Source organism: Acartia tonsa, chromosome 6 (assembly GCF_053477335.1).
Source record: "Acartia tonsa isolate MP-2025a chromosome 6, ASM5347733v1, whole genome shotgun sequence".
NCBI lineage: Eukaryota > Metazoa > Arthropoda > Copepoda > Calanoida > Acartiidae > Acartia > Acartia tonsa.
In genome coordinates this window covers 17,510,304-17,582,392 of record NC_137265.1, presented here as the reverse complement: position 1 = coordinate 17,582,392, position 72,089 = coordinate 17,510,304, and the positions used below count along the sequence as shown (strand labels likewise).

Sequence of the window (72,089 nt, the reverse complement as noted above, 5' to 3'; positions counted from 1 at the left end):
AATGCATAAGGGTCAAAGCAAAATTGTAAGTAAATTTGTTGAAAAAAACTGTTTGATTCAGGATAATGTTTATGGACATACTTACATTTTTAGGACTTGATTTTAGAGTTGCTTCGCTTATTATATTATACTTTGTTGTCCAAGGAATCAACATACCAAAAAAAATAATCAGATGATTAGTTCACATAAAAATTTGTTGTTAGAAAAGTAAAAAAATCAACATGTTGGACGTACTGACATTTTGGTAATGATTATAGAGTTGCTACGCTTTCTAAATCGTACCTATCTACTAAAGGAATCACCATGCAAAATTGCTTTCAAAATTACCTTGGGACAGGAGCATAAACACTTTGAAGCAGACATAACAGCAATGCACTATGCTTTAAAACCATTTCAAAACACTTCTATTAAATACAATAACTATGCAGCAATACTGGACACAAAACAATCGCACGGATGGACAATATAAAACAGAATGAAGGAAAATAAAGCTGAAACGTACATGAAGTACAATGAATGCCGCTGAATTGTGCGCATTTTAATGTCGTCTTTGCTAAGCTACAAAAATATGTGAGGAATATAAGTAACCCAACTTAATTTTAGAATCAGCAAAGGCATTTAGATATATTAGTTAGCTTAATTGTGGTGCAAGAAGGGTCGAACTCTCCCTCCTTAATTAAAGTAAACCAGTGACTTGGAGCTGCATATTTGAAGCGGATCTTCGACGACATACAGACAGGTTCGCCGTGCAATTTATCACCGACAAGAATGACATGAGGAGCACTGGTCATCTTAAATGAAAACCTTAGCTGTCTATCTTGAATAGCAGACGAAAAAAATCACATATCCCAGAAAGCGTTACGGACGTACGATCAGGCAAAGTTAATTATAGAGTAGCTCTGCTATGAAGATTTGTGTTTACTCAAGGTACAATTCTAGATCCCACCTTCCTTTGAAATAATATGACTACGTTTGCGATGGACATACATATCCTAGTTAAGCTTTCACAATTAACTACTTAAAATATTCCATACAAATAAAAAAATTTAACTATCAATAATTTATTCAAATTAATTCATCTTTATGACAATCTAATTCATTAACTTTTTAATTTTAGAGAAGTATTTTCTTTTCAAATAGTTTAAATTAAATATAGTGTATATTATAACCAGATTAACTTTTTTATATCCTGTTCAAAAATGACAATTTTTGTGATGCTTTTTATATATTTTATAATGGTCTTCTCGATAAGTCTTATAAAAAAATTATTTCGAGAAAAAAAAAACATTTTATTATGCAAAATATAACATGTACATTATTTATCATGAGCCTTTGATATATGTAATCACAATAGATTATTAAAAATTGATTGCAACTTAATAAATTCATTTGATTGGTTTTCAACAAAAAAATATAAATATGATAATTAAATAAATGGTCAAAACATTAGTTTAACCCACACGGGATCGATTCCGCAAAACTCAAGCCCCTAGACTCTACGAAAATATAAACCTGCCATGATCCTAGCCATTGCAGAAGGGTTTTCTTGCTTACCAAACATATTAACCTAACCTAACCTATTATATAGCAATTTTACGTTGAAATCCCGTGTGTGTGTGTGTGTGTGTTTCTACAAAAAAAAATATGATTGAAAAAAAATATTTACTAAATCATTACGTTTTAAGGACTTAAATCTATAAACTCTGTCCAATCATAATAAAAAATGTCCAAATTTCAGCTTGTATCTTTACTATCTGCCAAACTCTTGCGTGTTCGCTTGGGTCTCTCATTAGCTTGAGGCGTTGCTGCACGGGATTCCTTTTTAGAGGCACTTGAGGCTGCTTTAGCTGAAGCTGCCGTAGCAGCTGTTGAACCTTTAGCAGTTGGTGTAGAGGCTGCTACAGATTTAGCAGCTTGCGGCGTTGATTTATTAGCAGCTGGGGATGATGAATTAGATGTCACCGGGGTGGCTGCCACGCTGCGTCTTGTTGTTCGACTTCTGCCCTTCCTGGTGCTGCTGATCTCAACATCATCGGTAGAGTTTTCAGTATCAGATGCTTTGGATTCGGCATGGGTAGACTCAACTATTGTGGTCATTTCTTCTGCAACTGACACATTGACTGTTTGAACATGTTTTGTGGAAATTGGAGTTAGTGTTGAAGGTGTTATTGCTTGGCCATTAACAGCAGCTGTTTTAGCTGCTGATGGAGTGTCTGCTTTGGCTTTGGGGGTATCATTAGGCTTATTCTTATTTTTGGGTTGTGATTGTGGCGTTTGTCTCGTTCTAAGCGCTCTTCCTTGGGGTTTTGGAGTGCTGGTTTCCTCAACTGTTTCTGACAGCTTTTCTGGTTTCTCAACAGGTTTTACTTCTTCAGGGACTTTATTATTAATGACATTTTTTACAATTGCTGGCACTGGATTAATGTCATTAGAGACATCCATCATATCCATCAAAAAGGCATCATCAACATCTTGAGAAATTACAGTTTCATAAATATTTTCTTTGACGTTAACAACTTCATTTGTAGAAATGACTGGGGCAGTGGGTTCTGTTTCGTGTGTTGTTGGCTCGAGAATATGTTCCATAATTGCGTCATTATCATCTGTCTCCATAGGCTCATCTTGTGAGTCATCTATATCAGCTGTTGCATTAACCAGTGGTTTTGGCAGTTCTTCAATTGGAGTTTCTTTATCTTTAACTTCTTCTAGGACTGGTACATTACTATCTTTTGTGTCATCATTCTTTTTGTTTTTAATCATATTATTAACAGATGTATCATCTTTGGTGCTATCATTCTTCTTAATATTAACCTCATCATTTTTGTTATCAGTAATATTTTGGACAGTTGTATCAACTTTAGGGCTAGTTATCTTTTCAACAGTGTCAACAACCGTATCATCCTTTTTGTTGTCAATCTCATTTTTGACAGAGGCTTTTTTGTTATTGTTGTCATTCTTTTTGATAGGTTCTGTCTTCTTCTCTTCCAGTTTTTCAGTAGCTTTCTTCTCGACTAACTTACTGGGAGCCTTTTTCTCAAGTAATGTTTCAGAGGTTTTAGTCTCATTCAATTTTACAGGAGTCTTCTCATTCATTTTTACAGGAGGAGTCTTCTCATTAATTTTTACAGGAGGAGTCTTCTCATTCATTTTAACAGGAGTCTTTTTCTCAACTAATTTGACAGGAACATTTATTTTTTCTTGGTGATTCTGAGTCTTCTTATTGTTAACATTCTTGTCACTTTCAACATTTATTTTCTTAGTAGTAGTTATATTAGAAACAATATCTTTTTTATCTTGAGTGGTAGTAGCATCATTGGGGGCATTTAAAGGTTCTGGAGTATTACTTTGACTTCTCAGTTTCTTTTCTTCCCTAAAAGGTTCAGGAGTATTACTTTGACTTCTCAGTTTCTTTTCTTCCCGAGCCGCTTGCTTTAGAGCCTTTTTAGTCTCTTTAGCCTTGTGGTACTCTGCAATAGCTGATTTATTGATCTTTATCACAGGACTTTTTCTGCCTTCCTTAATTTGTGCTTCAAGCTTCATAATCTTCTCCTCTTGGCCCTTGATTGATCCTATCAGTTCTGCAATCTTTCTATCAATACTTTCTTGATCTCTTGGTGATTTCTTAACTTCTAACTTCTTTTCATCAGTCTTCTTGGAGATTGATATTTTTAAACCATCATCGGAGGATTTTCTTGCCTCAAGATTTTTGGAATCCCCTTTTTTAGCAGAATCTGGAGATTTTCTGTCTCTGTCTTCCCGTTTAATGGATTTCTTAGCATCAGGTTCGTCGGGTAGAAGGCCAGAATCATCAACTTTTACCACTTTGCCCTCTTCCATTCTTAACTTCAGCTTAAGCTTTCCAGTTTGAGGCTGCGCCACCTCACTAGGCTGTTCCACTTGTTTTGTTTCAGTTGGTGACTTTGAATCAGAATCTTTGATAACTTTAGAATCCTTTGTTCTGGTAACTGTTGCGTTCTTTGTGGCATTTAATGAATCATCTTTGGTCTTATTGTTAGATGCTTCATCGGGTGTTTTGCTTGAAGTTTCTTCAATTTTCTTGTAATAATTTTCTAATGTTTTGCCAATAGTCCATTTGCTGTATTTACACTTCTCGCCTCCACACCAGCAAGTAAAGAATTTATGCTTGATAACCCAGAATTTTTCTCCATAATCAAATCCCAGAACATCTCCCCTCTTGATGGGCTTACTGGCAAAGAAGGCTATGTGAGGAAATCTAAGATCTTGGTGGGAGGTGAACACCTTGACAGGGACTAGATTAGGATTGCAGGAATGGTTGATAAATCTTGCAACATTGCCAAACTTGTTTGCATCCAGGCAAAATGTATCACCCTCCTTATTCTCAAGATCAAACAGATAGCTATCATTCTCACGTTGCTCAGCCTGTGCGTCAGAAATAATCTCACCAACATACTCGCAAACAAAACCACCTTTTGGTATGTCCACCATTGACTTGACACCCCAACCCATGCCGTAGGTCTTGTACACTTGGGTTCTGGCCGTTATGCCGTGCTGCACCACGCGGTTGTTGCACGAGTTCTGGTTGCAGCCGCACATTTCGTTGCACTCAAAAATCATGGGTGGCTCTTGGAAGTCGAAGCCGTCTTTGAGAATTCCATTTTTGTCATACCAGCTGCGGGTTGAGTTGTCCGCGCACTTGCAAGTGTCCTGAAATATAAATGAAAATTAAAATGATATAAAACTACCAAAAATTTAGGAACTATTGTAATATTTTTAAAAATATCCTAGATTTGTTAGGAAAAGACATTTGAAGAAAAAAATTATTATTCCTGCTATCAATGGCAAAATTTTAGAAAATCATAATTCATTTTCCATTGTCCTATCCCCGTAGTCAGCAAATATTCTCAGACTTTAAAATTTGAAAAGTTTTGTCCAAAATGAGATTTGAGTGCTAAATTTAAATCTCGTGATGTAATATGTATTTTGGTACAGGGATCTAAAGGGATAAGACAATAACCGACAATTTAATGTGCATCCCCAGTAATGATTCACAAAATTACCCCTTCTTAAATTACAATTAGTGGTAAAAACGTTTAGACACTCAACTTTGTGAACTAAACAATCAAAATTCAAGGAGTCCCCAAAGTTGTGTAACATTTAGACACTTAACTTTGTGAACCAACCAATCAAAGCTCAATAGAAGTCCCCAAAGTTGTTAAGCCATCAATAAAAAACATATAAAAACTTTGGGGACATGTGTAATTAAGCGCCCAATATCCTCTCCCTCTCTGACTTTGTAAAATAGGTGAATAATTTTGAATGTAAACAAGGTAGGTAGGTAGCAAGATTATTAAGGTAGTACCTAAGGCTCAGAATTTTAAATGATAACAAACAGGTAAATTTTTACAAACATGAATTTAAAAAAAAAAAATTCTTTAGAAATACAGCGTTTTGTCTTATTTACTTGGCGCATCATATAACTCGCTGCGTTGTTTGCAGTGTAACGTATAGACAAACAGATATGCATTAAATATAAATTAGCTGTGCTTCTAGAAAGAAATGTTACCTCTGAGATGCAATCATTAGTACATTTACAATGTTGTAGACTTGATATATCTCTGTTGATTGGAATATTCCCGGTAACCACAGGGTTCCTTACATACCTAAATAATAAAAAATAATAAGATTTTGATTAGGTAGGTGGGTAATTAGATTTATTACCCTGTGTGGCCAACTAAAAAAAAAAAGACTCTGGCAGACAAGGTTTTATTTTATATTTTATCAGATATTATGTATTTCTATTGGTTAAAAACTATTGGTTTAAAATTATCAACAGTCCTTTTTTAATATAAATGTTTTTGGCAATTGTGATAGCTGCAATACTTTGAGACAAAATATCATTCTTATATGTATGTAGGTAATTAAAACCTAAAGCCCTAACCCCTCGATTATTCAAACTATACCTTATTTTTTTGTTATTGGTTTAAACACAAAAAATGGTTTGTGCAAAAGTCGTCTTACTTCAGTCTTTTTTTTCAAATTATAAAACAATTCCTCCTGCTCCTTTAAAAAAATGTTACTTACGTGTAGCCGCTTGGTCCCATCTCGAAGTCTTCACCGTTAACAGCTGTTATTGGCAGATTCTCTTTGCCGTTAGATATGTCTTGAACAACAGTTTTCTCGCTTAAAAATTTCTGTTGCCGATCCTAAATACAAAAATACTTTAGTATAAAAAGTTGCCTTTTTAACCTTAAAAGATTCATAAGAGGGAGGGGACAATGGGCTGTAAATTACTCTGACCCCCCCCCCCCCACAAAAAAAAGGTAAAATACTCGTTCTTCTATTCGTTAGCTTAGACACTTTGGGGATAAAATTGAATACCTATTGATTAAGTTGTACTAAGTATCAATGTTTTTACATTTCCACAATTAATTTAATGTAAATGAGAGGGGTATTATTGTTTATTAATATTTAATTGGTATTATTTATCTATTGTCCATTGTCATATCTCTTAAGATCCCTGGAATATTGATTACTCTACAATAGTCAGTATCAGTACAGCATGTCCATTTTGAATATCACATGTAAATTTTTGGCTATTTTGTCTCTTAAAAATGAGAATTCCTTGGGCGATTAGGAACTATTTGAAAAGCAGCGTAATAAAACTTTTTTTTTTGTTTTTATTTTCATACAAGTACAGCTTAGCTTAAACAGTGTTGTCACTCTTGTTTTTCATATTAATCATACCTTCATAAGTTTGTGCAATGTAGTTCCGAGATTAATTAAAGATTCTATTTTAGGATTCTCACCACTCATACAGCTTGACGGTAACTAGAAATAAATTATAATTATTAATTGCGCGACTTATCTAAGAAAGTCAGCCATTCTCAATCTATTAAAGTATTTTGTTAAACTTTCCTATGTAAAATTATCCTTCTTAATATTCTTTTTATTTGAGAGAAAAAATCCATGCATAATGATTATTTGTCGCATCGTATTATAGGAAGCTTTCCGAGGATATTACGGGCTAAAAAAACTGGTTTTATTCTTATAATTTTTAGTTTACCTAATATTCGTGGAAAGTTGTCTGTAATTCGATAATATGCATGACTTTTCAGTATGGCTCAGAACCAGTCAAAATTCAGCGGATATTATTCGGTTTCGAAGCCAAACTGGAAAAATTTATCTTGATGTACCTGTCCCTGGCTATTAGGTAGATCCAGCCTGGCACCCCTGGCCACCAGAAGCAAGGCACACTCATAGTGATCCTGACGCAGCGCTATGTGCAGAGGTGTCTCACCTATATAAAAAAAATATTTAGCGCTCTTTCCCTCAAAGTACTTATCGAGCAATTCCACCACCCCCCCCCCTTTTTTTAAATAAAAAAAAAAGAAAATAAGGGGGTGTAGGGTAGTTTTTTCATGCCTGTGGAATGCCTTAGACCATTTGGGGCCAAACCTGCAGAGCACAAACCCTGCTGGGCTGACCCAATATAACCTAACCTGACCTATAACCTAAGAATCAAATTAAGGATTCTCAACCCCCCCCCCCCCTCTATCAATATAAGTATGGCAGGTGTTCTAAATCTAACAAAAGCTGATGAATGTAGTATAGCAAATCCCCTAAGCCGGTTTTAAAATGAACTTTTGTTGACTGTCACATTTATATGTATAGAGATAAGATACATTCAAAGACAACAGTCAATTAATATTATATGTTTCATAAAGTTCTGAGTTGTGTTAAAAATTATCTTTAAAACTATGGGAGTTGCACCCAAAATAAAATTATTGGTATGACGTGTCACGAGTCAACACCCCCCCTCCTCCCCCTTTACATCCTGAAAAAAAAAAAAAAACTGTGCTTGTGATTCCTAAGAAACTTCTGGTTGTGGCAGCCTGGCAGGTGTCCTAATTTAATCAATAAAATCTTACCGATGGCATTGGCTTGATTAACGTTGCATCCCGCCGACAGGAGTAGATCTGTGATTGTCTTAGATCCTGAGAAGGCTGCCCAGTGCAGAGATACATTCATCTCTACATCCATCACATGTGGGTCAGCTCCTTGCTCAAGCAAATACCTAAAATAAACACAAATACCTATGTAATTATTAAACAAATTTTTTAACCAGCTTGTATTATTATACTTTTGCAAATACTTTCTCGTGAGTCAAAACACCTTAGTAGTCATTCTATGATTCTGAGTTAATAAAACTATTGATTTGAAAATGAGGCTCACCTGATAACTCCCTCATGTTTGTGTTCACAAGCCCACACGAGTGGTGTCCAGCCTCCATCATCTTTCACGTTGATAAAATTACGCGGCAACTTGTTCTGACTCAACAGGACATGCGCGCACTCCAGGTGACCGTTCTGTGTGGCATAGTGCAGGGCAGTCATGCCCTCATCCGTCGCTAGGGCTGGATTAGCCCCGGCCAGCACCAAATAACGGATAATATCGGCGTTACCTCTAATTGCGGCTACCATTAACGGCGTTTCATTTTTGTCATCCAGAGCATCGACTTCTGCCCCGGCCTGGACTAGAATGTGCGTGGTCAGGACGTGGTTGTTGACGGCGGCAACGTGTAACGGCGACCCGCCGTTGGCCTCTGTGAATTTCTGTTTAGGACTATAGTCCAAGGCAAGTAGTTGTAGTAGTTTTACATTATCACCGGCTTGTGTGGGCTGATACATGTTACGGGTGATCTGTTTCGTTTGTTTATTAGCCTTTACCTCTTCAATAACAGTATTTAATCTTTCACCCTCTAGGCCGTTGGGTAGGCCATAACCACTGATGACTTTGCCACTGGGCAAGGTATAGCTGGCAAAGCTTTCACGCTTCTTACCCACATCCCAGCGTTCTAGTTGTGTTTCAGCATCCTCATTTTTCCGCTTAAATGGAGCAATTTTAGCGGTTTGATTGAGGATCCTTAGAGGTGTTCGGCTCATGGATAGTTTCAGTTGCACGGCCAGTGGAGCTTTGGAGGATGAACAATGGGGGCATTTACGCGTGTCTTTGGATTTCAGCTGGTAACAAAATCTGTGAAAAAGGTGCGGGGTGGAATTCTTCTCAACCCTGAAACATAAAATTAATTAAAGAGCTTTTTCATAATTTTTTCTCCGTTTTATGGGGAAAATTAGGACCATTATAAATTGTATAAATATAAATATTTAAAAGTTTATAAATAATGAAAAAGAACTAAATGATAATAAGGGTTATATAAGTATATTGTGCTAAATTTTAAGTATGAATTAATAATCATTTTTCCATGTTCTTCTGTCTTACCTGCACATGAACACAAGACCATGACTACAGAACTCTCCACAGAGAGGACAGCAGGCATGGGACTGGAGCCTGTCCCTGTGCATGTCACACAGGAAAACTGGTTCAGAGTCCACGCTGGTTTTAACCAGCTCGCTTCGACTTACTCTGTTCTTACATCCAACCCTACAAAAAAAGTATAATTAAATAAAATATCTTAGATTAGCGGCTATGTGCCCTTGACCACCACCCACTTTCAATTGTAGTTTTTTTTTAAAATGAGGGGAGGGAATTTTCTTTAAAAGGAAGAATTATCTTGACTTGAGGGGGTTTTGTGTTACCCTCTCCCAAAATAGTTGACCTTCCCAGGACTTATGAAAAGCTATGGAGAACCATATAGGTTCAGCGGTTATGGTGATCCTTCAGACAGACACACACACACAAATCCAGTTACTTTTACATTAGGATATAAAAAAAACACATTGAAATATTATTGACAAAATTTGAATAAGTTTTTTATAAAGAAAGCACCTATCCCTTTACCTGTAACCACCAAAGACCTCAACAGCCTGGCAGGATGATCCCTGTTTGCCAGGTACAGGTATACACTCCGCCTCACAGGTACACAAGCTCTTCAATAACAAACTTTCATCCTCCTTCGAAGACTCAGAGTCGCGAGAATTCAAGGTTGCCTAAATATAATATATAATAGTACCTAATATTGCAATCATTTTCATTCCCTCTATTTTTTCCGGAAAAATATTAAAAATAGGGAACCACTAGGTATAAAACTTATTTTATAATTAGACACCTGAATAAACCTTTTGCAAGTTAAAGCTATTTGTTTTCTTATAATATAGGATTCATTTTTATATTGATTACAATGACAGCATTTAATGTTTAAAATCTTATATTTTTTATACCTAATAATGATCTCTTGCCTTTGTCTGAAAAATTTGAGTCTAAAGTTTTTTTTCTAATGGCATATTGCTGTCCAATGTTCATAATTAAAAATGTCTCCTTTAGCGTCAGTAATTTTAAGGGATAAGACAATGGATGATCAATCTATGTACATCCCAATCCCCAATGATACTGAACAGGATGACCATAATTTTCAATACATGTTCCCTTCCTCCCTGTTAACATCAACACTGCAAATTTTGACCAGTTGAAAAAAAAGATTCCCTTAAAAGTTTTCATACCTAGAGTATATATAAATAAAAATGTTTGCTAAGCTTTCTCCAATATTCTTGTAATATTTGAATGGATGTACAATATACGTGGATATTATGACAAGAGAAAAAAATTTTCGTCAATTTAGGTTGCACTATCCCCTCGTTTATCCAGTAGGATGGGATGAAATGGGGGTAAAGGGCGGGGATGAAGGAGATCGTTATTTTAGCCCGCTACAGAGTTCACTTTATTATAGAACATCAAAATCTGGTGTAACATCCAAGTAACAATAAATCCATTGGGTAATATTTGTGTAGGTATATGTTTCAAGTTTGCCTGCTGGGAGAAAGCAAATGCAATTGGATTTTAAAATGCATTTAAACTTTACATTTATGTTTCTATGGGCTTATTAAACTAATATGATTTTAACACATTTTTTTTATACTTTTTGAGAAAAAGATCCTAAGTAGGTCTTAATCAAATAATTGTAATAAATAAAAAAAAATATAGGTAATATTTGGAAGCAAAATAGTTTTACAGCAAGGGACATATTTTTGCACTTATTATGGCATTGCACATTCTTTAAAGTTTAAATAAGTACCTAACATTATAAAAGAAAAGGTAAAAAATGAACCCTAGCAGTTTTTGATCAGCTCCAGAAAGTCTGTTTAGTGCCGCCATCTTTAAACGGACAGACGGACATTTGAAATTATAAAGTAGCTTTTCTACTAATACCAAATACAAGACCAAAAATCTCACGTTTGAGGTGTTAATGGTTTCAGCTTTAGAGAGGCTGTTTCAAGGTAGAAGAGAGGACAGAAAGTGAGTACCAAATGAAGACTCATTGAAGGACAGATGCCCTCACTTATGTTTATACCTTGGGGCTTTTTTCAGATAGACAAACGAACATTTTAATTACACAGTAGCAAGACTTCTAGAGACAATAAAAGACCAAATAATCACCTGTGTCGTTTATATGGAATCAGCCTTAGAGAGGCTGTTACAAGGTAGAAGAAGTGAGTACCAAATGATGACTTATTGTAGAGCAGATGTCCCCCCCCCCCCTCTTACATTTTAAACCTAGTGCATTTAGCAGATTGAATTTTTTTTAATTTAAAAAAAAAACAAAAATTACCTGTGTAGTCTTTATGGAATCAGCCTTAGAGAGGCTGTTACCAGGTAGAAGAGAGGACAGGAAGTGTGTACCAAAGGAGGACTCGTTGTAAAACTGGTGATCCATACTTTGGTTGGCACTCTTCAGCTTTTTAGTGACTGATAACCGGTCTTCATCGTAATCAACTAAATAAAATAATTTATCTTTCAAGGATATTTCCATTGAAGGGTCTAAGGTAGTAAGATGTATATTTGTCTGTCTGTCCAATAAAATTGGGATTTTCAGTTTTCAGGTAATGTATAAAATGTTCCGATTTCAAGCTAATTTTTAGTTTGTGTTGGTTAGGGGAAGGGGGGGGGGTGCAGTGGTAGGTAGATCAACAGTCACATAGACATTAACTGGGCAAATGGCAAGGTATTTCGTTTGGGGAGGGGGGATCCTTCATCACACCGTTGATCCAATCAGTTAGCGGGTAGTGTCATCATATTAGGAATGCTGATGCAACTAGTTTTCTTATATTGGTATTAAATATTAAAAGTAACAATATCCAAATATAACAAACCTTTTAAAAACAGCTGAAATCATATTTTTTAAATATATTAAAGCTACCTACTGCATTTTATATTGTTCCTTCCCTGTAAAAGGATTACCTGAATCACGGTCACGTTTTAAGCTGTCAGGATCTGAATTATTCGAGTCCACTGACCCTAGCCGCCCATTCAGCTGCGGCGGCTGAGAGAAGGCGGCTGAAACGGCCGGAGTTTTGTTTTGGTTGTTGTTTATCATTGATGTTGGGGCGGGGGAGTGGCGGTTTTGCTGTTGCATCGGGGAACTGGTTCGTGAATCTGGAAAAAAAAAAATTTTGATTTTTAAAAGAAACAAACTTTATGGAAACATCTGTTTTGGAGTGCCATACAAATGACGAAAAAGCATTTAAAATATTTGAATTGGTCGAAAAGTAAAACTTAATAGGTATCTTTAAAAAAAAATGAAACATAATACAAAGAGGGGGAATGTTTTGTTACTGAAAATTTTATATTAGAAGAGAAGAATAAAGTGAAGAATCTTAATTTATGGAAAAAAACGAATTACTAATCGATTTTTAGTGTGAATGTAAGTATGGACTAGCAGCATATCCTAGTTATAAAGTAGCTGCGCTTCTAAAATGTTACTAAACAATGTACAACTATCTTACTTGGTTTAAAAGACTTTCTAGCCTTAGGTACCCCGCTACCAGAGTCAACACTTGTAGCAGTGCTGCCCACAGAGGCTACAGACTCCAAGCTTGTCCGCCTGCTGCTGCTAGCTGTTCCATTCACAGCAGCTGCTGATAAACTGCTGCTTGTAACAGCTGCACACACTGGGATCTCAATCTAAGATAACAAAAATAAAATCATTAGCACAGTTGAGCACAAATAGCTGGGAAGCCCTGCAAGGTTAGGGCACCGCAGTTACAGTAAGTAAAAAATACTACCCCCCCGGCCCCCCTTCCCCCCCTTCTCATTATTTCAAATATTTGGGGAAGGTGGGTGTCAGTCACGGGGATACACATTGTGGGAAAGTGACAAAAGAATTTTTAGCAATAGGTACATATATAAGTTTTTTTTTAAATATTGGATTGGAAGCTAAATGGATACAATATCATTCTTATAAATCATTTTTACCTTTACACTTTCATTGGCTTGAATATTTAGTTGTTGACTAGTAGGAAGCTTCTGTGCAGGCTCTGTCTTCAGCTGGTGCAGAGGTTTAGGCTGCAGGTGTAGAGGCAGGGGGACAGGTACAGTTATGGTTGGCTTCACACTGCTCACTGGCTCACCAGAGTTTAATAGGCGGTGTAGGGTAACTGAACCTAAAATTAACGAGTTTAAATTAATTCAGGACTTTATAAAAATATAGTTGCTTCGCCCTAGCTTTTAGGCAGGGATGTCACTGTATATTCTGCTCAAGATTCATTTTTTTTCCCTGCTGCAATTTTTATATTTTTTCCCCCTCTTATTTTTTTCCATGTCATTTAATTCAGATTATCCCCCCTCCCACAAATTCTTTTAGTTTTTTTTACCAAGGAGGGGAGAAAAACGGAAAAAAATGTTTTCAGTTATCTTAATTTTTACATTTTTCCCCCCAACTAAATATTTTTTGTACCTCCCCCCCCCCCCCCCCTCCCACTTCAGAAGGGCCAACCATTCAGAATATATACCCCTGCCTCTAGGGAAAGGGGAAGGATGTCAAGAAAATAGCCTAAATCGACCCAAAAACATTTCTAAAGCAAGGGGTGAGGGGGGGGGGGTATCATTCTTTGCCATCTCACATCAGGGACATGACACTAGATGAAAATCATACCTGAAACATTGGGAGCTGGCAGGACTGATGATTGAGGGGCCTCTGTGATCTCATTATACTCATCATCATCATCATCCATCAGCAACTCGTCAGAGGAATCATCAACTTCAACGTCGTCATAATCACTCTCCTTCACTCCTTCAACTTTGTCTAAATAAGTTTTGCATCAATTATGGTCGATTAAAGTAAGACACCTGCCATACTAAAGTAATGGGTTGGTAAGCTTTGGTTAGAAATTCAAGTCTGATATATGATTTGAAATATCCCTCGAATTTTAAGTGGAACTGAAAATTAAAAATTCAATAGTTGTATCTTATCCTTGTACTACCTAGAGTAGTAACATTAATAAAACTAGAAGTTTGATTATTATAAAGTAGCTGCGCTCTCAATATTGTTACCACAAACATGACCTTCAATCCTGAACAAATACAAATATAGTTTTCAATTTTTTTTCAAAGTTGACTTTAGTCAAAGTATTTAGACTTGAAATGAACGTATGTACACTTTAGTTTCCAATTATAAAGTAGCTTTGAAGTTGAAAATTCAGTGATCTTAAGAGATATGACAATGGTTGACAATTTCACCTTATGATGATTTGATTATTGGTTGAGTATTTTGGACACTGTTAGTTTGTACCATCCAATCATGATGAAATATAACCCCAAAACAAATATTAAACTGTTTTTAAACTATTTTTGAATGGGGGGTCAAAAATATACTAGGACACCTATAGAATCAGACTGCAGAGCCCAAATTTGAATTAAGTCCCCAATAAACTTTTTTTGGGGGATTTAAAAATTAATTTTTACTGTTGCTCTGGTCATTTTTACCAGATCAAAAGGTCTTTTTTTACTTCGTGTAATATTGTAACTTAGTGAACAATTTTATATAATTCACTTTATACTGATACAATAAAAAAAACATTACTCTGTTCAATAAAAATAATTTTTTTTCTTAAACAATTAATTTCATTAAAAAATCTGACATAATACAATAAAAAACATAATGCTGAATTTAAACCAATTAGAAATTAGAATTTCCGAAAGAGTGTTTTCACAAAGTGACTTATTTCAAACGTAGTTAAATAATTTTATTTAATAAAAATGAAAAGAATGAAAACCCTACTCATAAAAGTTATATACTTTTTAAAAATATTTCTAAAAATATGTTTGAATAATCTTATTTTATATCATATTTGTATATGTGACAAAAATAAATTTGTTGTATTGCATAAACATTTGTTGTCATCTTAATTTATTTAACCCTTTACAGCCAATTTTTATGTGTTTTAATGTATAATAGAATTGAAACATTTTTATGTTAATTCATTGATATACTAGCATACAATATTTACGAAGCAAGATACTCTAAAAGCTGAGTATTTTACCTACAAAGGGAAGAAACATCACGATTCAGTAAAAATTATTTAATCCATAGTAAAAAATAAACTTTAAAATCCTAATAAAATTTGATGTGGGCAATTGTTCTCATTTTTGGCTTTGCAGTATGATTCTACAGATGTCAAAGTATATTTTTAATATACCTTTTAAAAATAGTTTAAAAACAGTTTAAAGTTAGTAAAGCTTTGCTTTAGAATACTCACTTGATTTTCCATTGGAGATAGGTGTGATGCTTATACCAGAATTGGCAGGATTTGGAATATTCAGTGGAAAAGCCAGGCTAGCTGCCACAGGAACATTAACAGTATGGCTGGCAACAGCTGTTGTTCTGACAGCTGTACTACTGGTCACACCAGCTGTTGTGATGGCTGTTCCAGGTCTGATGAGGGCTGTTCCTGAAGGCCTAACCACCTGATTTGTGATTGTAATGGCTTTGCTCGTGGCAGCTGCTGATGACATGTTGTTCATTGGCGGTGGTACAAATACTGTTCTCACCTAAAACAAAATAATATGGAATAAAAGAAATACCTATACAAAACTAAATAGGTATATAAGTTAAATTATCCTTAAATAAAAAATACTTTTTCAAATTTTTATACCTGGACTGGTCTATTCATTTGCTGCTGTTGTCTGCCATTAGCCATAGCAGCAGCTATTGCTGCTTTTTGCTTCAGAAGCCTCTGCTTAGCAGCAAGCTGCTGAGCAGCTAGTAACTGTTGTTTATTTAAAGCTGCTTGCTTGGTAGCATTAGCAACAGCTGCTATCTTGGCAGCTGTAGCATCAGCTGCCCTGACTGCTGCCTGACGGGCCTGTCCCTGAGCTTGGGCCCTGATGGCAGCTTGTTGAGCTTGAAGTGCTTGTTGTTGCCTTATCTGTTGTTGCCTCAATAAAGCTTGTTGATGTTGCTGCTGTCTAGCAGCTGTCTGTTGCATGATAAGCTTTTGCTGTTGAATTCTAGCAACTTCAGCGGCATTTTGAGACTGTTGCTGTGGTCGCTGGTTGACCGGAAGGCCTTGAAGTTTCTGTTGCAGTATACCTGGCGACTGAGCAGAGCTTGTCACGGTTTTGTGAAGTGACACTGTTCCAGCAATTATGGGCATTGATTGGGTTGGAACATTTAACGTCACTGATGTTGTTGATTGGCTGTTAGGCAAACTTGTTCTTATTAATTGTGTATTACCTGAACCTGGATATGCTACATTGCTATTGGCATGAACTAGGCCAAGCATTCCATTTAATGATTGCGTAGAAGAAATAGGTAAACTAACTGAAGCCACAGGTGGCCTAACTGTGCCAGGACGGACACCTCCAAGTTTTAACCTGGGCATCGGTGGCAGGCCTGCAGATCCTGGGGGACCCAGGCGCAGCAAAGGGGGTGGTGGTCCCCCAGCCGCGGAACCAGGTGGCCTAACATTGGCAACACCATTGCCTTGATCTGGGGGCTTGGGTTTAGGCACCCGGGTTATGCTCACCATAGATGGCAAGCCTTCAATTAGGCTGTTCTCACTAGGTCTCATTATTTGCTGGTGCTGTTTAACTACACTGTTTGACATTTGTTCTGGTTCAGCAATATCATCAACTAGATCATCATCACACATGCCTGAAGTGACTTCAGGTATGATTATACCTGCGTCACTCATTTTAATGGTTAGGCTGTTCTTCAAAAGGGTTCTTTTTTATACCTTAGCCCTTCAGATATTGACCTAACCCACCCGGTATCCTTGCTAGTACTATGGATGGAAACGACGGTACGGTACAAAACACGGATCATCTATCCCCCCCTCCCTTCCATATTGTGAAATGAGAGTTGGGGTAGAAGGGATATGTCAGCTGGTTGCATTCTATTGCCTTCTTTTTTTCTTGGTTTCCCCAAATTTCTGAGCCCCCTTGAGTAGAAAATAACGTCCCTTCCGAAAATATTCAAAACTATTTCACGTAAAAAGCCATAAATGATAAAATATGTTGACGTATATTTTTTATTGAAATTTTTATTTTAATTCACTAAGAATTAAATTTGTGTAATCATAAATCGAAGACTTTTTTTTATAAAAGAAAGAACTTAACAAAGTGTCTTATTACAAAATTGAATCTCAATCAAATTAACTTTTTATTCAGCCTACATCTTTAATAATAAATTTAAATGTTATATTTTTACCTTCCTATAGTATATATCTAACATATTAACTATTTATCTATTTTGTATTTTACCCATTTATTGAAGGAATTTAATTAATATTTATAAAATTCTCGGTGTAAAATTTAATAAAATGGTTTTAAACATTACTAACATTAAATGATTTGATCTATAATAATTCATATTAAAAATTTTCAAAATAAAAATTCATGTTTATTATTAAAATAACATAGAACAATTTTACAACAAAAAAAGGTTTTGAATTAACTCAGGAGTTCCGTTTTGATAGTCTCTCTTTTTCTACCTCCCCCCCGCTCCCCCCTTGATAATGTCGCACGGACTGCTATAGTGCGTACGCAATGCTGGAAATGTTGACGGAAAACAGAACTTTGTAAGCCCGGTGATGACTGCTGTACACTGGCTGGCACTTACACTGCGTCAAGGTGAAGCTTCACTGCAGATCACAACAGCTGTTTGTTTAGCTGGCAGCAAGTTCTTCCTTCTGGCCTGGATGAAGGACGGACAGATGGATGGAATGTCATTTTCAGCAAATATTAAAAACCTCTTTTTGAGAAGAAAAAAATTTAGAAAGGAATTTTAGTCTAAGCTGCTTATAATATATAGGACGTAACCTAAACATTTTTGAACAAAATTGAATAAAAACACTTGTGCTAAACCTTTACCTTCATAAAAGTATCATTCATCTGTAAATTTGAGTAAAATTAATCTAAGATTGAAATCACATTCTAAGAAAATTTTCATATTTGCTTTAAAATCACGAAACCTCTTTAGTTCAGAATTTATATTTTTGACTTCAAAACTTTTATTTGTCTGAAGTAGTATCTAGAACGGGTAAACAATTAGGGTTTTGCTTTCCATGAAAGCTCACTATGTGTTATTTGATGGTTTTAAGCTATTTTCAAAAAAAATGTAAAATCCCAATTGCTTCCGGGGCCAAAATAATATATATGTATTATTATTTTTTTTTTTTTGCAAGAGGTTACATTAAAGAGTCTGGTCTGATTCGAATTATCTTTTCAGGAAAGGTTGATGTTTGTCTCAGAAAAGTTTCTATAAAAGTAAAAGGATATGTGTCTGTCTGTGCAACATTAAGGATCTTGCTAACTGCTGAACCGATATAGTTCTCATTTACATTGGATGTTCCTAAGGTTAAAATCTATTTTAGGGAAGGGAACCATTACCCTCCAAAAAGAAATTATTTTTCTTTTTGAAACTGAAATTGAGAGTGAGGGTGTCGACTCCCCCCTTCCCCTCTCCACTTCAAGTTACCCTAGAGGCATCTAGGAGCATATCCGTTAGTAAATAACAAAAGAATGTAATTCATCAGATGTTACACATTTTTTATTATTTCCAATGCTGACTTATTTACCTGACGCAATATTAATCTTAGTCATAGTAACATATCCATAAGAAGATTCATTAGTCATTTAACAGTAAAAGAAGCATAGAAATTCGATGTCCTCAGCGCATTTCCATTTACCAATGTCAGACTAATAAGGCCACGGTCGGAGGGTGAATTATTGACTAGTTTTTTTTAAATAGCCCTTTATTTCTATAAGCAGCCGAGTAAAGCACATATCTTCTCCTTCCCCTGTTGACGGCTGGATTAGAGACAAACAGAATGTTATAGAGTAACCTTGCTTAAAATTATGTAAGTAGTAGTAAGTGAACTATTTTTTAGCTACTATACTGTAACTTTTTTGGATGGAAGAATTTGTGATTGATAAGAAAATTGGCATATTGTCACAAGTTTTGTAGTATCCTCGCTAGTGGCTTCGCCCCTAGAGGCCTTAAGGGGCACTCCAGGTGAGGTTTAGGAAAGGTGGAGGATTTTTTTCTTAGGGACGATTGAGTTCTCCATTTTAAAGATGCTCTACATAGGTCCTGAGAGAGTTTTAAGCTATTTTACTGCTCTCCACCATCCCCCCCCCCCCCCTCCCAGCTTAGTTATCTTTAATTTAGGCGAAGAATTCTTTAGTCTGGGGAAGAATTATTTTAAAATTATTACCAACATAAATCACCAACTCCCACAAAGATTATTTTCTGATTGGATTAGGCATTTGATAGTGACGCAAAATAACTAGGATCTGTCATTATTACTAAAGTGAATCTTTTAAAAAAACAAGGATGACAACATGCATAAGTAGCAAAGCACATAATCTTTTATGAAATAGACAAACGGATGGACAAAGGGAGTTTTAGAGCAGATTATCTGTTATCATAACAAAGAAAAGAAAGAGAGATAATATGCAAAAACTTAAAATCACGAAACCTTTAAAAAAAGGTTTATGTCTTTAAAAGTTGTAAATCTGTTGTAAAAAGTAAAAGCGACTAAAAAGATGCTTAAAAGCAGTTCGACAGCTATGGATGTATAATACTTAATTATGCTCCTTAATGATGGTAATGTTGACAAAAAAATTCAGCCTTGTATCTTGAATAGGAGCCGAGAAAATCAAATTTTCCCACTTCGTGACGGACGGATGGACATTTGGAATTATAGAGTAGCTTCGCTACTAAAAACATTGTATGTAAGACTGCTTTTATTCACTCCAATGCTACCGTATCTTAGCAACTTCTCACAATGTATATTTTTGTAGAATTCTAAAGAATCCATTTTAAGAGACAAAAAAAACTTTTAATGAAGATTTTTTCATATGAATCTATTAAAAACCAAATAACCATACGAATTTAAAATATGTCATTAAAATAATAGAAATAATAAATGTGTATGTTTTACAAAAAAAAACATAATTATTTGCTGCTTTTTATCCGCTTTTATTCAATATTCTTGCTTTACCGCTTATTGGAATTATTTTCCTTGTTTTAAGAAGTATTAGGCCATGTGAGGCACTTGTGCTTGCTTGAGAATCCAGGAAGGATTATATTGGATTTGGTATGGATGAATGTGTAAGGATTTACAAGGATATAATATCCTAATATATGAAGAGGAAAAGATTTTTTGTTTAAAGATTACGATTTCATCAATTACTGAACCCATGAACGTTCACGGGGTGTTGAATGTGGTGGTAAAGGGGTGACCCCCCCCCCCTAAATGAACTTAGGGGTGTCGTAGGACCCCCCAAAATTTTAATTTCCAATTTATTACCCCCCCCCCCCCAAATAAAAACGCTTCGGCATCCTTGACTTAACTGATTGAATAGTTTTAGGTTATTTCATTTTAAGATTTAAGTCTTGGGATGGTTTTTTAGGCTTATTTTCAAACTTTGAATACTGAGCCCCTAGATGCTAGGGGTGCACTCACTAGTACCTTACTTAAACAAATACCGTTCATTAGCAGTGCTTCTCTATAGCTAATTTTGTCCGTCTGTCCTAACGGCCAATTTTGTTTTATTATGCTACTAATATATAAATACAAGGCTTGGCAGTCGCGTTTAAGGTGGCTGGCTGCTCCTAAGGCTAAGGCTTAATGGTTGACTTTAGTAAGCTGTTAGGCAAGTCTTTTGGCTATAGATAAGTAAATTGTTTTATTTACATGAGACTAACTTGTTATGGGTGTTGCCATCCATAGATGGAAAGTAGTTTTATCTTTACCACTTTAAAAATAGGGAATCAACCTTTTGCAGGATTGCTTTAAGTAAAGAGTTCAACATTTGAACCGAATACCAAACGGCATGGAGGTTTTAAATTGGTAGATTCATATGCATGGTTTTTATGCCCTCGATCAATTTGAGGGGGGGGGGGGGTAATTCATTCCAACCCCATTTTTAAATTTAGATTTTAAAAGAAAAAATGGTGGGGGAGACTTTTTTTAGGGGCGATTTAGAGGGTGTTAGTACCCTCCCCAAAATAGTTATAAACCTTCCCTGGACCTATTAGAAGCTACATTGTAAAGGAGAACCACATCAGTTCAGCGGTTAACGAGATCCTTCGGTACAGACAGAGAGACATCAAGTTACTTTTATATAAGCATGAATGTTTTGTACACAACTTTGATGGAAAATACATACGTCAATAGAATTTCCAATATATATTTGAAATGGATATAGAATATACATGGATATATCGACAGGAAAATTTGTCGTCCATTTAGTTTGCTAATTAATATGGACCTCATTTGTTGGTCACTTTGTTCATCCACTAGGAAGGGAGGGGACAGGGTGGAGTTGGAGTATCGTTATTTTAGCGATCTGCGAGTAACTCTTTATCAGAGAACATTAAAAGCTGGTGCAACATCCAAATAATAATATATCGATTAAATTTGATTGAAGTCTCAACTTAATTCTTCTTTCTATAAATATAATTATTATTATTTGAGGAGTTCAATCTTGGATTATTACACTTTTGAGCTAAAAGGTTCATTTGGGTGCCCTATAAACTTAGTGACAACTTTGACTGAAAATTTTTTTACTCTTTTCGTTAATTTAGACATGTTAAAATTGTCCTATCAATTTTAAACATTAGATTATGATTCCTGTAATATTTAGGTACAATTTAGAAAGCGTAGCAACTTTTATATCGTTACCAGAAAGTCCGTTTGTCCCTTCTAAAAATTTTTTTTATGTAATTTAATTATCCTATTCATCTGATTTTTTGAAACATTGATTCCTAGGACAACAAGGTGCAATATTTTAAGCAAAGCATTTCTATAGTAAAGTCAAAAAACGTAAAAATGTTCATAGGCTGCATTTACACTATTTTGCAGCAAGTTTATGTGCATACTAGCGACTACGCCCCCTAGAGGCCTCTAGGGGCACTTAAGTATAGGGGAGTTGAAGTAAAACAAAATTTGGAAGGGGTTTTCTTTTGGGGGGGTAGGCGACCATTTCCTCCCTTCTTAATTTTAGTTTTTAAAAAAGGGGTGGTATTTTTTCCATGATCGATTTTTCTTGGGAGGGTGATTTTACCCTCCCCCATTATAAACCTTCCAAGGACCTATGAGAAACTATCCTATAAAAGAGAACAATATCGGTTGAGCGGTTAGATCCTTCAGTACAATCAGTCAGACAAAGAGATAGATAGACATCCCGTACTTTATTATAAGGATAATACTGTGTTTCCTCGTATTTTCACAGTTGCAGTAGCTCTTGATAGGTTATTTCAGTTTAGGTTAGGTAGGTAAGGAGATTGCCCTGCAGTTTTAAAGCCACACGCAGTGCAGGGGCTTCAATAGGAGAAAAGCTAATAATTAAGTCAATAATTGAGTGGGTCAAATTTTTTACGAATTTTGTAGAGATGTTACGCATAAAAAAAGTTTTATGGATCAAGGCTAAAAACTCTTGGAAAAGTACTTGAATTGGAGGATGCAAATAATTGTTGTATAATTATGATTTTAAAACATCTGTAAGTTTGCATATTTGTAAACAAAGGTATGTAAACAAATTTGCATATATCTATTTGCACTACATCCTAATACTTTGGCTCTTGATCTATAGAAATAATTCACATATAATCTATTGAATACTAGCGGCTACACCTCAAGAGGACTCTAGGGGCAATTAAGATAAGGGAAAGTCGATCCCCCTCCCACATCTTTTTGGTATTAAAAAAAAGTAAAATAATTTGTGTGCAGGGGAGGGGGGGGGGGGTTACTGAGGCGATTCCTATTGTGAGGGATACCCTTTCTCAAAAGAGTTAGAAGCCTTTCCAGGATCTATAAGAAGGTACACTCTGTAAGGGGGGTAGGATTTGGGTCCAGCGGTTAGCATGATCCCTCGGTACAAACAGATAGACATACTACTACTTAAATGTACGGATAAAAAAGCCTTAAGGTTTCCAAGGTTCAGGTTAGATTTTTTAATAAATGGCAGGACGGCAACACAAAAATCGATCAATAAAAAACTACAATAGCCAACCAAACAAAGTGTTCATTGATCATGCAGACAATTATCTTTTACCTTTGATTTAATGGCATTTGTTGGTAGTCCTAATGAATATATAAAAATGTTATTGCCTCTAAATGAAAAACATGATCTATATTCATAGATTTAAATTTAAAATTCTCGTTATTGTTTCATCCTCCCCCCCTCCTTTTTACTTAGTCTTACCTATCTCAAAGATTCAAAATGTTAAGATATCTTGTTTTAACTGGAACTGATGATCTATAAAAATAGTGAAACAATTGTTTTCCATGAATAAAGTGTAAAAATGTTAGTTGTGTTTCTATCAATTTAGTTACAACTAGCGGCTACGCCCCTAGAAACCTTAAAAGAACCTAATGGGGGAGGGGGGGGGGGTGATTTGTTACCCTTTCTCAATAAAGTTATAAACAATTCCAGGACCTTTGAGAAGCTTCGCTGTACAGAAGAATCTTATATTGGCTCAGCGGTAAGTGAGATCCAACGGAAAAAAAACAGACAGACATCCTGTTTCTTTTAAGGCTGGATACAATCATAGCAATGCTTTTGCCTTTCTATGAAACAAGACTACCAGTCATAGCTGCAGAAGGAACCATACATTTTAACGTCTTAGGTTATAACGTGGTTTGAGTTGAGTCAAGGTTCCATAACCTACCTGATATACTTAAAGCTTAAGAAGCAGGTTTACGATCGTCGTAAGGTCATGTTAAAGGTTAGGTTAAGTTTTGAACTTCATTTGTGATTTGAGCTCATTACATAAAACTTTTTATACATTTGTCATATAAGACTGGCATATTGACTATAAGATATAAAGAAAACAGTAAGAACTGTGTAAAAAAAAGGCAGTTAAAACTTGACATAAAAGTTTTATATAATTGTATTGAAATTATAGCGCAATAGACTCTGTGTATAAAAGTCCATAGTTTAGAATAGCAGCTGTGCCCTCTAATAAAGTAAATATGACAGCTGTAGATAAGTATTTGCTAGGATAACAGCTGCGTCAAGTTACTCAAGTCCCCCCCCCTCCTCTCCTTCCACCCTACTTCACTTGTTCCTCCTTCCCACAATTCTGTTTGTTCTGTGTGGTGAGTGTTTGTACAGTTACAGGGTGTTCCAGCTCATTTGTTGCGGTTTAATAAGCTTTAGTAGAAAACACTATCCTATGCATTAATGTAGCTTGATGTATGTTTGTATGTCTAGGAAGATCTTATAAACGTTTATAGGGCAGGTTTTAAGCTATTTGGCAAGCTGTAGATCATTAAAAAATCGTTAAATAAGGTTCCATGCAAATCTAGCACCATCCAGACAAAGAATTTCAAATGGGGTTGAGGAATGGTGTAAAACAATTATGGATACTGTCTAACTACCCCCCCCCCCCCGCGCTAAAATTGAATTGAAGAATAGTTAGCCACTAGAAAATTTATTTTCTATAACTAGGGTCGGTCCGTCCGTCCGTCCGAGACGGATAGCTTTTTCTCTTTAATTTTGGCATGTTAGAATTGTTCTGTCGATTTCAAACTTTGCATGGTGATTCCTGTAGTAGTTAGGTGCGATTTAGAACAAGTAGTAACTCTATAATCATTACCCGAATGTCCGTACGTCCATTTTAAACATGTTAATTTTTTAACTTTTTTAATAACAAATTTGTGTGTGATCAAATTATCCGATTGTTCTGATTTTTGGTATACTGATTCCTGGGACAATAAAGTACAACAGTTCTGACACTATACAAGTGTTAATGTCCGTTTGTCAGAGCTTCGCTTTTATCATTTTATGGATGTTGTCATCCTTGTTTTTATCTGATATTATGTTATTAGTTTATGGGAAGGCTTTCAAATTTATTTGGAAAAATGCTCCAATTATAATGCAATAAAATCTGTCAATATCGGCTGCGTAAAGGCTGTGGCAGAAGCTATCATCTTAAATTATTTAATAAACATAGCAGTATGACATATCTTTATTTCTTAAATCTAAAAATGTTTTCAATCTATTGATTCAACTAGATTTTGGACAACTCTAGTGGTACACCCTGTAAATTTAGCTTGATACCATGAAAACATTTTGTATGACTGAGGCAAGGCAAAGCAAGGATAGATTGCTAGGGCAGAGGGCAGCATCAGCCTACACAGCCAGGCCAAGCAAAAGTATGCGGCGTGTGCATTTTTTAAAAGTTTTTTTTAAGCTGCATGCATTTTTATGTTCTCAACACTATTAAGGCTTGCTATGTTGCTTTTGCAGATTTTTTTTCGCTGTGTAAAAATGCTGATTGCCTAACAGTATAGTCATCTCAAGATTTATACAAAAATGAACATTAAAAATATGTTTTTGTAAATATTTATCAAGCCTTGAAGTAAAATATAAACACTAGAATGAAACTATTAAAGTTGATTTGATTTAAGCTCAGAAAGACCTAGATATTTCTACCTTTGGATTACATTTGAGTAAAAATTAAACGGCAAAAATCATGTCTACTGTTGAAAGAAAATAAATAAACCATGCGGGTATTTAGCTCTGATTATTTACCTTACCTAAATCGACCAACCTTAATTTTTTCTTCACCATTTAAAAGGGGAGGATGTCGAATAACGAATTTGCGAATTAAAAAACATCAAAATGATATCCTATTTTATAAAAAAAAAACTGACGTTTTTTGTCCTTTAAAGTCTCATTAACAAATGAACCGATTAAGTTCCACATTTTAGAGAATCTTCACAGTGTCTTTTATTTGTAAACCAGTCATTATATAGCTTTAGGCTAATATCTGCCCTCTCTCTCTTCGAATACATTACCTTTATATACAATGGGCGAATGCACTAGTTCTTTATTCCACAATCCGGAACTTTCCCATAAAGTGTCTACCGAGCACTTAAGACCTAAATCTGCGGGTCTATATCTTGGGTGGTCTAACCTATCCCTGGTCTAACCCTGCCGTGCAACCCTGTACCCAATATAACGATCATAACCTAACCTAACATATAGTAATAAACAAACAAACAAAAAACTACCCACCTCTGACTCACTCCCTTTATCTATAATACAAAGTAGAATGCTGTCTGTCTGTCCTTTCGTCCGTCCGTTTGTCTGTCCCTTAGGATCTCGTTAACTACTGAACCGAATGGATTCTACACTTCAGGGAATATACCTACTGTTTCTTTAAATTAACTCTTGGGGCAAAGCGTGTGATGGATAAAAGCATTAAAAGTTATCTAAAATTAAATTTGGGAGACAAAAGTTGAATTTGAGACATGGTCACTATTAATGCAGCTAGAATTTTGGAACAACACTCATACATAAACCTAGGTTTTTTCTATTTTTACAGGTACAGGTTTATATTTCAGAGTGTTTATCGAGCACTTGAGCTCTTCCCTTTTTTTTGATAAATTTTGAAAAAAAAGGTGGAGTGTTCCTATGTCTAACCCAAATGGGGGCCTTAATCGTGAAGATAAATACCTGTTGTGCCCGAACCCCAAAGGGAGTCAGTGCCAAATATAACCTAACCACACTTGACCTAAACATAACTTGATTTTTCTAGTAATTTCAGAGATTTTTTCAACCACTTTAAAATCATAACTATACTATGGACATTGACAAGCGGGGGCTCTACTAGAGGCCCCTACGGGCTCCTTACTGGATCACCACAACATTTTAAATAAATCTTTTTAAATTCCGGAATCCTATAAGCAGCAACACTGTTAAGCAAAACCCAATCGGTCCAGTGGTTATCATGATCTATCATTGCAAACAGGTAATTGTTTGGTGAAATATATAGAGGATAAATTTTTCAGAAGCTTTGCTGTTCATAATAAATAATTTCTGTTGAAGCTTGATTTTCTGGTTTCCTTCTGAGAACTGCTGATTCTAACTTGGAAAAAAAAACTTTGGGTCAGCTAAATAAAAATCACAGATAATATGAGGTCCACCAAATTTTCTGTAGAATCATATATTTTGTAAATGAAGTTTTCCACTTTCCATCATGTTTAAACTGCGAGGCCATAATCTAGGTTGCTGAATCTGATAATCATATTGGAGGAGACATTATAATTTATACTAGTACCCAAAGTTTCATAGACAAGTTCTCAAAACCGTGGCTTTATTGTTGGTAAATCTTCATGGGCTGAGTCAAACCAGCTCTATCCAAAATTTTCATCAACAATATTAAGAAGAAGAGGTAATCAAAATTGAGCATTGGATTATGTTTTTTATCTACATGTATGATATGTTCCTTTAATGTAAATTGTTTGTATTTTTATTATGTATGATCTTTTCCTAAGATGAATAAATCATTTAAACACAAAAATTGAGCATTGGATGCACATTAATTTATCGTCAACTTGCTTATCCCATAAGATCCCTGGAGACTTTAACAAATTGCATTGTAGTTTGTCCAGTGGAGCCTGGAGGTTTGGGTTTGAGTCATACTTGAGACGTTAAAATTGGTTTACTGCTACATTGTCTGGCGAGTTAATATAAATAATTATATTACGTAAGGTGGTAGAAAGTTGCAGTCTAAAAAAACGTCACAGTTAAAACCAGAGAAAGCCAAACAATAACAATCACCAGATCTCCAGACAAAGGTCATACAATCAAAGGGTTGTTTATATGATAAGTGCATGTCAAGACTTATTCAATTTATTTTTGTTAATTTTGTTATTTCTGTTATGAGTAATAAATATAGTCTAGATTCTTAATCAATAAATGTACCAATAGTAACACAGCGTAGGAACAATTGGCTACATTATTTGTTAGAATGTGTACATTTTTGCCATAAAAAGGCAGGTTTTTATCTTGCAAAAATCGTTGTGCAATAAATTTTCTTTATGTATTACGGATTATTTTATTCTAAATGTTCATCTAAACCTATTGTTTGTGTTATATTTAGAGACAATAAAACCTGTGACCTCAGTGTCCTGTGTTTACATAAGGACCGGATTTTTATAAAAATTTTCATTCATTTTTTAGAAGCGAAGCTTTTCTTCTTGGAGCATGTCTGTTGTCCTTTTTCAAAGTATACCACTAAATTAACCATAAAATTAGGGAAAACTATGCGCACCAAAGGAAAAATTGATATCGGGGGGGGGGGGGGGGTGGTATGGTATTTTTTTGCCCCCGATGGGATGGTATGTACCCACCTCTGAAAAGTTATAAAAATACACCCCCCCTCCCCCAACGAAATATTTTATACATGAAATTGGGTTCACTAGACTCCATAATAAAATAAAGCTGATTTTCGTTATGATGATCCCTAGATATATTTAATATTCCATAGTAGTAACTTCAACATGTCCCTAAAGCAAGTATCTCAGGTACTAGGAATATAAAACTTGTACAATTTTTCAACAGATTTTTGTAAATAATATATAAATGCAAAGATGCTGCATGCTATAGAAAATTCTTGGTTTACAGCATAGAGAAAATAATAAAAGAGAGAAATCGAGGTATTTGAAGGACTAAAATAGGCAGTGGGCCTAGAGGCCTATATTGAGCAATTGCCGCGCTGAATTTTTAATGTTATTCCACCACTTTTCAAAATGGGAATATCTTAAAATTAAATATAATTTCAAGACAATTATAGTTGCTTTTTAAAGCATAAATCTAATTTTTAAGGGATGATATAGAAATATTTTGAATTATCATCCATTCTGATGAAACCTTATGAAAGAATATAAAATTATCATTATTAATTTTTCATGACTTTGCTACTGACTTTAATCATAACACTCATTATCAGCTTATAAGATTTATATTGCAGTCTATCTAACTTATATTTTTTAATAAATAAACGTTTTTACAAATTTAATATGAACATTTGATTGTAAATTATAATAATCAGTTTTTCAGTGCCATCTAGCTTTGGATATAGAACTAGAATATCAAAGCGTTCATCAATTTTTATTTTGCCTGTATTTTTCTTGTTTTGGATTTTTGTCACTAAAGGGCCAAACCCTGAGGGGTAAATAACATCACTTGAAAATGTTAAAAATATTGTAAAAACGAGTATTGTCTGAGAAAGAACATAGATAGCATTACAGATTATTCACTTATTTAGATTATTCAGTTATGAAATTTTTTTATTTAATATTTAGCCTTAGTTTTAATGTATGTCTTTGAAGTAGACAACTAGCGAACCTGGTGGCTGAGAGCTAAACTATTAATTTTTTATTAGTAAACATTTAAAAGTTTTATCATGTTAATTAGATTTAAATATTACATTTAGGCTAATTTGAAAAAAAATAAATTTTTGATCATAAAAGGTGAACCCTCCTATTTTTAAACTAGGCGAAACATACTTTTCTGCTGCACTAAGACCGTCCGCGGCTGTTTGTTTTTTAAGATTCTAAATCAAATTGTATTTTAAATATTTTCTTTAATTTTTTTAAAAACATAATAAATTACAGAAAAATAATAATAATTAATAAAATAAAATTTTTTTTATTTTTTTTTACATATATAGAATAGGTTATGATTAAGATGCAAAAAGCCGCGGACGGTTTAGATAAATAGCAGACAAATTATTTTAGTAGGGGGGAAGTAATATTTTACAATGAAATTGGGGTGAGTATTCATCCTCTTATCCTTTTTCCTTATGGTTTACAGCGTCTTACATTTATGGATGTTTTTATCCTTGTTATATTTATATTCATTGACACTAGGGGTATACCCAGGGAGGTAGGGGGCATTGGATTGTAAATTACACTCGTACCCAAAGTTTTATAACCCGTTATCTTATTATTGGGTACTAATAATGCATTTTGATTGGTTGATTCAAAACTAGTAATATCCAATCTTTTCTACCAGTAATTTTCAACTACAGAAGGGTAACTTTGTATATAATCATTTGGTACGTACATCAATTTATAGTTCAATCCCTTGAGATCCCTGGGTATACCTAATAGAGGGTTACCTAGGTGACGGGTTATTGGTTCTTGGCTTTCTATAATAAATTTAATCATAACTGAATCCATTTTTTCTTCAATAAACACAATTTTTCCAATAAACCATTGTGTACATAAGGATTATCCTTATACTAAAGTAACAGGATGTCTATGTGTTTGTTTGTCTGTGTGTTTGTGTGTTTGTGTGTTTGTACCGAAGGATCTCGCTTACCGCTGAACTGATCGGGTTCTCCTTAACAGGGTAGCTTCTCATAAGTCCCGGGAAGGTTTATAACTATTTTGGGGGAGGGTACCACCACCCTATCAGGAGAAATCGTCCCTAGAAAAAAATTACCCCTCTCGAAAAAGAGACTCCAACGAAACATAAACCAATTATTTCTGTAATTATATATTTTAAATAAAAAAAACATTCAAAGTGCCACTAGAGGCCTCTAGGGGCGTAGCCGCTAGTTTCTTACATAAACCGATTAACCCTTATAACTTTACTAATAGCTTCGGCCTTAGCCAATAGGGCAAGCTCCATAATGTTTCATAATGCAATGCTACACCTATTTTTTTTTTTTTATGTCGCCTAAAATTACGGTATGACATGAATGTACAAGGAGGGTGGCCGGGAGGATAAATGCGTGATTACCATCCCCCCTCAAAAAAAAATTATAACAACAATATTTTGTTGGTTGGGGGGGGGGGCGGTTGGAAGTTATTGCCCCTTCTCCAAAAAACACTCTGAAAACCCTCCAAATATGTTTTGTTTTTGTTTCATTGTATATTTTATTACTAGAGTTGGCTCGATATAACTATCTTGCTATTGGCTAGTTTTCTATAAGTACATATCTATTTATCTATTTCTCAATAAATTAATTTTCCTCCCCCGCCATTACTATCTAAAAGAAAGAGTTTAATATTCAATACTTTATTATAAATATTTGATTTTAAAATGATTTTTTAAATTATATTTTTTTTCTTCACATTACCATCACCAAAGGGTTAATATGATTAAAATTTTAGTTTTAATATTTGAACACGAAGGAAGTGTCGCCACAATCGAATTCTTTTAAAACAGAGTTTTCTTAAATTTACTATATTATGAACGCATATTTTTTGTTAATAAAATGAAGATTAAATACTTCAATGTAATTCAAATAGCAACATGAAGTAAAAAACTTAATTCATTCCATAAACAAATAGAATAAAGGTCTTATTGCTTTGGTCAATGAGAGTTTATTATGGATTATTGGAGCACTATGAGTATTAAACACTCTACTATTGGAAGACTCGAGCTCATTTATAGACGTTTATTTCCTATATAGATCTGTCATGGATCTTGATGCAATAAAGCAGGCCGTTTTGTAAATGTTAAAAATTGGAAGATTTCATTAAATAAAAGTAATCGCAAATATACTTAGTAAATAACAATTTTTTGATTCTTTGGTGAAATTATTAAAAAATTGTCTTATGACATTACTATAAACTTGAGTAAAACATTTGTCCAGAAAACTTTTACCCAAAAAAGGGTGAAAAATACATTACACTTATTAAAACTAGAATATAACTAGAAATTTAATATAATATTCTTTGCCTAAAACAAATATTCGAAATATAGCTGAACTCAAAACAATACAAGGAAGGCATCATTCATAAAAGCCAACTAAATTAGATGGTAGCAAACGAACAGTTGTAAAGTTATAAAGGATAATGTTTAATAGCAAACTTGCATTTTGGGAATTCATTAAAAAGAAGCTTTGTTTCAAACAGTTTAACCGTGTGTTCTTGAAATTATTATTTAAACAAGGATGACAACATCCATAAAAGCGAAGCACTGAAACTGTAGGAAAAACAGACATTAACACTTGTATAGTGTCAGATCTGAATTATCATAATATATATGTATAAGAGTCAAAGCAAAATTTGTTGAAAAACTGCTTGATTCAGGATAATGTTTATGGACATACTTATATTTTTAGGACTTGATTATAGAGTTGCTTCGCTTATTACATTATACTTTGTTGTCCCAGGAATTAATATACCATAAATCAGATCAATAGGATGATTAGATCACATAAAAATTTGTTGTTAAAAAATTTAAAAAATCAACATGTTTAAAATGGACGTACGGACATTCTGGTAACGATTATAGAGTTGCTACGCTTTCTAAGTCGTACCTAATTACTACAGGAATCACCATGCAAAGTTTAAATCGATAGGACAATTCTAACATGCCTAAATAAACGAATAAAAGCTAACTATCTCGGACGGACGTACGGACGGACGGACGGACCGACCCTAATTATAGAAAAGCTTCGGTTTTAAAAATTAAATAAAAAGGATTATATATAATAAAGAGAAATATTATTACATGGCGGACGTACACACCGGTCCTAACAATATAAAATCTTCGCTTTTGAAAAATATTTATTTCTGGTCAGAGTGAGTTTATAATACCCCCCCCAAAATTTACCCCCGGGGTAAATTTTTTTGGGGGGGGTAATTTAAATTTTATTAAATATTTAGTATTAAAAATGCGCGCGAAGCGCGCAAAAATTTTTTTATTAGAGATTTTTTATTTTTGGGGGGGTATTTACCCCCCCAAATTTGTTTGGGGGGGGTAAATACTAAATACCACCTCCTAAATGGTTGGAGGTGCCTACGGCACCCCCAGGGTAGGGGTAAATTTTAAATGGGGGGGTAAAAGGAAAATTTTTTTGGGGGTGCATACGGCACCCCCAAAATCGTTTGGGGGGGGGGGTAATCGCCCCATTACCCCCCCTCCTTGGACGTCTATGGCTTTGTGTTTGCAATTTTTGGTCTCATGCCTTCAATAAAGTAAGGACGTCCAAGCTTTTTATTTTTGTGGGGGAGGAGAGGGGTAACAAATTTGGATACGGCAGAGGAGGGTAATGCTAATTTGGGGGTGGAGGAGCGGGGGGTGAGCTTTGAAATAATAATTACCCCCAAAATTCTTTAGAGTAGATATATATCCATATTTTACGTGTAAAAAGTAAAAACTTTTCCATTTTTAAACTAAGTGCACTTAACTATGCGCGAATTTGTGGTAAAATTTTTATGGTTGTGTTGGAGGGGGAGGTGAATTTGTAATCCTTGGACGTTCATGCATGTCCTTTATTAATTTTTTTTAATTCTTGATTTCATCGCTAGACCTCCACTCATTCCAATATTATCCTGAAACAGCCTAAAACCACCTAAATGCATATACATAAAAGCACTATTTAAACTCGCCTGCTTCAAACAGATTAAGCTTTTAAATTTGTTGCTGAACAAATTTTTACTTTAGTAGGTAAGCGTTCACATATTCAGATATGTTTTTCTGTCTTAAATGGGTATATATATTATGAAAGTATTTGTCGCAAAAAGGATTTATTATTTCTTTCATCATGTACTCTAATGAAACTTTTAGCTGACTAAAATAACAAGCTCCCATCCACCCCCTTTACCCCATATTCTCCCCTCCTACTGGATGAACGAACATCATATCTGTGTTAGCAACCTAAATTTACGACAATTATTTCCTGGCATAATATCTACGTATATTCTATATAAATTTTGTAGCCTTACACTAAAAAAATTGCAAAATTTAAATATTCTTGATAGGGGAGGGGGGTGGTGTTACATCTATACCCCTACTTAAAGACTGTAAATAATTACACTGGTATCCAAAGTTTTATAAACACATTATCTTGGATTGGGTATTTATTGAATTTTTATTGTTTGTTCCAAAGTAGTAATATCCATAATTTCAACCAATGATTTAATCTGCAGTTGTGGTTATTTTCTTTATCATTATTTTGGATGTATATAAATTCATAGTCCATTGTCTTATTCCTTAAGATCCCTGGCTCCCACACCAAGAATTCTTAGTGGGGATATTTGATTTGTAATTGGCTGCACATTTTTGTGGATTTTATATTTTTGGTTATACATTTAGAATTTATTTTCTCGTATTCATTTGAATCCGGTGGATAGGAACCGGTTCTCATGAATACGAAAATACTATGTCTAGCATCGTATTATATCCAGTTTTCTACGAATATAGAAATGTACAATCATAAGATTAAAACCAGTTTTTTTATAATTGTACATTCTATATCCGCGGAAAGCCGTTTATAATACGATACGAGAAATAACTATTCTAGTATTCATTCGCATCCGGTGGATAAGAACCGGTTCTCATCCATACGAAAAAACTATGTCTAGCATCGTATTATATCCAGCTTGAAACGAATATAAAAATAAACAATCATAAGATTAAAACCAGTTTTTTAGCCCGCGCCTTCGGCACCTCGGGGCTAAAAAAAACTCGTTTTAATCTTATAATTTTACATTCTATATCCGCGGAAAGCTGTTTATAATAAGATTTGAGAAATAACTATTCCAGTATTTTCAGTTTGAAACATATTATGGGTTGGAAACTGTTCTAAGCCATACTGTAAAATAATATATCGTATCGAATTATAGACAATTTTCTATGAATAATAAAATAACTATGAAATATTAGCCCATGTATTAATCTTATAATTTTTCATTTTACTATCCACGGAAAGGTGTATATAAAACTATGGATAACATATTAGAAAAGTTGTCCTAAATGATAAAAAAGACGTTAGCAATCATAAAAGATTTAGGTTTCGTGGTATTTAAAGGTTACTTCTCAAGTATCACCTCATATTTGACACAGGGACTAGGGATGGTTCATCTCAAGAAAAACTATTTTTCCTTAATTAACGCCAATTTTAAATAATTGTGACAAAAGCAATTGTTTGTCGGCATATTAGAGAAAAGTAAATTGTTTTAACTATTTACTAAAAGAAAATAAGTGAATATTTAAAAGATCAACTATTATACTTCACTACAGAGAAAATTATTTAAAGTTGGTGTGAATTAGATTTCCTCCCTTCATGTACGCTATCCATCCCTTGTCCCTGATTTTACCCTGAAAGAGGCATTCTTATAGGCAAATGCAAGATACTTTATAATAAACACTAGCAGCTTCGCCCCTAGAGGCCTCTAGAGGCACTTGAGGAGGGGGGGAGTTGAATCCCACAACCCATTTTTTAAATTTAGATTTTCGAAAGAAGTAAAAAAAAATTTATTTGGGGGGGGGGGGGGGAGTGAAGAGGCTCGCCTCACTCACAACATTTTTTAATCTAACTTTTTTTTCACCGGGCGATTTCTCTTGTGAGGGTGGTGGCATTCTCCTCCAAAATAGTTATATACCTTCCCGGGACCTATGAGTAGAACCCGATTGGTTCAGCGATTAGCGAGATCCTTCGGTACAAACAAACAGATAGACAAACATCGTTCTACTTTGTATTATAGGTATTAAATCAGGGCTCGGTAGCAGTTACGTCTAATGTTAAAGGGATCGTATCCCCCTCAAAATGAAGTTGGGGGTATATTGGATTGTCCTCTTCCCACGTAAAAATTTTACCCCAATGGGCGCCATAAGGTTTTTGTGGTTAACACCCAACATGTAATTTTTACCCATAGAGTGAATATTTTTTTAAAATTCAGCTCGCTTCACGCACCATTTTACCCCAACCACCCCATCCCACCCCAATAAAACTTTGAAGTCCTTGCTTGGTAGGGTATAGCTGGGAGCTACTCAGCAAAAGGGAGACTAAGAGCTGCTAAGCTCTGGTTAAAGAAATGAAGTCAATTCTGTATTACACAGGGATATAAAGGAAAAAGACATTGGCCGATAAATTTATGTGTATCTCCTCTATATACATAAAATTGCCCCTTCTGTAGATTTCAATTAGTGGTTGAAACGTTTGGACACTTAACTTAATGAACCAACCAATCAATTTTCAACAATAGTCCCCAAAGGTGTTAAGCCAACGAATAAGAAAATGTTATCATAAAACTTTGGGGACTAGTGTAATAAACAACCCATTGTCCCTTTCTTTCCTGTGTATTAGAAAATTATAAAATATATGTGAAACTAAACTTAAACAACTGTTAAAATGTTAATACACAAGTAAGTTTAAGTTTGATCAAACAAGACAACTTGCGTCTATGACATAGACATACACAATTTGATTGACATTCAGACAAATATATATATCAGAACTTCAGAAGTAACCAATTGTGTTTAAAACTACCTGTTTTCTTAAACCTGTTAGAAGTATTTGTCTTAGTGACTTTGTCCCTGGAGTCTTGGAGCTAAAAATTAGAATGATAGGAGCAGAACCCTACCGGTTTCATAGATAAAATAGCATAAAACCATGCGTGGATTTTTCAGAATTGTTTAATGATGTCAAAGAATAAAAGTATTTGTAAAGTATAATCCAGCAATCAGTTACATATTCTTATTATTTCTATCATTTTAAACATGTTGATTATTAGTTTTTATGACACTGAATTCTAACATAATAGAATCATCCACTTAATTTTATACTTGAAAAGGTAATTATTAATTAATCACATTGTAAACATTACAAAATTTTAAAAAATGAATGTACTTTTTCTTGAATAATAAAATCAATGTTACTGTTAATTGTTACTTAGTTTTGTTTTTGTATAATTTGTTATCATCTTGTGTTTATTTAATATCCTTCTTAATTAAAATTTTAATTAGATATGTATGTTTTGTTATAAGTTAGTTTGATGGTTGGCTGCCTTACATTTGTAATCTGACCTTTCTTTTATTATTTTATTCTCTCATATTACTCACAGATAAACTAGAACTTTACAGTTTCATTATAATTTTGTACCCTAGAGCTCTAGGTTAGATTTTAAAGATTTTAAGAAAAGACAAAATTTTATTTATATTTTTCTGTGTTTCCTTCAGCCAAGCTCTCTCCTGTGCATCATCAGATTTTGGCTTTTGCAGATTATTTTTACACGGGGGCATAACATGTATGTTCAGCCGTTTGGTAGCTTTTAAAGTTTAACTTTACTCTTGAAACCCAGCTAAACTTCATTAGACTGAAGAGAGTGCATGTTCATATAATTATAAATTTTTCTATTTTTTCACTATAGTGGATTTTTCATTAATTTTTTTAAATAATCGATCCCAGCAACATTTTAACGGAAGCTGCACAAGATCCCATTAAACCTGTAAACATGTGTAGATATACCTCCCGTACATCATTTTTCTGGCGGCAACTGGATGCCAGGAACACAGTAAAAGTGTCGGACTGATTATGACGTAAAAAAAATTAGCCAATGAGAGGCCACTATGAATTTTACCATTGGTCAATAATGGCCTCTCATTGGCTAATTTTTTTTTACGTCATAATAAGTCCAACACTTTTACTGTGTTCGGATGCCAGCAAACTGGATCATTAATTTAAAGAACAAAATATTTTTATAACTTGATAAAAAAAACAGAAGTTTGTCTTATTAGTAAAAAGTAGTATAAAAATAAAAAGTATTCATTGTTCAAGTCATTTATAATTTCCATGATTCCAGTGCCAGTAGTTCTTATATAAGGAACCAGTACCCGTTCTTTAATGGTAAAATTCTCTTAAAACATTAAAGAATACAAAAAAGTAAATATATAATACATATATTTTTTTCAAAAAAATAGTTTCTTTGTTAAGCCTCTAAACTTCTACCCACAGCTTTTTGTTCAACAATTTCTTGAATTTAATGTCTTTCTTTAGCTACAAAAATGATGTTTTATTCATTTCTAGTGACAACACGCCTAGAGGCCTCTAGGGGCTTTTTTCCAAAAGAAAAAGTAAATTCCCTCCCCCTAACTATTTTTCGGTGGAGGGGAAAACCACCTTCAAAAAAACCCCTAAAATAAATATTTATAAAACTTCCCAGGACCTATGAGAAGCTACATTGTAAAGGAAACCCATATTGGTTCAGCTGTTAGCGAGATCCTTTGGTACAGACAGACAGACAGATATCCTGTTACTTTTAAATAAGAATATTATTGCATGATATGCTTGAAAAAGTCTCCTCTAAAAAATGATTATACAATTCTGTGAAGTGTAACCTTTCCCAACTTTCTCTTTACTTTTGATGTATCTTTATAGTTTTTTTTCTGTCCTATGTATTTGTTTACACTCTATAAATATTAACGTTGTCCACTTATAGAGTAACAGGATGTCTGTCTGTTATTATGTGTTTGTTTGTTTGTCTGAGTGTCTTTATCAAAACATCTTGCAAACCGCCGGCTCTCTTTTACAGTAAAGCTTCTTATGTGTCCTGTAATTTTTTATTTGTGCAATTTTTCAGGGTATATTCCCTACGTGGCAACTCCCCTAAAAGGGCGATTCGTCGTATTTTGAAAATTACTTTTGATAGGTCATTTTAGTTTAGGTTAGGTTATATTGGGTTAGGTGATTGCCCCTCAGCGTTGGCAATTGGCCCCGCAGGGGCTAGAAGTAGGAGAAATGACACTGTGAAAATACGAAGAAACGCCCCTTAATGGGCGTTGCTACAAAAGGAACTATACCAATTTTTCTTTTCAAAACAATATATTGTGGGGATCGACAAGTCCTCTCTCTTTCTTCAATGTGCCTCTAGTAGACTCTAGGGGCGTAGCCGCTAGTACAACAATAAAAAATATGACATTTACATTAACTAAGCTGGAATGGGCGTACATTTATAGTTTATCTTAATTTTAACTTTACATTTTGTAAAGTTTTTCAGCTAATAAAATGTTAGTTTCACCCCTAGCCTCTAGGGGAAGGCGGGTGAGACCAGGAAGTAGCTTAAAACAACCTTGATATAATATAAAAAGTAGAAAAAATTCAAACCAGCACTTTATGAGAACTTTAGCTTCAGAAAAAGGCATCTTAATGATTTGGATGATGAAAAGGGCACACATGCCCTAAATACTAATTCTAGTGAATGGATATCCTATGATATAAAGATGTAAGTTTTTTGTCTGTACCTTAAGATTTCGTTAACTACTATTCCTATTGAGTTCTCTGTTTAAGGGAAGCTTCGCATATGTCCCGGGATGGTTTTATGCTATCTTATTTCTAGCTTTAAGTCTTGTTATGTTTTTAGGCTATATTTTGCCGTTTCCTAGCTCTTCAAATACAGCGCTCCTAGATGCTAGGGGTGCAACCGCTAGTTAGATGATATTTCATCTTGATAAAACGTGTAAGTACAGATATACAGTTATCCCAAATCTTGTTAAGTTCGGGCAGAAACAGACTTCAAAAGATATTGAATGCAAAAACATAACAGTTATACACTGTAAATTAATTCATACAACAAAGAATGCTGCCTGTTCGTCTGAATGTCTGACTGTAATTTCAACCATTTAAAGCATAATGATAGGCAATCGAATAGGCATTTCAAGATCTGAGCTGGATCTTTAAATCATTTTAGTAGTGAGCCGGATCGGGGTGAGCCGAATTTCAGCCAATCACAGCGCGGCATTTCATAAAATGCTGTGCTTTTATTGGTGGAAAGTTGGCTCACCCCGATCTGGATCACCACTAAAATGATTTAAAGATCCAGCTCTGCTTTTAAAGATCAAATTTTACACTAGTGACTATAGTTTTGGCTTGAAAGCTATTTTCTTCCGGGGTGGAACCCGAACATTATCCCTCTAGGAAAATACTTCCCACCCCTTATTGATAGTAAAATGCTTTTATTTTCAAATTCTCGATGGCATTAGGGACTAAACCGAATAAATGTGTATAAAATAAATAATACTTAGGCCACATAACATTTGATTTGTTAATGATTTTTAGTTTATCTTTTAAATACGCCTAGTTTCCTCATTTAAAAGCAATAAAATTTATGTCTTTACCTTTTAAGTAGCAAAGCTACTCTATGATTTACTTTGACTGTTCGTCCGTAACGCTCTGGGAGACACGTTATTTTCTCGGCTCCTATCTAGATAGACACCTGATTTTTTTGTAGTGAAGATTCTAATTATAAATGCTCATCTAATATATACATTGTTTTGTCCATCTGTCTATTATTTAGGGTGCTAGATCAATTCCCAGATTTTTACGTTTTCGTGATTTTCTCAACTCCTTTTCGAGATAGAGGGCTGAAATTTCCAGGGATTATTTAAGTTTATATTCTACATATTTTCACCAAGTTTTATTAAAATTTGTTTATAAATTGGGGTGCTAGATCGATTCCTAGATTTTTAGGTTTTCGTGGTTTTTCTCCATTTCTATTCAGGATTGACGGCTGAAATTATCAGGGATTTAATATGCTCAAATTCTACATATTTCCATTAAGTTTCATTCAGATTTGTCTATAAATTGCGGTGCTAAATCGATTCCTAAATTTTTAAGTTTTAATGATTTTAAAGGTTTCATGATTTCCCTATTTTATCGAGTTTAATGTTTATGTATGACACTGTTCTGTATTAAATTTTTTCTTGATATCCCTTCATCATTTTTGAGCTTCGCTACTTATGGATGTTGTCATCCTTGTTTTTTCTTGAACCCAAAAACTATGTGAAAAGTACAAAGAAGTTGCTTTCACTCAACCCTTACTTTGGACCACCAAACTTTATACCCGTTTAATATAGAGTAAAGGAAACAAAATATTTAAATCCTGAGGGGCTATTTCCCTGTGAAGAACCTTTGCTTAACCTATTACTCATACGGAAATGCTTTAAATAGGGTAAGAGAAGCTAGGGCTTATATAAAAATCTTGTTTATAATCATCTAACGAAAGAAAGGCTTACTTTTATAGAATTTGCTTCTTGGTAACATTTAAAAATGTGAAGCTAAAGTTGATACAACGAGCTTATTAATAACCATCCATTTAAAAGGATTCATTATTATATAGAGAGAAAGCATATTAGTATAATATGTTAATTATCTTTAGTTTATTAAACCAAAAAGTAAATTTCTCTTCATCATTGCATTACGCATTGCGCAACTAGTAGTATTGTCCTAATGGATATAAAATGTATGGGGATAAATTATGACAGGTGAAAATTATCGTCGATTTTATTTGCTTAAGTGGTCATCTTTTATTGGTCAGTTCGTCCATTCAGTAGGATGGGAGGGGAGGGGGAAAAGGAGAGGTTTTGAGGATTGTTATTTTAGCCAGCTTCAAGTTTCACTTTATTAGAGTACAAGATTATCTGTTGTATGATCCAAGTATTAATAAATCCATTAGGATTGTTCTGACTAATCAGTGCACTGCATGGAAACAAAAGGAAAATAGAATTTAATAAAATTTCAATATTTTTGGAACTTTAAAAGTTGTCAGTGTTAGTAACATATGGCCAATATAATTTGCTAGGCTAGTTTACTAGTTGGGACTTCCTATACCATAACCTTGTATACAAGTAATAGGATGTCTATGTGGGTCACCCTAACAGCAGAAATGACACAGCTCCCCTTTACAATGTAGCTTCCAATAGGTCCTGGGAAGGATTATAACTATTTTAGGGGAGGGTACCACCGCTCTCCCAAGATAAATCGCCCCTAGACAAAGTAACTTCTTAATAAATTCTTCTTTTCAGGGTCAGGTAACCTCTTCTTCTACGCTAATTCTATGAGATTCGGCTTATAGATAAAAAGTTAGTTACATATAGACAGTGTGTGAGGGATAAAAAGCTTTGTATTTTAAACACAAGGATTGCAGAGCCCATAAATCTGCAGACAAATTTCAATCTTTATTGAGTATAATTTATGAGGTGTCAAGAAAAATCATAGTATATGGTATTCAGTGTAATTAAACTGTCTAAACGGCATGATACTTGAAAAGGACATACTTATGCTTTAAGTCAAGGTAGAACATTCATCTCTTATTGCCATGGTTTACACGGAAGATGGTTACAGACAGGTGTTAGCAAACCTATAAGGAACAGCCCGCCACCTGGCAAAACCATGTGCATGTCATAAAAAGGTTATAAACCTTCACTGTACAGAAGAGCAATATTGACCAGCGGTTGAAGATCCTTCGCTACACGCAGACTGAGAGACATCCTGTTACTTTCATTTAAGGATATAAAACATTCATTAGAAACAAACATCTTATATACCTAAATTTTTATAGTCTTTGCAAGTAACTGGAGGTTTGTCAGTCTCTGTATGTGTCGCACCGATAAAAGATCCCGCTAATCACTGAACTGTATTATTTCTCTTATACAAGAAAGCTTCGTTTAGGTCCCGTAAAGAATTTTTGAGGGGAAAGGATACCTTAATATTTTCCAAAAGTTAATAGCCCCTATTGGAGGGTAAACGATTTCCCCCCTCCCCAAACATTCTTTGATCTGAACCTTGAGGCCTCTTTGGGCACAGCCACAAGCAGTAATATAAATAGTTAGGTAATATATGCACATAAATGAAAAAACGTTTTAATATCACTCAGTACTTCCCAACTTATTTTCAAAGAAATTGCGTGTTTTTGTTCAGGGAAAAAAACACTTTAAAAAGTTTTATTCTAAAATGCTGAGCTCCTCTGCATATGGAGAGTGTCTGTATTATAGCATGATTGTTTTAATCCAGGCATATAAGTACTTTACAATCCTTATAATGCAATAATATCATTACCAATTAAATGTAAACTCGCAGTCACATACAACCAACCCTTTGATATTGCAAAACACATTGTCTAACTTCATATTGAGAGAAAACTTAATAGAAAAAATGACCCGATCCCCCTAAAAAAAAATTCTTTTCTTTTCAAACTAAATTTTAAGATGGATGTTGGTTGACTTCCTATCCTCTCCCACTCCCACTCAAGTGCTGCTAGAGGCCTTTAGGGGCGAGCCGCTAGTATTTTAATTAAAAGTACTAGTAAGTTTTTTTGCTGAATCCAATGAGTTTTTCATTTCACAGTCCCTGAAGCAATTTTTTTTGGCAATGTTAATGATGTCCCTGAAGGGCAGGGGTGCTGCCGCCATTTAAACAGTGTCATATTTTCTCAAATATTGGGGCCTGTATAAGAACATTTAAGCAATAAAAACAAATTGACATGCTAAGTTTAATTTAATTGATGGAAAATGAGACTCTGAATGCGGGCTGTTCTTCCCACACAATATTATCTACATCCTTAGTTTTTATTAACAAAAGTGGAAAATTGTAGAGAAAGAAAAAAATAGAAAAGGAGAGAGGAAGAATTTTATACATCTATGTAGAGAGTCTAGTTATAAGGGTACAACACACAAATTCCACTCACAAACACACACACACACACATACACAAACACAGTCCATAGCCTGCTTGCTTCAGCCTGCCTGCCATCCGTTCTATGTATTAGGTGAGACAGAGGGGAAAGGGATCATGGAATAAAAAAGGAAGAGCAAGTTTCTATAGAGGGATTAAATAGGGGAAGAGGATTAACGTGAGGGGGGGAGGGGTGGATACTTAAGCCTCGCTCTACTACTAGCAATATCTAATAAAATATATTTGACAAAGCAGCAGCTGGCCGCAGCTTGCAACAGCTGCACTCCTGTTATCTTTTACAGCTAAGCTGTTATTTGCTTCAACTATACAACTCGATAATGGAGTTTTTTTTTATAACTTGAATAAAAAAGAGTTTGAGTAATGACATAAACGACTCTTTGTCTGAAGTTCTTTTTTTTTAAGTCAAGTCTTAAACTTTTTAGAGTCAAATTGCGCATTTTTATTACCTTTAATAGGTCTGATCACAATATAGAACCCTGAATATTGAAAGGTTAAAGATTTTCTTTTCTAACCTACACGTGCTCAATATCATTACTTAACAATTCACTTTAAACATTTAAAATGAGGTCATTGGAGATAGAATTAGCAATAAACCTTGCACAGAACTTTTACAGGCCCAAGGATAAGACAACTGAATATAAATTTATGAACCCCAAATAATAACAAACAAAATTACCCTTTTTATTCAAAGTTATCGACGGAACAGACTGTACTAACCCTAATTAAACCCAGATTTGATAAATTCCCAAAGTTAAACAGCTTCAGAAAGAGTTTAAGATAAAAACTTTTGGCGCCATAAGTCCAATGTCCCCTTCATCTCTCCTAGACTTTACATAAGCAAGCTAAACCAATCTTAAAGAACTATCACGGTTTGAAATGATTCTAGGGCACGGGGAAGGGTTTGGATATTGGTCCACTGAAGAAATAACGGATAATTCCGGCTCAACATAGATACATATCTTGTTATCTATCAAATAAATAATCGGAAAAATGCATACTTAACACACTCAAACGTCAATTTATAGTTTTTCATTATTTTGTTTGATATAGGCTGAGGCTAAGACGGGCTTAGGATGGCTGAGGCTGAGATAGGCTTAGGATGGCTGAGGCTGAGGTAGGTTTAGGATGGCTTTGAGTAAGCCGCTCGGCTGACAGTGCGGCAGATCGAGTAACTTCCGCAGCCGCGCGGCTGACAGTGAGGCTTCTGTAAACCGCGCTGCTCCTTGTAGCTGTGGCTGCCGTGCACAGAGTCTTTCTGACGTTTTAATAAAATTTTAACACAAAACTCAGGGATCTAAAGGGATAAGACAATGGCCGATAAATTGATGTATTGTACATCCCAAATTTACTCCTTCTGTTGATTAAAATTAGTGGTTCAGATGTTTAGACACTTAACTTAATAAACCAACCAATCCATTAAAATTCCCAAAGTTGTTAAGCCAACGCCTAAGGTAAGGTATCATAAAACTTTGGGGACTAGTGTAATAAACATCCCATTGCCCCTTCTCTCTCAGACAATATTCCATTTCTCTGCTAATATACTTTATTCTAATTATTTTTAATGAAATTATTTAATGTTAAAAAGATACTTGTTTACAAAAAAATGTTTGATGTTAATGTTAAAGCATATTTGTGCTGCTCTGTTCTGGCAACCTTCCAGAAAATTGTACCTGGACACACAACTCTAGACCTGCAGATACATAGTATAATGATGTAATCAGGTAAAAACAAGACTGGGGATGGCCATAACAAAAATGAAAAAATAAATTACAAAGAATGATTTTTCCAGTATCGCCTTAAAACCGATTAATATCCGCTGAATTAGAATTGGTTCTGAGCCTTACTGAAAAATCATGTACGGTGTTGTATTATAGACAATACAATTATCGTTTATTTGGCCCGCTCCTTTGGCTCTCAGGGCCAACTGTAATCAATAGTCTTATTCAAACCAGAAATTTTTTTTAGCAATCATATTACACAAAGGAAAAAGAATTTACAAGATAATCTATGTAACATAATTAAGAAAACATTGCATAGGCGTTTTTTGAGATGACCCCATTGCATTTGTATAAGCATACCTTTTTAGACTTTACATCAATTTTTTAATTTTTATTTTCTATTCCCTTTTTTGGAATGGGGTTTTCTAGGAAAATTGGACACAATGTAATAAGCAAATCATTTCTATAATTAAACTATACTAAATTTCTTTGTGTTGAAAACGCTGCAAAACTTTGTTTGATGCTTAGTTTATTCTATATGTTGAGTGAGTGCAACATTGCCGTATAGAACACGATTCAGATTGTTACAAAAATAGCAAACAGTATAGAATTAGAATACAAGCTCTATCTCTTGAATATGGCTGTGGCCCTGGTTATACGCTAGAGGCTTTTTAGGCTACCAGTTTTACTTTAATCCTTTTGGGAGGTTACGAACAACTTACTTAATTTGTTATCAAATATTTTTTATAAGTATTATCACATCTTGAATAGATACAAACTTGAAGTTTCAAAACTTAAAAACCAATATCTAATTTAAAGAAGGGAAAATTTTGTTTTTATCTGCATTATCTTATCCCTTATTATATCCGGTTTTAATCATCAAAATACCAACACTAAAATAAAGTTTTATGTAAATGTCTCCTATATTTTAATTTCTAGTAGTGCATTTTGAAATCATATAGCGAGGTCAGTTAATAAACATAAACTTCAAGGAATTAAATTGAAACTTTATCACAGACTTTAAAAGATATTTAAATTAAACAATAAAAAAACAAAAAATATCTTTTTAAAGACTTAATTGTTAACAGCTGCATATATTTTGCCTTTCCTTAGTATGCATTGTCGTCATTTGAGTATAAAAAGATATTAATTCAATATATAAAACAGTTGCTACCATATTTTATTAATTTTTTATGGCATGGAAATTTGAAAACATTTGTTTCTATTAGATATTGCTTTCTTTCAAAGCTTTGACAATACTATTATCATATAATAGTAAAAGGATGTTTAATTGTTTATATGTTTGTCTATGGAAGCAGCTTACAGTGTCTAATGAAATATGACGTCATACAATACAAATGACCAATGATAGGCCAATATGATTTTACCATTGGTCATTACAATGTGTATACTGGCCTATTATTGGTTATTTGTATTGTATGACGTCATTTTCATTAGGCACTATAAGCTGCAACCCTCCTTTTAAAGTCTCTTTTAACGAGGTCTCTAAGGGAGGATACACAAGTGTTTTTATTACAATAAATAAAAACATTATAAAAGTAAATTCATTGTTTGTTTTATTATGCTTTAAACAACTGTAGACTTTTTTTTACCGTATTTTCAAATCATGACTCAAATCCTAAAACTCGACCTTTACTGTTGTAAGCCACACTAAGTCATAGCCACAGGTACCATCAGCCGCAGCCGTGTATTCAGCCTTAGGTGCGACTGCCGACCCTATGTTTAAGTGAAGTTTATATAGGTTCCAGGAAAGTTTTGTATCTATCTTGTTCCAAAAAAAAATAATTTTAGATGGCAATTGGTTCTTTTCAGCAAGAAGAAACTCATTTAGTCATCATTCTATGATTCAATCAGATGCAAAATCATGATTTTTAATGAGTAATTTATACTCGATTCTTAAAAATTGTTTTACTATTGTTTGTAAACTCATGTTTACATCAATAATCAAATATGAAATTTTATTAAAAACTTCAAACTTGTGTCTAAAAGTTCTGTACTATAATATAAAGTAGAAAAGTTATTTTGTCTGAAGCTAATTAGCGGTCATAATGGGCTGTAATCTTTAGGAAAGCTTTTCATAGGGTGGTTTTAAGCTGTTTTTCTGACATCCCTTGCTCTCCTTTAAGGCTAGAGACGAAGTCACTAGTTATGCATATTCCTTCGTTCGTATAGTTTTAAAATTTACTACTGTAGTCAAATGATTTATGTTCTGTTTTTCTTTCCTTTCTCTGTTTTTTTTACCAACCAGTAGCTTTGCCCCCAGCTTTTTAGAGTTTATCCCCTTACTTACTTGCTTAACATAATGCCCGTCGCTACGGTTGTAGCATTTAGGTGAATTCTTAAAAAAACTTTTGCCCTACTAAAATCAGTAAGTAATTTTAGTGGGGCAAAATTATCCCCTCTAAATTTTTAGTTTGCCTCACTGATTTTAGTGGGGCAAACTGATTTTAGTGGGTTAAAAGTTTTTTAAGAATTCACCTTAGGGCTGATGACACAAACATCCTCCAAGGCGTTCTGTCCTGGGCTCTCTCCTCCATTTACTCACACTCCATCTCCAGGTCCTCCAGTATAGTTTTCCTCCAGGTCTTCTTGGGCCTGCCTCTGGTTCTCCGCCCGTTCTCGGGTTTCCAGTGTAGAGCCACCTTTGGAGATCTTGGAGTACCCTTTCTAATAACATGCCCGAGCCACCTCCATCTTTTCATTTTGATTCGTCCTCTATGCTCATACTTTTAGTAAGAACAAATAGCTCATTGTTGGAAATTGTATTTGGCCAGAATATTCTGCATATTCGACAGAGATTTTTTGTGTGGAAAACATTTAGTGTGTTGAACTCTATTTGGACATATCTCCCCAACATTGAAAAAAAAAGGAGAAATAGCTTAAAGCCAAAAATGGAACAAGGTTAATAATCTAATCTGTACTGCAGTTCAAGAGATAAAAAGATCAGGTAGATCTGTTTAGTTCTATTGTATTTTGATTATTCTCCCATCATTAATTAAAAAGCCTTAATGCAAAGATTGAACTACATGCCCGTTTGGCTTCGAAACCGATTAATAACGATTGAATTAGAACCTGTTCTCCGGCATACTGAAAACTCATGTATAGCATTTTATTACAGTCAATTTTTCTCGGAATTTTGATAGCCCGGGTTTGACCATCGGGTCTAACAAAACTGAAGATGATTAAAGTCCATCCACAGATTATAACGTCATTCGATAAAATAACCAATGAGAGGCCAACATAAGTTTTACCATTGGTCAATTACAGTGTATACTGGCCTCTCATTAGCTATTCTATCTTATGACGTTATAATTTGTGGAGGGACTTTAATCATCTTCAACAAAACTGGTTTTAATCATATAATTATTCATTTTCATGTCCGCGGAAAGCTGTCTATAATACGATGCGATAAATAACTCTATTATCAAACGGATACTATTAGAGAAAACAAGTTTTAAATTGCAAATGCTTAGAAATTGCTTGAACAAAGGGTTGCAAGTAGACTTTCACAAATATCAGGAGAATCATGCTCTCACAACACAAACAATAAAAATGTAGATAAAATTATAAAGAATTCTGGCGCTTTTACACATTAAACCCTTGTGAGACTCCTACCCCCTTATTTTCAAATAAATTGATAATGAAAGGAGGGTAGTTTTTTGTTTGTTTGTTTATTACTTTAGGTCAGGTTAGGTTAGGTTACATTGGGTACTGGGTCGTCCCGACTGGTTAGGAAACCTCATGTATACACCCCGCAGTGCTAGAGCCACCACAGGGTTATGAGAAGGGACCATCAGCGCTAAACCGGCAAAAAAGCGACGCCGCGAGTTTATTTCAAAACCTGATGTTTAGTATACTAAATTTGAAAAGTTTTAACACCCTCCTCTTCCCCCACCCAGAAAGATTTAATATTCTGTTAATTTTGGCAGCTGGCATTGTTTTTAAAATATCTTTTTTTAAAAAGTCAGCTGCGGTTGCCGTTTGCTGAAAACAGGGCTGAAGCAGTGAAGGCTGCAGATGATTCCACCCTTTAATTGCACATAATGTGTCTGTATGTATAAACTGTGCATGATAAAGAGTTCAGCCTGTTTATGGGGCAAGGGTATTATCCTTTCTCATGCAATTTAGATGTAGCATCAGTAGATACTATTTTCAAAGTCTCTAGTATAACACAAAACCTATTCTTTTGATTTTAAGTGCCTGTCCCTATATGTCACATGCTGACTATACATGTGATCAGCCACACACACACATACACCTACACAAACACACACACATACGATGATATAAACTCCAAGTGAGTTGAGTCACATGAATCCAAAGTTCTCTCTTCTTTATCTTTCTATCTCTAGTTTCAAATTGTTCCAGCTATTATTTCTCACAATATTAATCCTCTATAGAAAATTTTCAATCATTAGTATTTTTATTCTGTTCTTAGTTGATAACAATAACGATGCAATACAGGCAATAATGCATTATGTCATCATGTTGGACTATCAAAAAGTTGGAGGCAAAACAGTTTTTCTTTTAGTGAATTGTTTCTTTCCTTGTTTTTTTTTAAAGTAATTTTTTCCAACCACTCTTTGAATTTCTGACCTCCATTATGATAATTATAATGGAAAACTCTCATCCCCTGCTATGAAAAAGCCTTTCCATTTATCACAATTTTGTTGACTAAAGCAGAGATGAGAAAATGGCCGATATATTTGTTTACATCACCAATGATGATAAAAAAAATTACTCCTTCTGTAGATTAAAATTAGTGGTTGAAACGTTTGAACACTCAACTTAATAAATAAATCAATCATTTCTCACTTAAGTCCCTAAAGTTGTTAAGCCAACGAATAAGAAAACGTTATTGTAAAACTTTAGGGACTAATGTAATAAACAGCCAATTGTCCTCTTTCTCTCTCTGTGACATAAGCTATGTCTAACTTGTAGCAAAATTATTAAGATGTGGAGCGAGCCTTCGCACTCAAACAGACCCAACCGATTACCATGCAGAAATAAGACTTCTTGTCAAAGGATTTGTAATAAAAGTGTTGGCTACCTATAGAATGTTGTCTTAGGCTTTTATCCAAGAATGTTATTCATATCATTAAGGAAATTTAGGTTCAGGTACACCAATTCAATACCAGAGCAACTTTAACACATTCTTCAAATCTTTATGCAGCAAAGCTTCTCTATAATTACAAATGTATTGCACATGTCTATCTTTGATTGTGTAAGAAACTGTTCACGGAAAATGTCAAAATTTAATGTTGGGGGGGGGGGGGGGGAGGTTGTCAATGATGCCATTCGCCTTAACTATCTTGCTCCTGTTTAGTGATAAAGTTTTCTAAAGACGTTTTAAGTTCAACTATCAAAAAAATTTATCCATAACATAAGTAAATTTCAATTCGAAACTTACACCAAGACGAAAATTGTTGTCCGTGCAATGTAGGATAAGCTTAAGTTTCAAATTTAAAGTATCTAGTTGAAATATTGCGGCGACAGGAGCCGTTTAAAGTTATATAGAGACCTAGATTATATGGGCCTGTAGAATTAAACCTAAAGCCTAAAGTTTGCTAGTATTAGCATACGATATCTATATTGCAAAGTTGAATAATGTCTGTCCGTCCCATAAGATCTCGGTAAACACTGAACCAATTGGATTATACTCTTCAGGGAATATACCTACTGGTCCTGCGATGGTTTTAGGCTATTTTTTTTTTTGGGGGGGGGGGTTAGACACCGGCAACCCCTCCAAAAACAAAGAAATCCCCCCATTTAAAAAAATGTATTAATCTTCAATTTTTAAAAGCGAAGCTTTTCTATAATTAGGGTCGGTCCGTCCGTCCGTACGTCCGTCCGTCCGAGATAGTTAGCTTTTATTCGTTAATTTAGGCATGTTAGAATAGTCCTATCGATTTCAAACTTTGCATGGTGATTACTGTAGTAGTTAGGTACGATTTAGAAAGCGTAGCAACTCTATAATCATTACCAGAATGTCCGTACGTCCAATTTAAACATGTTGATTTTTCTTCTTTTTTAACAACAAATTATTATGTGATCTAATTATCCGTTTTATCTGATTTTTGGTATATTGATTCCTGGGACAAAGAACAATATTTTAAGCGAAGCAACTCTATAATCAAGTCCTAAAAACTAAAATATAACCTTACCTCAAGTTCTCTTAGAAGCCTTGAAGGGCGTAACGGCTAGTAACAGTTTTTTCCAAGTTTGTTGAGTAAAATGTAGTTATTTCCAGAACAATAAATTAAAAAGGTTTAGTGAATTTTTGTGTAAAAGTGTAAGTTGCTGTTACGTTTCTACAATCTATAATACAAAGTAGAATGATGTCTGTCCGTCTGTCTGTCTGTCCGTCTGTCTGTCCGTCTGTCCGTCCCTTAAGATCTCGGTAACCACTGAACCGATCGGATTCTACTCTTCAGGGAATATGGTCCTGTGGTGGTTTTAGGCTATTTTCTTGGGGGGTGGGACACCCCAACCCCCCCAAAAACAAAAAAAATCCCCCCCCATTTTTTTTTGCTGAAGATTTTCTTAGTCCTTTTACGAATTTCGTCAAATTTTTTTTTGATCACCTCTTGGGGCAAAGCCCCTAGAGGCTAGGGGCGAAGCCGCTAGTAAACTAAAAAGTATTACGATGTCTGATCGTATGTTGATGTTAGTCCATTTGTGTTTGTGTTTAATATCTCAATAACTGCAGAATCGTCTTGGTTGTGTTTTTCCGGGCATATACTAAATATCATATCATATCATATAACCCGTCATGGTTTTAATAGGCATGGTAGGAGGATACCCTGTTTCGAAAAATGCCATTTTATCCAGAGAATTTTGACCCAAACTTTTTACTTTAAATTTAGATTTTAACAAGGATTTCGATACAGAACAGGCATAATGCTATAAGCTGATCTGAAGGGATAAGACAATGGCCGATTTATTGATGTACAATATTGGATAAAGTCCAAAAAATTTTAAGTTTACGAGTAAAAAGATATTATTATATAAACTTGAAAACTATTGTGATAAACATATTTTCTTCATTCAATTTTAGGTCGACTTTTATTAGTTCCAATGGTCATATGACAGACCCTCTGATTTTTAAGCTTTGCTTTTGTGGAAGTTGTCATCCTTGTTTTCTTTGTAAAGCTTGTACCTCATTAAAAAGAGAAAAGCAAAATATAAAAAAACTAAGTAGAGTTTTTAACATCAACTCTACACAAAAAAATGCGGAAGATTTAAAAAAAAAACGAAGCTTTTCTATAATTATAGTCGGTCCGTCTGTTCGAATCGGATTGCACTGAGCGTAAATTTAGGCATATTAGTATCGTCCTATCGATTTCAAACTTATCATGGTAATTCCTGTAATATTTAAATATGATATTAAAGCGTAACTACTCTTTAAGCGTTATAAGAATGTCCGTACGTTTTTCAAACATGTATTTATTTTTTTTTTAAATGTTTATTTGAAATAAATATTCAATTAATCTGATTTTTGATATACAAATTCCTAGGACAATAAAGTACAATATTATAAGCTATGCATTTCTATAATTAAGGCGTATAGTGTTATTGCAACAAATTTACTTACAGTGTTGTTTAGACTAATACATTTATATTCTACTTGCTCAGTTCTAACACTCTACAAGTGTTAATGTTCGTTTGCCTTACCGTTTCAGAGCTTAGGTTATTTGGATATTGTCATCCTTGTTTTATTTGTGCATTACAACTTCATACTTATATCTAAGGTCATAGCTCTATTACAGGAATCAAGGAAGGTAAAAAATGAAGAATTATCCAAAAGGCGGAGCTTGTTATTACGAATCTTGATTGATAAAGAGCCAATAATGGATATAGAATAAGTGGACATATTGACAACAGGGGAATTTAGGTTGCTATTTTAGTCTTCATTTATTGTTTAGCTCGTTCATCCAGTAGATGGGAAGGGATGGGGTAATGGGACGGGGGTAACGTTAATTTAGCCAGCTGCGAATATCACTTTACTAGAGTACATGAAAATCTGGTTTAACATCCAATTAATAATCAAGAAAAATAATCTTATATAGATTCATTTGAACAAATAATGAGATAACTTCATTTTTTAAAAGGAATTAAATATTGGTTTTAGCATTACATTTTATTCTCCTCGGTTAACGTGACAGAGATCTTAAGGGATAAGACAATAGGAAATAGATTCATATACATAATCAGAAATTGTAAAATTTGAACCAACCAATTAAGATTTCATTTGTTTGTAGGCCAACGTTGGAATGGCGTTTTTAGAAAACTTTTTTTTTCTGATTAATTTCTAGCTACTAAGCTATGTTGATGTAAATAAAAGTCTCGTACTATGTAATTCTGTATGTATATGTCTTTTCTTTATGAAATACATATCTTTAAAACAAACAAGGTACGAGTATATTGTACTGTCCAAAGCAACATCTCTTCCTTATAACTATGTAAAAATGACCAAGCTTACTTTACTTGATTCAATTCACTAATAGATGCGATTGATAATGAAGATTTTTTTCTTTGAAATATATTTCTTTATGAAGCAGCAGCAGTTACTAATTTATAAATGTTATGGTTGAGATAGATTTATAACTGTTAAAAGTATGTAAAAATGCACCAATCAAAAATTAATAGAAATTAAGTAAGTTAGGTTGGATAAAGTTAAGTAATTCTTATATAAAAGTAACATGATGTTTTGTCTATGAGTCTGTCTGTCTGTACCGAAGGATCTCGCCAAATTGCAAGGATTCTCCTTTACAGTGAAGCTTTCTATAAATTCTAAAAAGGTCCATGGTTATTGCATATAAATAAATCAGGGACTACAGTAATTTTTTTTATAAATTTTTATTATATAAGGAAAATTAGATTTTTAGGTTTTTGAAACTAATCTAAAACTACTTTTTCCTATACCATATGCTTGTCTAACAGTATCAGGATGTCTGACTGTGTGTACCGAAGGATCTCTCTAACACCTTAATCGATAGGATTCTCTTTTATTGTGTAGCTTTTCATAGGTCCTGGGAAGGTTTATAATGATTTTTGAGTAGGGTACCACCACCCTCTCAAGAAATTGCTCAAAGAAAAAATTACCCCCTGCCAAACAAAATTATTTTTTTTTGTTTAGAACTGATATTGAAAGTGGAGAAGTGTCAACTTCTCTCTTCCTCCAGAGGCCTCTAATTTATCAACCATTTTCCTATCCCTTTACCAATCATTGTACTATCTCTGTATCTGTGCATGTCTGTGTGGTATGCCTAGCATAGCATGAAGAGTAACCTTGAGAATCATACAAATTTATCAACCATTGTACTATCTCTGTATCTGTGCATGTCTGTGCGGTATGTCTAGCATATCATGCAGAGTAGCCATTAGAATCATACAAATTTATCAACCATTGTACTATCTCTGTATCTGTGCATGTCTGTGTGGTATGTCTAGCATATCATGCAGAGTAGCCTTGAGAATCATACAAATTTATCAATCATTGTCCTATCTCTGTATCTGTGCATGTCTGTGTGGTATGCCTAGCATAGCATGCAGAGTAACCTTGACAATCATACAAATTTATCAATTATTGTACTATCTCTGTATCTGTGCATGTCTGTTTGGTATGCCTAGCATAGCATGCAGAGTTACCTTGAGAATCATACAAATTTATCTACCATTGTACTATCTCTGTATCTGTGCATGTCTGTGTGGTATGCCTAGCATAGCATGCAGAGTAACCTTGAGAATCATACAAATTTATCAATTATTGTACTATCTCTGTATCTGTGCATGTCTGTGTGGTATGCCTAGCATAGCATGCAGAGTAACCTTGACAATCATACAAATTTATCAATCATTGTACTATCTCTGTATCTGTGCATGTCTGTGTGGTATGCCTAGCATAGCATGCAGAGTTACCTTGAGAATCATACAAATTTATCAATTATTGTACTATCTCTGTATCTGTGCATGTCTGTTTGGTATGCCTAGCATAGCATGCAGAGTAACCTTGAGAATCATACAAATTTATCAATCATTGTACTATCCCTGTATCCTAGCATGTCTGTGTGGTATGCCTAGCATAGCATGCCTTGAGTAACCTTGAGAATCATACAAATTTATCAATCATTGTACTATCTCTGTATCTGTGCATGTCTGTGTGGTATGCCTAGCATAGCATGCAGAGTAACCTTGAGAATCATACAAATTTATCAATCATTGTACTATCCCTGTATCCTAGCATGTCTGTGTGGTATGCCTAGCATAGAAAGCAGAGTAACCTTGAGAATCATACAAATTTATCAATCATTGTACTATCTCTGTATCTGTGCATGTCTGTGTGGTATGCCTAGCATAGAAAGCAGAGTAACCTTGAGAATCATACAAATTTATCAATCATTGTACTATCTCTGTATCTGTGCATGTCTGTGTGGTATGCCTAGCATATCATGCAGAGTAACCTTGAGAATCATACAAATTTATCAATCATTGTACTATCCCTGTATCCTAGCATGTCTGTGTGGTATGCCTAGCATAGAAAGCAGAGTAACCTTGAGAATCATACAAATTTATCAATCATTGTACTATCTCTGTATCTGTGCATGTCTGTGTGGTATGCCTAGCATAGAAAGCAGAGTAACCTTGAGAATCATACAAATTTATCAATCATTGTACTATCTCTGTATCTGTGCATGTCTGTGTGGTATGCCTAGCATAGCATGCAGAGTAACCTTGAGAATCATACAAATTTATCAATCATTGTACTATCTCTGTATCCTAGCATGTCTGTGTGGTATGCCTAGCATAGCATGCAGAGTAACCTTGAGAATCATACAAATTTATCAATCATTGTACTATCTCTGTATCCTAGCATGTCTGTGTGGTATGCCTAGCATAGCATGCAGAGTAACCTTGAGAATCATACAAATTTATCAATCATTGTACTATCCCTGTATCTGTGCATGTCTGTGTGGTATGCCTAGCATAGAAAGCAGAGTAACCTTGAGAATCATACAAATTTATCAATCATTGTACTATCTCTGTATCTGTGCATGTCTGTGTGGTATGCCTAGCATAGCATGCAGAGTAACCTTGAGAATCATACAAATTTATCAATCATTGTACTATCCCTGTATCCTAGCATGTCTGTGTGGTATGCCTAGCATAGCATGCCTTGAGTAACCTTGAGAATCATACAAATTTATCAATCATTGTACTATCCCTGTATCTGTGCATGTCTGTGTGGTATGCCTAGCATATCATGCAGAGTAACCTTGAGAATCATACAAATTTATCAATCATTGTACTATCCCTGTATCCTAGCATGTCTGTGTGGTATGCCTAGCATAGCATGCCTTGAGTAACCTTGAGAATCATACAAATTCCTCTTCCTACTTTTCTCTTTTTTCACTTAAACAACTCTCTCTTTCTCTCTTTTTAGACAATTATAACTCTAACCAATTAAATAGACTGGATGGATATTACATTTTTTTTTATTGCAGCCGATATTCATCATCAACGAAATTGATGTAGAAAAACAACTGTATTTCAAAACCTCCCTTTTAATTTTGTGTATTTATGTAGTCAATAGAATGTTGTTAATAGGATGTCAGACCTCACTACTTTATTAAATGCCATATTTCGACATACGTAATAAGTAAATACAGACAGTCAAGAATATTTTATTGCACCCACACGGCAGAGAATGGCGGATTGTTGGCGGCTATCTTGCCCTGCTAAAGTTCCTGAAATTGCACAAGCACAAAATTTTGCAAACTAACTGCAACTGAATAGTGTCGGGCAATAATGGAACTCTTGCCGCACCTATGGGCGTTATCCTCTTAGAATTTTTTTTCGTTTTTAGAAATTTTGGTACAACCCTTCCCCCCTCCCGAACTATGACTCTGGCCGAGAACAATATTATTTTTACAATTAGATTAGGTTATAGGCTAGAGGGCCGAGCGCATCGGCTAGGCAGCTAAGTGACCGAGCGTTGCGGCTAGGCAGGATAGGGGGCCGAGCGCTGCAGCTAGGCAGCCAAGTGACCGAGCGCTGCGGCTTGGCAGCCAAGTGACCGAGCGCTGCGGCTAGGCAGGCTAGGGGGCCGAGCGCCACTACCAGATTCATAGTTCTGTCTGTGAGGGGGGAAAAGGTACCAAAATTTTCAAAATTGAAAAAAAAATCCCAAGAGGATAATACCCCCTATAAACCAATATAAAAAAAACTTATAACACCCCTTGTATCTTTTAATAACTATTTTGTTGTTGTCTAATATCTTTATTGTCTTTGTATGCCAATAAATATTTATGACTAGTGATTAACCTGTTATATATAAGGGTTCTTGCTGCCAATTTATTTTTTGATAAATAAAATTAGGGAAAACAGTTTTTCATTTTTATTTTATGATGCAAGATTCTTAAGATCAACTTTTCTTTAGTTGCTTTTTTAAAGAATTTATTTGATGAATAGATTCAGAATTCAATTTAAATCTGTTTTCGATTTAATATTATGACATGAAGTTGTGTATCGGTAAAAATCTCGCTAACCCATGATCCGATTGAGATCTTCATTTAAGTTAAGCTTATAGTTCCCGAGATGGCTTTGACAATTTCCTATAAGATTTATCTTGGGGTGGTTTTAGGCTATTCCCCAACTTGCTATGGGCTCAACCGCTTATTTACATACAAAGAAAGAAGAAACAAATATTGTGCTGTTTTGTGCTGGGTGTATGGCAACAGGCTTTATCAGTATAGGGTAGCCACGTTTCTTTGTGAAGATGCTTTGCTTAAAGTTATAATGTTCTTCTTGGAATTATTACTCAAAAAATCAAAATAATGGGATACATATATCCTGCAAAAAGTTGTTGTAAAAAATGTTTAGAATTAACATGTTTTAAATTGACGTACTAACTTTCTTTTAACGATTATAATGTTGCTACGCTTTCTAGCTCATATTTGTAACAGAATTATAGAAATCAGAATTCGATAGGACAATTCTAACATACCTAAATTAATGATAAAAGTTATCAGTTATGAACACACGGACGGACGTACAGACCTACTCTAATAATAGAAAATACTTCGCTTTTAACAATAAAAAATAACTTTAAAAATTTACTATAAAAATTGTAATACATATGTTCATAACTTTAATAAAAATCCAAAAACATATTTGAAAAAAGATCAAAATAAAATTTAATCAATGATAATTTCACAGATGAAATCTGCGGGTGCGTCACAATCCCAATCGTTCCAGTGGAAGTTCCTATAAATATTTAAATTCAATTGAAAATATGATTTTTTTAAATCAAACATCAAAAAATGATTTTTTAATGAAAACAATTCTACATTTATGAAATGTATTTTCGTCCATTCACCCAGAAAAAAAATTGTGGGGGATTATTTTTCTCAGTAGCTCCACCACATGCATGGGGTGTCCTTCCTCAAGAAAAGTGTTCAAAAAGTATGAAGCAGAGCAAAATAATCTGGCGGTCAGCGATAACTTAAACTTTATCCGGACAGGCAGACAGGCGGACAAATATTATTGTAGATTGCATTTTAAATGATAATGAAAATTTGACATTTATGTCACAAGAACGTTACAGACAAATATACGGACCGGGTGACAGTAGCACTTTGCAATTCCACTCATACTGTAACTTATATATGGACCACCGTACCAACCACCCCCCTAACTTTACTTTAAAAACACTCCTACTGGAGGCTCTAACCTTTCGGGGCTTAATCCTAATCTTAACATTTTGTGAAATTATTCTTACCTGTTTCCAAACCAATCCTGGTACATCAGATAAGTCAGACAGTTCTAAAACAAATAATTAATTTAATTAATGGATATATTATTACTTGAATCTTACTCCAGAATTTCATGTACTCTAAAACAGTAAAACTTGTATTAGAGTACATGATAACGATATATATAATATAATAACGATCCTCCCCCTTTACCCCCCCCCCCCTCCTAATGGATGAACGAACTGACCAGTAGGGGAATTTCATGTTAGCAACCTAAATTGAATACAATTTTTCCCCTGTCATAATATCCACGTATATTCTACATCCATTATTTAATTGAAATTATATTGATAAGTGAATAAATATCAAGGGAATGAGCATCAATATAAATTTAGGAAAATTGGCTACATTGAATCTTGAAAAGCATATTAAAGTGAATGGACGTTAGGCAGGGAAAGAACCCCCCCCCCCCCCTTATCTTCAATTTATTTAAAAGAGGGAGTTTCAACATTCAGTAAGAACTTGATAATAGTGTAAAAATGAAGATAATGGAATATGAAGATATTATGTGAAGATAATGAAAGAAAATAAATTTTCCATGACTTCAAAACCGATTAATGTTCGCTGAATTAAAAGTATTTCAAAGCCATACTTAAAAATCATTAAAGACAAATTTCAAGAATAATAAAATAATAAAAATAGAATTAATACCAGTTTTGATAGCCCAGGCCTTTAGTCACTCGGCGACTTAACTGGTATCAATCTTGCATTTTTTTTATTTTAATATCCGCAGAAATCTGTCTATAATACGATTCAATGAAAAACTCTTACTGCACCTGTCCACGGAAATTATTAGGTTCATCATCTCCCCAGTCAAACCATTCTACTGATGTGTTTCTATGAAATATATTTGTATTAAATTCTTACTTATATAAAAGTAACAGGATGTTTGTATATGTGTGTGTGCGTTTTGGTTCTCCTTTGTAGAAAAGCTACTCATAGAACCAGGGAAAATTGAATCTATTGTGGGGGAGGGTAACATCACCCTTTCTTTTCTAAACTAAAATATTTTTTATGTTTTTTTGGAGGGGAGTGGAATATTCAGGAAGTATACTTTATAGAAAGTATGAATCAGAGATGTGAAGTATGAAAATTTTCAGACATCAGTTACACCCAATACAATTTTCTTCTGGATTACCTCATACAGGCGGGGATGCTGTCCATGACATATAAACGCCAGGTCCATCAACCCAGGATAACTAAGTGGCCCCAAATGTTTCCTTTTCTGTCCAAACACCCGGGGTATTAGGTTAAGTAACACCCTTCAGACAATTAACTCTTTGATTGCACGACCTTTGTCCGAGAAATCCTAACTGTTCATGGTAATGAGTTGCGCCTGTTTTTGGACCGAGGCATTCCCCCTACTCTAACTATTAATGTCGCGCACTCGACATAGTAGCAGTAGTAACTATTTTTAACGTCTTTAGTAATGACACGGTGTTAACCCGAGATTCGAACCTATCATCTCCCCAACGACAAGTGGATGCGCTACGTGTTGAGCCATGGTAGCGGGTTTCCACTTCTGGAGAGGAATAACAGCGTTTAATTTTACCTGTGTTCCCAGATCCAATCTCCAGGGACATGATCATTATGGTGTCCAAAGTCTCTTGCTCCCAGCCAATACTGGTGGTCATACTGAGGCGCCTTGGTTTCTGGGTTCTCTAAAATAAATCTTGTATGAAGATTTCCTTAACAATAAGGTATAATTATCAATGCAAGGTGCAAATAAAAGATGTCAGAACATTTATTCTTATATAAAAGTAACAGAATGTCTGTTCGTCTGTCCGATATGGCTGGAAAGATATGATTCTCCTTTACAGTAAGGCTTCTCATAGGTACAGGAAATGCTTATAACTACCAAGAAAAATCTTTTTAAAGCCACAATCTAAAGTAGAGTGCCAACTCTCCCCTTCCCTTAAGTGCCCCTAGAGGCCCTAACTTCGTAGCCACTAGTTGTAAGTATGATAGTAATTGAAAATTTTACTAATAAATCGATGTTTGACAGTGATTCCTAAAATGATCGGGCAGAGAGATACATTTAATTATAGCTTGATTATTGAAGATTATCTGTAAATACTTACCAATAGCAAGCTTGTTATTCTTTTCAATAAGCTTGCTGACAATCCAATAGTTCATATGGGGACCCCAGGGGACCTCAGCAAGGAAAGCTCCCATTGACTCACAGATCAGCTTAGCGTTGTCATGGCTTACCTGAAATAATTTAGTTTAGATATTGAACTTATTTTCTTCTAGTAGCTTTGGCCTTACAGGCCCTTACTCTAGGGGAGTGGGGTTAATAGAACCTCCCACATTCAATTGTAGTTTGAAAAGGAAAAGTAGGGGAAAAAATTTTCTTGGAGCGATTTCTTCTCCAAACTAGTTATAAACCTTTTTATAACGATGATAAGTTATATTGTAAAGGAGAACCATGTCGGTAATGCGGTTAGAAAGATTCTTCGGAAAAGATAGAAATCCTGTTACTTTTATAGAAGTACTAGCGGATACGCCCCCTAGAGGCCTCTAGGAGCACTTGAGGAGGGGGTGAGTCGAATTTGATAACCTAATTTCTTATTTTAGATTTTAAAAGAAAAAGAAGAAAAAATATTTTGGGGGGTTGAAATGTTTTCTTTTTTTGGGGGGGGGGGATATTTTTCATTTTTTGGGGGGTTGGGGGTGTCACACATCCCAAGAAAATAGTTATAAACCTTCCCGGGGCCTATGAGAAGCTACCCTGTTAAGGAGAACCCAATCGGTTCAGCGGTTAGCGAGATCCTACGGTACACACAGACACACAAACAGACAAATATCCTGTTACTTTAGTATAAGGATTGTAAAACAGAGATTTTAAAAATGTGATTTAAATAAATTAGTCATTTTTTTCTTAGGATGGATGACTCATAAAAAACTCAAAAAACAATGAACAAGCGGATGAAAAAATGAGTGTTCTGGAATTGAAAATATAATCTTGTGTAAGATGTACATATATTTATACATTTATACAATTTACAAAAATATGTTGCGAAATTCAAATTAGTCCAGTGTTGAAAAGTTCTTATGTAGCTATTGATAATGAACATATTTAATGCAAGTTTGATATTAAACTTTCAACCCTCTGATGGTCTATTCCAAACCTTACTTAACATGTTATCCTTTATTAATTATGTTATTTCCAAGAAGTTTGATTTAGTTAGGAAGAGGATGGGAAACAGCGTATAATGACTAACAAAAAATGTCGTCATACATTACAAATGACCAATGATAGGCCAGTATACAATTTTCGATTGGTCAATTACAATGTTCATATATCATTGGTCATTTGTATTGTATGACGTCATTTTTTATTGGACACTATACACTGTTTCAGATGATATGGTGAATGATATAACAGATCTATAATATATATACAGTTACAGACAACTAACTCTCTTCATTTTTCAAAGAACTCTTTCGTCTGCTTCTAAATTATTTTCTGCTACTTGGATGTGTTAATATAGGCAACATCATTTGATGATTTTCAATGACCCAATAGAAGGTGCACAAGACGGGATATACAGTTATTTAACCCTTTCTCCCTCTAGTGTTTTACTCTTATGGTGATATAACTTACTCTTTCATATTCATTTCCAAACCAGAAGCATGTGTGGTGCTTAGTACCATGCCATTCTGTCTCATACAGGTCCCAGCCATCATTACAGAAATGGGTATCCTCTAAAATAATTGCAATTAAAATTTGTAGGGAGCTTTACAAAGTGCCCTTAAATATGTGCCGTGTGACGTCACAAAAATTAGGGATGAGAGGAGAAGTGGGTAAGAAAACCCCTTAAAAAAAGATGGATCTATTGACGTCACATGGCTCATTTTTTAGGACACTTTGTAAACCTTTTGTTTTGCATAAGCTGAAGATTGTATGACTCGAATGAACCGATTTAGTTTTCAATTCTAGATAACAAAGGCTAAGGCAAAGAGCCAATAGATGCTAGGGGCGCAACCTCTAGTATGCAATAAAGTGCATTTAATAAATCCTTAAACTAAAGCACAAAAAATCAGATTTGAAGTTTCTTCCAGTTTAAAATATATTTTTTATGCTTGTAAATAATGTCTGTTAGATTATAGACTGAAAAAGACTTGGTCTGTGAGTTAGAGCAAAAAGGCATATATCAGAAGAACGCACCTCATAAATGCCTTAGACTTTTTAATTTTAAACCACGACAAATAAAAATCTACTTTAAGTCCTATTATGACCGTCAGTATGTTTATTTTTTACTTTCTTGATTATGGATAATGTAAAATATGTTTCAATTTTTGTATTACTAAATTGTATTCTGTAAAAATCTGAACTTTGTAGTATAATCAAAATTATTTCTTTGTTTTTTTTTCTTAAAATTTCCTTAGAATGAAGCCAAACAAGTTATACTTGAATAAATGTTTAAATTATCAAAATTATAATACAACAAGGAAGAAATCATACCTTACAATAAAACAAGGATGACAACATATATCCATAAGTAGCGAAGCACAAAAATTGTGGATGGGAATACGTAGAAGTAGATTTAAAGTGTATTTATTAAAATCAAGAATAGATTTGTTGGAGAAAATAAACACGAAACCTTGTTTTATTTTGTATGATGAAGACGGTTAAAGTAAATTACATACTAGATGCACATAACAATGGAAAAAATATGTTGAAACTGTTAATGCAAAAAAGTTTTAAAATTGGACCAAAAACACCAAAGATATGGGGAAATATGTCAAACATATAAAAATAGCCAAAAACCTGCTAAAAGTCAGTTTGGCCGCCATTGTTTCTTTTCTTAAAACGCCAGAAATTTAATTTTAATATCTTTAACTGAAAAATTTTTGAAAATTGGACCATAAACACCAAAGATATGGGTAAAAATGTGAAAAATATGAAAAATAGCCCAAAACCTGCAAAAAGGCAGTCTGACTGTCATTGTTGTTTTCTTCAAACGACAGGAAACTTAATTTTGATATCTTTAACTGAAAAATTTTTGAAAATCGGACCATAAACACCAAAGATATGGGGAAAATGTGAAAAATATTAAAATAGCCAAAAACCTGCAAAAAGGCAGTCTGACCGTCATTGTTGTTTTCTTCAAATGACGGGAAATTTAATTTTGATATCTTCAACTGAAAATTTTTTGAAAATCGGACCATAAACACCAAAGATATGGGGAAAATTTGGAAAATATAAAAAATAGCCTAAAACCTGCTAAAAAGCAGTCCGATCGCCGTTGATGTTTTATATTTAATTTTGCTCCTTATTGATGGGAATGTTGTCAAAAAATTTCAGCTCTCTATCTTTTATAGGAGCCGAGAAAATCACGTTTCCCCCAATTCATTAATTACGGACGGACGGACATTGTGAATTATAGAGTAGCTTCGCTACTAATAAAAAAAGAATTGGGTTACTTTTAGATTTAAATATTATATTTAATTGTCAAACAGGGAGAGAAAGGTTAAAGGAACATCAATCATTTAATCATTTTAGTTTTCCGCATTTTAAGAAATATGATAATGGACAATACATTGAATTACATCGCCAATAATAATAGTAAACAAAACTACTCCTTCTGTAGATGAAATTAAAATTTTAAGGTTTAAAAGTTTGGAGATTGCTATTGTGAAACAACGAATGAGAGTATATTGTTTATTAGGATATATAAGTTGGAAGGAATTTTAACCCATTAGTGCCAAACCGGGCATCAAAACCCGGTTCCGAAAAATGGAAAAAAAACCGGTTTCCGGCTTCATAATTGCATCATTCTCAGAATGAATCCCCCCTCTACTACCCTGACTTTCATTTCCCCCTGGAGCAGGCAGTTTAGCTTACTTCCGTTTGCTGGTATAGCTCAACAAAATTTGAAAATCATGAAAATTCAAAATACCCCTTCTAACTTTTTTGTTTTTATGGTAAAGTCGCTGATTTTTTTTGTGAAATCTAATGTTTATTGACAAGTACATCTATTTGTGAATTCGTTTTATTCAAATTATAATTTTTTATATGATTTTTTTATCGTTTTTTTACGCCCTATTATGACCCGGTTCGGCTTGGCCATAAATACCCGAAAATTTTAAAACCCGGCTCGGTTTCGGCTTTTATTATCCGGTTTTAACTTTTCAACCAATAAAAATAACAGTTTACGTCATTAGTAAGGGTTTGAGCCACCCTAATAACCCTAGTAATCTCTATAGGTGTCACCCAATAGTTTTATGCTCGTTTTCTGATATGTAACACCCAAATTTTATATGTTCTTTTTTTGTAGTGTGTGTCTTTTAAAACTCCGAGCAACGGGTTTTTTTACCCGAAAACGGAGGCACCTATAGCCGAAACACTAAATTTGAAATAAATCGCTTCGTATTATACTTGTAGCTCTTTAGATTACATGAGGTTGTGTAGTTTTCAATTACGGATCGTATCAAAGTTCTAAAAAGTGTTCATCTCACTTTTGGCGTTCAAAAATTACATTTTTCGATTTTTGGTCAAAATAACCGGGTTTATACAGGTCAACCGGGTTTTAAAACTGGGGGAAAGCACCAAAAACGGGTGTTAATGCCTGGTTGGTATTTATGGCCAAGCCGAACCGGGTTTTTTTGCAACTTTCCTGTGCACGCCACTAGAGCAAAACAAAAAAATACGAATTCCGTTTTGACCATTATAAAGCTTCCCTGAAACTTACAGCTCGATCGGCCCATAAAAGTGGCGCTCGGCACTAATGGGTTAATGTTAGAGGGAGATTTGAAATCTGCATCAAATTTTAAGGATTTTTTTTATAAAATTCGTTTTTTGTATAATTCTTTATCTAAAAGCGGAAATACAATTTAAGTTCATAAATTTTGACCAATAGGATAGGTGGATTTGAAACTACCTGCGCTCTAATTGGTTGAATGATGTGCGACACTTAAGCTTCTCCAATCAGAGCGCAGATAATTTTCAATCCACCAATCACAGATGTCAAAATTAATTAACTTAAATTGTATTTCCGCTTTAGATAAAGAATTATACAAAAAACGAATTTTATAATAAATCCTTAAAATTTGATGTAGATTTCAAATCTCCCTCTAACATTAAAATTCCTTCCAACTTATATATCTTTTTGTTTATAATGCTTACAGACCTATTTATCAGAGAGAGAGGGGACAATGAGCAGTTTATTACACTATCCCCCAAAGTTTTCTTATTCGGCGGCTTTGGGGACTTTTGATTGGTTGATTGATTAACTTGATTGTTCAAAAGGTTTCAACCACAAATTTTAATGTACAATATAGGGTCCTTTGTTTATCATGATTGGGTATGTACATATATGTATCGGCCATTGTCTTATCCCGTTAGATCCCTGCCAAAGTATACTCTACACTAGTACTGTGTAAAAATTATAAGACAAATAAACTTTCATTCATTTAGATTGGTTTTATTGACGAAGCCCAAATTGTACCATTCTTGCACCACTTTTGATTCCTGTGACGTCATAAAATGAGGGAGATGAGAGGAGAAGTGGGAAAGAAAACCCATAAAAAAGAGATGGAGAATATGACGTCAAACGTGGTGACAAAGTAGTACAGTTTGGGCTTCGTCGTTTATATTAGAAAATCGGCTTTCACTTTTAAAAGGATAAGCTGTAAGATCGGTAGGTAATGAACAATGGATAGGATATACGTGGATATATTGACAGGAGAAAAATTTGCCGTCTATTAAGATTGCTAATATGGACCTCATTTATTGGAAAATTCGTGCATCCAGTAGGGGATGGGCTTAGTGGGGTTGGTTATCATTTTAGCAAGCTGCGAGTATTTCTTTATCAGAGTACATGAAAATCTGGTGATACATCCAAGTTATAATATCAATTTAATGAACTTACGTGCCGCGACACAGGCTGCGAGAGCCAACAGAAGGGCAGCCTTGAACATCCTTGATACTACTAAAATAATTAATCCTTCCCCAAGAATTTAGAAAACAATAATCTTATCTTCCTTTAGGATATATTCGGTTATAATTATATAATCTGTATACACATATAAGAATACTAGCGTCCCTAGCCTCTAGGGGCTTTGCCCCAAGAGGTGATAAAAAAAATTAAGGTGAAATTCGTAAAAGGACCAAGGAAATCTTCTGCAAATAAGAAAAAGGACCAAGGAAATCTTCTGAAAAAAAAATGGGGGGGATTTTTGTTTTTTGGGGGGTTGGGAGTGTCTCACCCCCCAAGAAAATAGCCTAAAACCACCGGAGGACCAGTAGGTATATTCCCAGAAGAGTAGAGCCCAATTTGTTTAGCAGTTACTGAGATTTTACAAAAAATGTAAAAAAAATAAATTGTAGGGGTGGTTTTTTTGTTGTTTTTTTTTGGGGGGGGGGGTGTCCCACCCCCCAGGAAAATAGCTTAAAACCATCACAGGACCAGTAGGTATAATCCCTGAAGAGTAGAGCCCAATCGGTTCAGCGGTTACCGAGATCTTAAGCTTCAGACGGACAGAAAGACGGACAGACATCAAGCTACTTTGTATTATAGATATGTTCTATAAAGATTTGCTTTACACACTGTCTTTTTTAAGAAAACAGGGATCTGAAAGGATAAGACAACTATTGATTCCCAATGATGATAAACAAAATTACAACTTCTGTATACTAAAACTATTGGTGAAAAGTTTGGATCAACCAATCAAGACTTAATTAAAGTGCCCAAAAACTAGTTTTAAAACTTTGGCACCTGAATAATTTCTAGTCCAATGTCCCCTCCCTTCCTGCCAAGAAAAACCATGTTCCTGCTTCTCTCTTCCGCCAGTCAAGAGTAGATAGAAGACAAAGTTGAAGACGAAGAAAGTCCCTTAAAAAATCGGCATGTTACGTCAAAAAAACGAGGGATTATCCATCTATTTTTTAGGGGTTTTCTTCCCCACTCCTCCTTTTCTCATCCCTCATTTTTATGACGTCTTTGAGGGACTTTCTTCGTCTTTGACAAATTTATATAAAAGTATGTTAGAGCACAAGAGTGTTCACATGATTTTCGCTGGGGGAGGTATAAAAATCCGTATAAAGTTAGTTTTATCCCCCTTCCCATTAAAGCTATTTCAGAATTGGGCGCGAATTATGAATTATTCATGAACTTAAAAAAACGGTTTTTGCATATTATTAATAAACAATGATATACAGAAAACAATAATAAATGTCTCAATGATAATAATGTAAAGCCTTATTTTTTAGTAAATTATTATATAATCTTCGAAATTTAATATCCTTGTTACGCCGTGTTTTTCTTAAAAAGATAAATTTTTTTACATGGAAACTAAGTAATGCAAATATTTGCTTAGTAGTTCCGTGCATGGTACATGTTCAAATTCATGTAAAAACGTTCTGACACTTTCTTTGGCTTTGTTTAAAATTCAATAGGCCTTGAAAGACGTTTAATATCAACATATTCAAAATGAACATCTGAACTTTTTGGTAACAATTATAAAGTTGTTATGCTTTTTAAATTTTACCTAAGGATCAACGTTTTACATCAAACCTGCCTAAATTAAATGATCAGATCTACCAGGTACGGACGGACAGCCGAACTGGCATAGATAATAGAAACGCTAAGCTTTAAAAAAAATCTAATTTTCATTCGAAGTGAGACAAATGTTTATATATACAAAAGGGGTTCAAGGCTTTATAGAATAATCTTTGCCGGCTGAGAAAATATGTAAAATTAAATATATTTTTATAAAGCAAATATTATTTAACCTAATATTGTTACATAATTTTTTAAATCTTAATGTTATATGCCAAGGATCTAAAATGATAAGCCAATGGCCAATAAATTGTAATATATCTTCAATGTTGATACACAGAATTGCCCATTCTGTTGATTACAATTAATGGTTGAAACTTTTGGACACTCAACTTAATGCATTAACAAATTAAAATTCAATAATAAGTCCCCTACGAATAAGAAAATGTTAACATAAGACTTTGGGGACTAATGTAATAAACAGCCCATTGTTCCATCCCTCCCTGATTTTCTGATATATTGACATACCAAAAGATAAAAAAGTGACCAACTAATCAACAAATTAAGCAAACAAATTAACTCAGGATTTCCCAGTGCGTAATTTTCCAGGTTGAAAGGTGATATTTGGCTGTTTATCACTCTAGTCCCCAAAGTCTTATAATAACGTTTTCTTATTCGATCGCTTATCAATCTTTTTGACTTTTATTGAATTTTTATTGGTTGTTTCATTTAGTTGAGCGTCCAAATGTTTTAACCACTAATGGGGTATTTTTGTGTATCATCACTGGGGATGTACTTCAATTTATCGGCCATTGTCCTATCTCTTGAGATCGGTGGTAATTTTCACACAAATGGAGGTTAATCTATAATACAAAGTAGAACGATGTCTGTCTGTTTGTCTGTCTGTCTGTTTATAACGAAGGATCTCGCCAACCGCTGAACCGATCGGATTCTCCTTAACAGGGTAGCTTCTCATAGGTCCCGGGAAGGTTTATAGCTATTTTCTTGGGGGATGGGACACCCCTCACCCCCCCCCCCCAAAAAAAAATAAAAGCCCTAGAGGCTAGGGGCGAAGCCGCTAGTTTAATATAAAGTCATGCTACCGACAGAATGATTTGATAATTTTAACATTAAAAGGATGTCTGTCTATAAGGGTGTCTCGACCGAAATAATTCCTTTAAAGTAAAGCATTTCATAGGTCCTGGGATACTAAAACCAGTTGTTTGAATAATGAAAAAAATACAATTAAACAGACAGGGTAAAGGAAGCAAACCTTATAGCACACAATGCAAATATAAAATTTCGTACTATGTAAAAATTTGCAAAATTTATTGTTTGTAGTAAAGGAAAACATGGAATTTGGACAGGCATATTTCTACTGTTTGACATTAGAAAACAAACAATCAAGCCTTTGGTATTTTTTTTAACAAGGATGACAACATCCATAAAAGCGAAGCTCTGAAATGGAAGGACAAACGAACATTAACACTTGTAGATTGTCAGAACTGAATTAGCAGAATATTAATGCATCAGTACAAACAATATTTTGAGAAAATTTGTTGCAAAACTGCATTAATAGATGATACTGTTTAAGGACATACTTACATTTTTGGGACTTGTTTATAGAGATGCTTAATTTTAACATACAAAAATTTGTTGTCAAAAAAGTTAAATATCGACATGTTTAAAATGGACGTACGGACATTCTGGTATTGTTTATAGAGTTGCTACGCTTTCTAATTTGTACCTAACTACTATAGGAATCATCATGCAATCGATAGGACAATTCTATCCTGTTTAAATTAACGAAAGGAGCTAACTCTCTGTGACGGACGTACGGACGGACCGACCCTAATTATAGAGAAGCTTCGCTTTTAAAAATTATAAATAAATTAAATAAAGTAACATGATGGCTATACGTTGTGTATGTAATTGAAGTACTTCTCTTGTCGCTGAACCGTTATGGTACTCCTTTACAATGAAGTTTATTAAAGATGCAGGGAAGGAAACCCTCTACCTGCCAAACATTTCCAGAAATGACACTAGAGGCCTCTAGAGACATAGCCTATGTCTAGAAATAAAGAAGTAAGGCTTTTATTTGTTAAGCCTACCACTAGTTCGGTTAAGATATATTTTTTAGAGAGGTTTTATACAACTCCTTGGCAGGGTTTGGTCTATTTTATTTTCAAACTTAAACTTTAGGGGCCCAACTGCTATTAAGTTTTAGTAGCAGAGCTACGGTACAAGTTTTGATGTCTGTCTGTAAATATCAGACAGGAAAGGGAAGGGGACATAGAAATATAAATTTTATTTGGGACAAAGCTTTATAAACAAATTCGCTCATTTGTAGGCTTAAAAAAACTTTGGGTTCTTTTATTAGATCTTAGTTGGTTGGTGCAAACAAGCAGTTTCCAAATCTTTTAATCTACGGAAGAAAAAATGAAGTTTTATATGTTGTTATAGGCTGGTGGGAGGTCATTTTTTCCTAGAGGCGATTTATCTCGTGGCAGAGTAATAGTACCCTCCCCCTAAATAGTAATGAATTTTTCTAGGACCTATGGGTATCTATGATGGGGAAGGGGGGTGAGTCGACCCTCCCCTACTTTTAATTTTAGTTTCAAAACAAGAAGAAAAAAAATTTGGGGAGAGGATCATTTTATTCTATGGGCTAATTCTCTTTTAATGGCGGTGGAAACCTAAAATAGGTACAAATAAACAGACAGAGAGACATCCTGGTACTTTTAAAAAGATTTTAAAGTAACAAAAGTGTTTACATGATAACTTTTCAAGCTGTTTGCATTTTGTATAAATGAATATTTTTGTTTTCTTATTTAAAGCATAGCATTTTTACATTATTGTTGGTTTGTCTGTACTTCAAGTGTCTAAATCTGGTTTATTGCAATAACATTGCGAATAAGTCTATGAATTAGACATACAGGAAACATTTTTGGTATTTTCAAAATCAGAAAAATAGTTAAGAGTAAATAAGTTTTTTTCCAGAATGGCTTCGAAACCGATTAATATCCGCTGGATTAGAACTGGTTCTCAGGCATACTGAAAAATAAAATATAGCAATTTTTCTGATGTTAAACAGTTATTTTTCGCGTCTTATTACAGACAATTTTCAAAAATGATGATATTAAAATATAAGATTAATACAAGTTTTACAGACCTTTGTTCCCTCGGGACTAACAATATTAATTTTTAATTTTAATATCTGCAGAAATCTGTCTATAATACGATGCGATAAATGACTATTTCTGACACAAAAACTAAATTATAAACAGTTACAACTATTACGTTATTGTTTAATGAAATAAAAGAATTAATTTATTGGTTCAGAACTGTTTGAGACCTTTACAATTTACACACTTACATTTCTACATGAATAGCTTCGTCCTTGGTAGATTTCAATGCTCTGTCTTTGGCTACTAAAATGATTGTTGAAGTTTAAAGAAATCTTTATCATTGAATTGAGGATAAATGATGTTAAAAAGGAAAAAGTTTTCTTTAAAAAAAATGAATTCTGGATTCCCATCATTATATTTTTGTTTTAGAAATAATGCAAATGCATGAATAAAATACTTAGCAAAATAACAATGGAAAATCCCATGTTCGGTTGTTGATTCTACGTTACATTTAGGACAGTTAACATTGTCAAGTAAGCCAAAATTTCTTGGCTGTATTTAAAGGCTTCGCTCCAAGAAGGGAAGAAAGGCAAACTCATCTGTTGGCTTAGAATCTTACGGTATAATTTTCATTACCTCTTTAAAAGCTGGTTCAAACTATTAGAAACTTTAAT

At 34.2% G+C, this 72,089-nt stretch overlaps 3 protein-coding genes across 4 annotated transcripts in view; all 3 read right to left on the bottom strand.

Annotated features, from left to right (window-relative positions):
- LOC145322006 (uncharacterized) overlaps positions 1-746 on the bottom strand; it is a 15,048-nt gene extending 14,302 nt beyond the window's left edge. For both annotated transcript variants that reach the window (XM_080163732.1, XM_080163733.1), the window contains exon 1: positions 328-746. In XM_080163732.1, the coding sequence (XP_080019858.1) occupies positions 328-392 (65 nt within the window). In that variant the 5' untranslated portion in view covers positions 393-746. The remainder of the gene's footprint in view (positions 1-327) is intronic.
- A 299-nt stretch (positions 747-1,045) lies between these two features.
- On the bottom strand, positions 1,046-17,024 carry G9a (histone-lysine N-methyltransferase G9a). The gene is made up of 16 exons (XM_080163727.1): positions 15,867-17,024; positions 15,471-15,762; positions 13,868-14,017; positions 13,189-13,376; positions 12,720-12,897; positions 12,175-12,369; positions 11,546-11,709; positions 9,781-9,929; positions 9,262-9,423; positions 8,215-9,051; positions 7,911-8,056; positions 7,176-7,279; positions 6,727-6,810; positions 6,064-6,185; positions 5,546-5,642; positions 1,046-4,686 (listed from the first exon to the last, which is right to left on the bottom strand). Exons 1-16 carry the CDS (start codon positions 16,905-16,907, stop codon positions 1,735-1,737), a joined length of 6,861 nt encoding a protein of 2,286 aa, XP_080019853.1. The 5' UTR covers positions 16,908-17,024; the 3' UTR covers positions 1,046-1,734.
- A 41,045-nt stretch (positions 17,025-58,069) lies between these two features.
- Positions 58,070-66,802, bottom strand: LOC145322004 (uncharacterized). The gene is made up of 7 exons (XM_080163731.1): positions 66,659-66,802; positions 62,389-62,489; positions 60,863-60,992; positions 60,334-60,442; positions 59,558-59,618; positions 58,748-58,791; positions 58,070-58,233 (listed from the first exon to the last, which is right to left on the bottom strand). Exons 1-7 carry the CDS (start codon positions 66,705-66,707, stop codon positions 58,164-58,166), a joined length of 564 nt encoding a protein of 187 aa, XP_080019857.1. The 5' UTR covers positions 66,708-66,802; the 3' UTR covers positions 58,070-58,163.
- Positions 66,803-72,089: the final 5,287 nt, after the last annotated feature.

Coding starts and splice junctions, on each gene's coding strand:
- G9a (XM_080163727.1), bottom strand. CDS start 16,907: ATGAGTGACGCAGGTATAATCATACCTGAAGTCACTTCAGGCATGTGT. Junction 13,377..13,867: donor GCCAGCTCCCAATGTTTCAG/GTATGATTTTCA, acceptor CGTTAATTTTAG/GTTCAGTTACCCTACACCGC. Junction 12,898..13,188: donor AAGCCAATGAAAGTGTAAAG/GTAAAAATGATT, acceptor TTGTTATCTTAG/ATTGAGATCCCAGTGTGTGC.
- LOC145322004 (XM_080163731.1), bottom strand. CDS start 66,707: ATGTTCAAGGCTGCCCTTCTGTTGGCTCTCGCAGCCTGTGTCGCGGCA. Junction 62,490..66,658: donor CGCAGCCTGTGTCGCGGCAC/GTAAGTTCATTA, acceptor CAATTATTTTAG/AGGATACCCATTTCTGTAAT. Junction 59,619..60,333: donor GATTGGATCTGGGAACACAG/GTAAAATTAAAC, acceptor TATATTTCATAG/AAACACATCAGTAGAATGGT.